Source organism: Telopea speciosissima, chromosome 9, assembly GCF_018873765.1.
Source record: "Telopea speciosissima isolate NSW1024214 ecotype Mountain lineage chromosome 9, Tspe_v1, whole genome shotgun sequence".
NCBI classification, from domain to species: Eukaryota; Viridiplantae; Streptophyta; class Magnoliopsida; order Proteales; family Proteaceae; genus Telopea; species Telopea speciosissima.
This window is the reverse complement of record NC_057924.1, coordinates 43,699,061-43,759,143: the sequence shown is the minus strand read 5'-3', so window position 1 is coordinate 43,759,143 and position 60,083 is coordinate 43,699,061. Positions and strand designations below refer to the sequence as shown.

The 60,083-nt window shown below is 41.8% G+C and overlaps 1 protein-coding gene across 1 annotated transcript; it reads right to left on the bottom strand.

Annotated features, from left to right (window-relative positions):
• Nucleotides 1–9,730: 9,730 nt before the first annotated feature.
• On the bottom strand, nucleotides 9,731–43,739 carry LOC122638939 (F-box protein At1g80960-like). The gene is made up of 3 exons (XM_043831790.1): nucleotides 42,840–43,739; nucleotides 21,855–21,995; nucleotides 9,731–9,826 (listed from the first exon to the last, which is right to left on the bottom strand). The coding sequence occupies exons 1-3, from the start codon at nucleotides 43,737–43,739 to the stop codon at nucleotides 9,731–9,733; spliced, it is 1,137 nt and encodes a 378-aa protein (XP_043687725.1).
• Between the last annotated feature and the right edge of the window lie 16,344 nt (nucleotides 43,740–60,083).

The window sequence follows — 60,083 nt, the reverse complement described above, 5'->3', positions numbered from 1 at the left end:
AAACTGAAAGCAAATTTCCAAATATCACTCTGTGTCATAATCATAAGATAGATTTTAATATTAGATATAATTTCAAAATTGAGAAATAATTTAATATTGAATTGTGGCTGGTTGTTAGCCTTTCTCAGAACTATTGGGGTTTTTTTAAGCTTATTTCCATTTTGAGTTGTGCAGCAATTCAAAAGTATCAATATGTCAAAACTTTAACAGTTTCCTCATAGTTCTCTAACTTATAACTTTAACAATTTCTATGTTGAGTTGTGTAGCAATTGGGGTATATCTCAGTTGAGGTTAGTGTAATTTAATTTTTTTTTAATATATTAGATTAAACTAACATGGTTTTAATTGATGTAGGTCAGTCTTTAGCTCAAAAAGGAAGAGCAATCAGTTTTTACCAGGAGATGATGGTTCAACTCCATCAACACTCTCAGTTGACTAACTAATTAATTTCTTAAGTACAAATAAATAGTGACTTTTTTTATGTTGCATCCTTAGATCCTTAACCCAAATATGAGCTAATGAAGCACCAAAGAAAGAGAGAGAGAGAGAGAGACAAGCTTCAAACGTGAAGAGAAAGGGTATTGAAGCTACCTATTAATTAAATGGAGTTTCAGAGAGAGTGACAAGCTTCAACAATGCGTGCGTAGCTTGGAAAATGTAGTCGATTTCCTTGCAATGGATTCAAGTTTCCGAGGATTTGGTTTGCAGAGGAGTGTAGATACCCCGGCCTCCGGATTTGGGGTCCATCCTACCTTACGGGTGGGGATCCATTGGTTTTCGTGGATCTTTTGACGATGAGGAATATTGGGAATTAATCCTATTTTGGCTCTGAGGACACTATTCAAGAGGGGTCTCCTCCCCAAAAGTTGCTTCTTTCAAATGAGGGAGGGGGATCCCTATTTATAGGGATCCCTGCCTCCACGGCGCTACCTAAGTGCATGGCACTAAGGCAGTGTTGTGGGCGTGCCGCCACCTAAGTGTATGGTACTAAGACAGCACGGCGATAGTGCCTTGACGGCGCCGCGATAGTGCCTTGCACTACTGCAGTGCCGCAGAGCTTCCTACGGTGCCGCGATGATGCCTTGCCTTAGGGCACCCTGACTGTGCGGGCCCGGCACATGTCATGTTTGTCTTTTCTTCTTTTTATTAGGGGTATTTTTGGTCTTGAAAATAGGAGAAATGTCTGTGAGGGACTTTGTCAGTCATCTGTGTCTGGCTATCGTCATTGCTGGGGGGTGGTGATAAAATTCAGCGTCTACAGTTTGCCCCTCTTTAGACGAGGTCTGTGCCAATAGCTGAAGGGCGGAGACAAAAGATTTTGATTTTGTCACCAGGAGCAAGTATTGCTATCACTTTGCCCATGGGTGACGGAGTTGAAATGATAAAATCGATCGGTAAATCTTCATGGGTTGAACGATAAAATCACTTGGTTGAGCATGAATCGAAGTCACTTTGCTCATGGATGATAGAATTAAACGATAAAACTACGTTCCGGTAAATCGTTCAGTAATTCTTCATGGGTTGAATGATAAAATCGCTCGATTGGGCATGAATCACCAACACTTTGTGCATGGGTGACGGAGTTGAACGATAAAACCGCGTTTCGGTAAACCGTTTGGTAAATTTTCATGGGTTGAACGATAAAATCACTCGGTTGAGTATGAATCACCGTCACTTTGCTCATGGATAATAGAGTTGAACGATAAAACCGCGTTCAGATAAACCGTTCGATAAATCTTCATGGGTTGAACGATAAATCGCTCAGTTGACCATGAATTGTCGTCACTTTGCTCATGGATGACGGAGTTGAACGATAAAACCATGTCCCGGTAAACCATTCGATAAATCTTCATGGGTTGAACGATAAAATCGCTCGATTGAGCATGAATCACCGTCACTTTGCTTATGGATGACGGATTTGAACGATAAAACCGCATTCCGGTAAACAATTAGGTAAATCTTCATGGGTTCGATTTTGAAAACATTTTTTTTTCTCTTTTTCATGATTCTTTGAAAACATTCTTGGATTCTAAAACATGGGTCTTCATTTATGATTGCAAATATTTTTCTTCATGATTATTTATGATGATTTTTTTTTGAAAACAGGATTCTTTTTAAGATTCTTTTTGAAACACTTTTTTTTTTTTTGAAAACATTTTATGATTCTTCATGGTTTAAAACATTTTGACTTGTTTTTTTAAACATGGTTCTTCATGATTATTTTTGAAAACATTTTATGATGGTTGGAAACATTTTTTTTCCTTTATATATGGTTTCTTCATGGTTTTTCTTTGGAAATGTTTTTAATTTTCTTTATGGTTCTTTTTGAGAATGGGTCCTTTTTTTGGATAAAAAATAAGGAGCAAAATATATATTTTTGGTTTTGAGATGCAAATGTAGAAAACAATATTATACAAGCATGAATTTATGAAAAATGAAGAGCAATCTTAAAAATCTTTTTTTTTTTTTTTTTGGTTCTGAGATGCAAAAATAGAGAACAATACTATGCAAATATGAACTTATGAAAAATGAAGAGTAATTTTTAAAATCCTTTTTTTTTTGTTTTTTTGTGATGCAAGAGTAGAAAACAATATCATACGAAAGACCATCTTATGCAAACATGAAGAGTAATTTTAAAATTTTCTTTTATGTAAATGTGTATAACCGTAGATAGATGATGATGCTTACCAATACTTCTCATTCTTTGTATTGCACAACTCCTGTTCTACACAAACGGTTAGTACACAATTACAGGTGATAAAAAAAAAAAAAAACTTTGGATTCTCTAATTTGTGGAGATGATTTGTGAGTCCTTTTAAGCATTTTATTTTGAAATCCATGGTTATTCATATTCTTACTCAGTAATGCACAATTCCACACAGGCATACTATTCACATCCTCGTTACACGTGTAGGCTCGACAAACATTGAGGGGCCAAGATCGAACGTGTTATACCTGCACCCAATAAACTACTAATATAATCTTATCTTATGCCATGTAGATGGAGCGAAAGTCTATGTCGGTGAGCTGTTCTCCTTAGTCATCAAGCCGACCCATAAGATCGTCGACCAGTTCACAGGGTTGACTGTCGAGGATAGATTTCTCAACCAAGAATGGGGAAAATTCATCGACGATTAGTTAATAGACTTTCCTCCTAGCACGAGTCCCAAGGGTGAGGAGTATCGGAAGGCGCACCTTGTATCGTGCCACCTCAACACTTCGTGCCCTAGTGAAGTCACTGTCGAAGCGATGAAACTCTTTAGGATCACGGAGGACACACCGTGATGAACTAGGGGTAAGTTACTGACCCTAGTTACCTTGTGTTCTCGCTCCCCTAGATAACCTATATGTGTGGGCCAAGGCCCCGTTACTTTCTTTTAATTTCTGCTTTCACAATAGGAACGGATCCTCAAATGGATCCACTTCAGGTGAATCCATTCATGAGTCCATCCGTTCTGTAAGGACTTTTTGTTGTGAACCTATAGGTGGGACCCACATGCCAGTGTTCCGGACACTGTTGCTATGTCCACGGACATGGTAGACCCCACCCCTACTTATCCCTTACCTTATTGGGCTATGAGAGTGGACCCATGACTCAAAACTTACCTTAAAATGTGTCTCATGTACTTAAGGACCTAAAACAAATAGGGTCTTAAGGCCACTTGCCTTAAATAAAACTCTTGGCTATTGCCATTGACCAAACCTACCCAACCGATTGGGCTTTGAAGAGAAGAGAAAGGAAGGTGGAGAAGAAGGGGAGGAACTTGAATGTTTTCTGTTTTGGAGGGGGTTATATCAACTCTCACATTGGTTTGAGGTAGGCACTCTTACTCTCTCCCTATCCTATTTTGGGTTTGGGGATTTCAATTTGGGATGGGTTTGGCCTAGGGTTCCACTTGGAACCTAAGGAATGGGATTGGTGGTGCTTTGGACTCAATCAATGAGACTTGTACACTAATTGCAAGCCTTAAGAAGCCCCATTTGCAACCTTGTTGCTAACCAAAGGCTCTACTTACCCTAAACCCTAGAAACCAACCAATGGGGGGATTAATCCCTTGTGAGCCCTTGAACCAATGAATGGTTGGAAGCATTGTGACCTTAGGAAGGTTTAGGACACCATCCCCTAGCCTTTGAGGCTATTGGACCTCAAGGAAAGAAACTGGGAGTTAAAGACCTACAAATTTTAGGTTTAACCTCGAACAGATCAACGGACGGACCCATTATCGTACCTCCATTCAAAGATCCGTTCCATGTATCCTTGGCTTTATACCCGAACGTATTCACGACTGGACTCACCATGCTGCCTCCGTTCGTGAATCCGTTCTATTCGGGATTTTCATGACTGAGACCGAATTCATGAACGGACCCAACAAACAGAATCCATTCGTAAATCCGTCCTTTGTATTTTGGGCCATTGGCCTGGTGGACCCAGGTACTGGTGCCTCCGTTCCTGAGTCCGTTCGTGCTCTGTTTTGTTATACTTAACAGTAACCTTTGAGGACCCTCTTGGGACCCCTCATGTACTCCCTAATACTTGTATCACATCAAATGGTAGCAAGCAAGACAAACGATAAGTTAATCATTGGTAAGTGGGTTTTGGGTGACTGTTTGGGTTTGATTATAACTAATGTTACACCCGTGTCCAAAAACCCGGGCTAATTTGAACTTTGGTTGTAAGCCCGAAACCCAAACCCTAACCCGAATCAGATTATAGATCCGGAACCCGAAGTCGTAGCGTCAAGTACGTTCTGGAATTTTGGTTGGGTATTCGAATGGGTAGATGATGAAGAAAGAACCTTTTTGGCAATGCGTCACATACTAGTAAAATGACGGATACCTCCCCTGTGTAGTTGCAAGACCCATCGACAGATGTACGGATCGTGGTAAATTCCACTAACTGACAAGCATAAGCCATGTTTGATATTTTAAACTTAAATATTTTTCGCACGAGAGTGTATTAGAGTAAGTGGGAAAGATCCCCAGAGAAAAGCTCTAGGATTTCATGAGCGAAAAGTAATAAATAAGGCATCGGAGGCAAGAAAGGATGCAAACAGAGTCTTGGGTCCAGCCTTGAGTCCGGTGTGAGCTGAACAACGGGGTACATTGGATTCACCCACGGATTTACATCCAGGCTTAGATCCGGCCTTGTATCCGATGCTGGTCGGATGCAAAATTTTAAGAATCTATGTAATACATTATTATATGCATTTAAATGGATTACATTATAATAATGTTACTCTATAAATTAAGGTGTAATATATTATTATTTTAATATAAATTATATATAATATAATATTATTTTAATATAAATTATATATAATATAATAATATGGTGTTTATGTTTATATCTATACATATGTGTATATGATTTACTTATTTATGTAGCACATGGGTTATATTGTAATACTTAAACAAATAGTGAAGTAGGAGGTAGCTAGGAAAGATGAGGTGGCTTGGTGTATAGTGAAGTAGGAGGTGGTTAAGGAAGCATGTGGTGGCTTGTTGGACAAATAGTGAAGTAGGAGGTGGCTAGAATGGAAGAAGTGGTTGGTGGACAAAGCCACCTAGCCCATGCAAGGGGAGGTGTCATTTAATGGGATTTAGCATTACTTTCCTAACTAATCTAGAGACTCAACGATTGAATCAGTTTTGCAAAATTGAAAAGAAAAAGAGAAGAAGAAGAAGAAGAAGAAGAAGAAGAAGGGGAGAAAGAACTTGAGATCCCATTTTTGGTTTGAAGGTAAAGACTCCACACTCTCTTCCATTTTTTTTTTATAAAGTCTATGGCTAATTTGTTTAACCTATTCTATTACCCAATATTAATTCTTGATAGGTCCTTTAGGAATCTATGGAAATTGAGCTAAATCACTCTATGGGGAGCTTGATGCTCACCTCTAAGACCACTCTTGACCTTCTATTTAATCCCTCACTTGAATCAAGGAATTTTAATGGCAAACCCTAGATTTGGGTCATTTTGGATGATTTGTTTATTAAATCCAATAAATCCCTTGATAAGAGTAGGGTATGTTATGATCCTAGACTTAGTGACCTTTTTCCCCAAGCCCTTATAGCTTAAAATCCAACTGAAATCAAGTTGGGAAGCTCAAACCTTAGAAATTTGGATTCAGCAGAGGTGGACTCAGAGGTGGACTCAGACCAGAATCCATAATAAGAGCCCACACCTATTCTGTTTTCAGGTGGACTTAAAGGTGGACTCAGACCAAAATCCATAATAAAAGCCCGCACTATTCTGTTTTCAGGTGGACTCAGATGTGGACTCAAACCAGAATCCACACCTATTCTGTTTTCAGATGGACCCAGAAGTGGACTCAGACCAGAATCCACAACCAGAGTCCACACCTATTCTGTTTTCAGGTGGACCCAAATCAGAATCCACCCAAGAGTCCGGTTCAGGTTTTTGGAGCATTTTACCCTGATTGGACCCAAGCACTGTGCTTCCACATAAATGGGCTGAAATTCCACCTAAATGTGATTCTAAACCTATTCCAACCTAACCCTAAGGCTACCCTAGGATCTCACCAACACTCAAGCATATCCTAATACTTGTGTATGACTTAATAATTATAGGAAATAATCATTTGGTCATCGAAACCTATCGGCAATAGTCTCAAGGATTATTTCAATCTCGCAAACGTAAGCATAAAAAGGTAAGTGGGGGTAGGCTTTGATTTCTTTTGGGAGTGTTTAATTCATTCTTAGTACTATTTGTTAATGAATCATATGCATATTTAAATTCTTGTTTTGCTTATGATACTTATTGATTTCATTATTTATGACTCATGGACGTGAACGATGCAATGTGGAATGGTTAGCAATATAAATTCTTGTGTTAGAATAGATGTTGTAGTCGGCTTGGAAACGAGTGGTATGGTGTGCCATAGAATGGGATGCGAGAGCACTATACACCTCGTACTATACCATTTAGACTGCATATGACTAGGAATATCATTCCTTGATGCTACAACCCTTACCAGCAGGGGTTCAGGTGTTGGGTGATCATAGCTCCCTGTCACTGAGGAGTGTGAAGTACGCCGGGATGGGGTCCTGGCTATGATTATCGGGGTCTACCTATGGAAAGGTATATAATACTAACGACCGATGTAGGCTCCATACAACAGTGGAGGTTACGTCTCGGGGAGGTTAAGAAGGAACCGAGAATGTTTCCCGAACTGTTGGTGTAGCACAAACCCGACTTAGGCATTTGTTTGTTAGGTGGAAATTAAGATTAAAATTGAACCCATGCATTTAGGATTCATGCTTGTGTGTGTGTGGTCTATCCTTTACTTGCTGGGCTAAGTGGAGCTCACCTCTGTGGAATATTTTCTTTTAGATTGTCTTGCAGATGAATGTGAAAGTAGTAGGAAGAATTACTTCGAGGCGGAGGCTGACGACCACTGTGAACGTGCTGGTGCAGACCTAGAGGGTTGTGACCCCAATCATGCAGACGATTAGGGTGTCCTTGGAGAACAAGGACTGATGATGTGGTGCTATCTTTATGTTCTATTTTGCTAAATACCATCCTTTTTTGTGGATGAGTTTCTACTGTTTATATTTTAGAATAAATGTCTGTTGGCTCGATGGTCGTGATCTTTGGAATATCGAGCTCTTGAAACTTTAATGTAAATAATATATATATATATATATATATATATAAGACTTGTAAATATTTACTTTCCCTGCACTCTGATCAATGTAACACTTGTTATCTCGATATTGTGTGGTGCTTGTGACGTGTATTTACTGCATCTGGATCCTGGAGGTATCTGAATACTTCGGGTATTCGGGTGAGCCATCGGAATCCTCCTAGGGGGTGGTTTCGGGGTGTGACAAAAGGTGGTATCAGAGCGAGATGCTCTATTTACACTCACAAGCGGGAAGTGAAAGTAATATGGTCTTGAGATAAAGAAAATTTTTGTTTTTTAACATAAATGTAAATGGGGGTAGAAGAACGCTATAGGAGACTAGCTTGGTTCAAAAGCCGATAATATGTAATAATCCAAGATCATAAACTTTTACATTTAGATTTTTTTTGCATACAATAAAAGAAAAAGAAAATACAATAAAAGGCTAAAGAGAATAAAACACAAACCTAAACTGAAAAATCCTAGAGATCCTATAGTCTAGGTCTACTCCTTTGACGGATCCTGAAAGGGTGAAGGGAGATGGGATTAACTTTGTAATGTTAATACTAACAATTAAAAAAAAATTGTGTGGACCCCATAAACTCAAAAAAATAATAATAATAATAATAATAATAATAATAATAATAATATATACATAAAATAAATAAATAAATAAAAGAAGTTATGTGATATTTTCTTAGGAATCTAGAACGACGACGTACCTCATCGGTGAAGTAACGCCACAAGGAGATTTGCAAATGAGTTACACCATAAGACAAATCGAAGAATACCGTTATGACAATAATAACATTCATAAGTTGAATAATAAACTCGAAAAGATAATCAACAAATTGTAGATATTTACAGACCTGGTTGTACCGTAATTGAACCCTGATAGCCAGGGACTTCGGCGTAATTAAAAGAGGAATAGAATACCTCCAGACTCAAACAACCCATATCGAAATCTTACTTCATCCACGGTTAGACCAAATGTAGTGTTTAAGTTAAGACACACGAGTACACATTTCTGCTTAATCCTGCCTCATCATCTTTCTATCTAAACGTTTCGACTGTAAATTCCACATCTTAAATCATCCTTTTATGAAACATATATCCTTGATTGATTCCATTTTAATATTTAGAGAGTACAAATGTTGTTCCAACATATGAGATATGTCGAATCTTCCTATTGCATCCAAGTAAATATATATATTCTCAAATTTTTTTTAAAAAAACAATCATGGTTTGAGCTCAATCCAACGAAAAAGTTTCTCGTGGAGCATGTCCTCTAATTATTTCTCCAAACCATCCTCTCAATGAACCCCTTGCTTAGAACAATGAAATTTCTGTTTCCTCTACAAATGTACCTGAGATTCCTCCTACACCAGTACCTGAGGTCCCTCTAATTGATGCACCTGCACCTCTCCCTGTTATGATCGCTAGTGAGGTAGCTGCCATCGTGGCCAATATGATGCAGTCCATGCAACAGGAACAATGGATCTTCATGCAAACTATGAGTGCCCAATTTCAAGAAGTAATGCGAGATAAGAAAATAATTGGGACACCTAATCCTACCAAGCTTACAACCCCCACAGCTCCACCAATGCGTACAGCTCAAGATGCTATTGCTATCATAGGAGATATAATGAAAGACTTCCTACAACAGCAGAGATTGTTCATGAGCAATACATTTGCTGCAATGCGACAATAACAGCAGCAGTTCATGATTTGCATGAATGCACAAATTCAAGCTGCGCAGCGGGCACAGGTCATACTAGGGAGTTCTCTTGTATATGACACACCACCTGTGCCCAACAAATTTGTGGAAGAAGGACAAGTAGTTGAGGGCACAACACGACAAGGGTATAAGAAGAGACCTATGACCTCACAAGTGTCTGGGACACCTAGTAAGGCTCCCAAAGGGCCCTATCTTGATTCTACTCCAGCATGCTCTGACGGAAAGGATGAAAATCGACTCAGTCAATCGGCAAGGTTCACAGCTACATCACGACCGTCTAGTGAGAACATTCATTATTTTAGCTGTAATCAATTGGGGCATATCTCCAGGGCTTGTCCGTATCGTAAAGCTAAGCACGTATCACAAGTATACGTTCCCCATCTCGAGCAACCACAACAGGACCGTAGGCTAGAAATGGATCAAACTTTTCGGCCCCCTCGACCAACTACAATTCAAGAATGTTCTCAGCCCATTAGGTTCACACCCAATCCACATCCCTATGGTCCAATCCGATGTTATGAATGCAATCAAACCGGACATGTATCCAGAAATTGCCCTCGCCGAAGAGTAGGTGCACCTTTACAGTTTCAACCTACCAACCGACCTTTTCGGCCCCAAAACAATAGAGTTCAAAAGCAAGAATGTGCCTTGATCGTAGAGGAAGTTGAGGCAAATCCAGCTGTGGTGACAGGTACTTTATCCATATCATCCTCACCTGATCGAGTATTAATTAAATTCTAGTACATCACACTTTTCGTTTCCACTGTTTTGCTATAAGATGAATGTGCCCTAGAAGAACTTAGAACATAAATTAGTCGTTAGCACTCCTGCTGAATATGCTGTGAATTTAAATGAAGTGTATAAACTTTATCCGTTGAGAAATATTAGATTCATATCTAGATTCTGGATGGTTGGTAAGAGACCAAGATGTGTAATTAAGTCTCGATAAGGATATACAATCTCGAACCAAATAAATAGAACATTTCAGGCTGAATTCAAGTAAGTTTAAAGTATACCAAGTAGTTGCTGGTAAATAACAAAATCTAGAAATTAAGTGATGGGTGTTAAGTATAGCCAAGAATAGTCGAGAATGGAAAGAAACCGAAACCGATGGATTTTTTACAAAACCTTGCTCAACAATAGGTATGAGTGGAGTAATGGGTCGTCAAATGTCCCCTCCGTCATTGGGAGTGAACAGTAATGATTCCATCAATACCCTATTCATTCTAAAGTTGAGTCGGGTATTGAAGAACCTGAAGTGAAAGTCTTCATAGGAGGAGTCATGTAACTAAGGTGATAAAAAAAAATTATGCCACACAAACCAAAACCATTAAAGTATAGATTATTTGGAGAAATACGCAGAGATAGTTTAATTTCTTGAAATATATGTTCGAGTTCATTTTCCTTTAAACCCTAGACATGTCAAATTTCGAGGATGAAATTTTTGTAAGGTGGGAGGTATGTTACACCTGTGCCTAAAAATCCGGGCTAATTTGAACTTTGGTTGTAAGCCCTAACTCCGAACCCTAACCCGAATCCGATTATAGATCCAGAACCCGAAGTCGTAGCGTCAAGTACGTTATGGAAATTTTGGTTGGGTGTTCGAATGGGTAGATGATGAAGAAAGAACCTTTTTGACAATGCGTCACATACCAGTAAAATGACGGATATCTCCCTTGTGTAGTTGCAAGACCCATGGACAGATGTACGGATCGTGGTAAATTCCACTAACTGACAAGCATAAGCCATGTTTGATATTTTAAACTTAAATATTTTTTGTGAGAGTGTATTAGAGTAAGTGGGAAATATCCCCATAAAAAGCCCTAGGATTTCATGAGCAAAAAGCCATAAATAAGGCATCGGAGGCAAGAAAGGATGCAAGCAGAGTCTTGGGTCCAGCCTTGAGTCCGGTGTGAGCTGAACAACAGGGTACATTGGGTTCACACACGGATTCACATCCAGGCTTAGATCCGGCCTTGTATCCGATGCGAAATTTCAAGAATTCTGTGTAATACATTATTATATGTATTTAAATGGATTACATTATAATAATGTTACTCCATAAATTAAGGTGTAATATAATATTATTTTAATATAAATTATATATAATATAATAATATGGTGTTTATGTTTATATCTATACATATGTGTATATGATTTACTTATTTATGTAGTAAATAAGTTATATTGTAATACTTAAACAAATAGTGAAGTAGGAGGTGGCTAGGGAAGAAGAGGTGGCTTGTTGGACAAATAGTGAAGTAGGAGGTGGCAAGGGAAGATGAGGTGGCTTGGTGTATAGTGAAGTAGGAGGTGGTTAAGGAAGCATGTGGTGGCTTGTTGGACAAATGGTGAAGTAGGAGGTGGCTAGAATGGAAGAACTGTTTGGTGGGCAAAGCCACCTGGCCCATGCAAGGTGGAGGTGTCATTTAATGGGATTTAGCATTACTTTCCTAACTAATCTAGTGACTCAACGATTGAATCAGTTTTGCAAAATTGAAAGGAAAAAGAGACGAAGAAAAAGAAGAAGAAAAAGAAGAAGAAGAAGAAGAAGAAGAAGAAGAACTTGAGATCCCATATTTTATTTGCAGGTAGGGACTCCACATTCTTCCATTTTTTTTTTATAAAGTCTATGGCTGATTTGTTTAACCTATTCTATTACCCAATATTAATTCTTGATGGTTCCTTTAGGAATCTATGGAAATTGAGCTAAATCACTCTATGGGGAGCTTGATGCTCACCTCTAAGACCATTCTTGACCTTCTATTTAATCCCTCACTTGAATCTAGGAATTTTAATGGCGAACCCTAGATTTGGGTCTTTTTGAATGATTTGTTCATTAAACCCAACAAATCCCTTGATAAGAGTAGGGTATGTTATGATCCTAGATTTAGTGACTTTTTTCCCCAAGCCCTTATGGCTTAAAACCCAACAGAAATCAAGTTGGAAAGCTCAAACCTTAGAAATTCGGATTCAACAGAGGTGGACTCAGAGGTGGACTCAGACCAGAATTGTAATGCCCCCAAACCGGCCTAGGGGTAAGGGGTCGTCACACAAATCCACAAGATCGAAATGGTTTTAGATAAATGAACCAAAATTGAATCATTAGTCATAATTTTCAAATAAACCTTCAATAATACCATTATATAACACAGCGGAAAACTTAAACAGTTAAATTCAACATTCGATTAATATGAATTTGAATATTTAAAACTAAGATGTTGGTGGCACCACAACTAAAAGTAAGAATAAATCCCTATTACATTCATCCATCCACATATTAAAATAAATCATATATTCAGGTCAAATCCAAATCCAAAATCATTACAACCGTTCCAAATAAAAGAAGGTAAATGATTTCATAAATTTTATAATCATCTCCAATCTGAGTACCATCTCCTCCAACAACTCCAGTGCACTCATCACATGAGCATGGCTCTTGACTCTCGTTCTCTGTGTGGTTAAATAAAGGGATAAGCTTGGGAAAAGCTTAATGAGTAAGGAGAAACAGAACATAAATATTCGTAAACAAATGCATATCCAAAAATGTAATAGAATTTCAAAACATATGTTATATAAATCAAAAAATATCACAAATTCCAGAAAAACATGCCATGAGTTCAAACGTTCATAAATCCAGTTCCAATTAATAGCCTCAGTAGGTTCATAAAATGGCACTGCTAAAAATCAACATATCACCAATATAATCAATAGGATGGAACTCAGGCTCTTAGCTCACAGAATCGGTAACGGGCTTCTATGGAGGGAAAATCAAGTTCTATAAACGTCACGCTCTTGCCTCACCCCCCGGTCCACATACCTAAACATAATGGAATTGTGAGCTTCGAGCTCTTGGCTCACAGAACCGGACAATTTCCTTAAACGTCATGCTCTTGCCTCACTCCTGTGCTCAACAATCCACCCCAACACATAATCCCCTGTTGGAAGGGTTGTAGTTCAACAATATTACATTCAAATCATATCTTATAAAATGGCAAGTCTCATCATGCTTTTAATAAAGTAAAAATCATGCATTCTTTCCATAAAAATCAAATTATATTTCAAAACATGTATAATACTTCAAAATAGACTTCAAGATAATTATGCACAAATAGTCATGTTGTTTCAAATCATGAAATTTCATAAAACGGCAAATCAAAGAAAAGAGATTTGTATATAAAAATAATACATAGGTTCTGCGGGGTCTCACTCATCTTTGAAAGTCTTAACTCAATTCTTACTGCACTTCAATTCACAAAAATAATGATCCAATATCCCCTACATAGAATATAAATAGCAAAATCAATAGGTTTATGTACCCTTACAAAACTGTACCTAACTTGTAAACACGGACAGCCTTCAAATTATACTATTTCCCCCACTTGTACATATCTAGAGACTCTCAAAATTTATAGGGGACCAATTTACCATAATACCAAGATCTCCACCAAAAATCATCTCCAAATTGTCATATTTTATATTTAAATCATTTGTTTCAATCTTAGTGCACAGATTTAGCCATAATCTACGCAACATATTTAAAATATACATAAATACCATATCCCAAATCTAATTTAATCCGAATTTTTTTTGTATTAAACTAGACTAAATAATAATGATTCACACCAAATTTCAAGTCTAAATACTAAGTATTAGTTGGGCTTTCATTATTCCCAAGTTCAGGCTCAAATTCTGCCAAAACAACAGACTAGTCCCAAGTTCTCATTCAGATGGGATACCAAAAAATATTGGATGGGCCTCAAATTTAAAAAAAATACTCTATATATATGTCATCCATAATCCCACCGAAATTGGGATTCAAAATCCTCATCGATTAAGAAATACAATTCTTTTTCTAACAGCGGGCAGAATCTGTCCAAAACAGTACTCTGTAACAATACAACCTTAAGACTCAATCTCTTATATTCAAATGACCATGATATAAAGTATGAAAATATGACAATATATACCTTCTGAAAAATGACAAGCCCAATGAAGCCTCTTCTCTCTTGCTCTTACGTGAAACTCTTTTCTCCCTGTCTCTTTTTTTTCCTCCTCCTTTGTTTTTTCTTTTTCTTTATTTCGTCATCTTTATTTCTTCTTCTTCAATCCTTCTTTATTTCTTTTTTACTTCTTTTTTATTTTTTGAAATAAGTTTCAACTCCCTTTTAATTAAATTTTAAATTTAATCTCTTAATTTATTTTACAGTTTATTAATTCATTAAACTTTAAGTTTCTTAATTCTCTCCCTTCCATTAATCTATCTCAACTTCTCCAGTACGCCTTGACAAAGATAATCTCTCTTTCTCTTTCAATATCGATTTATAGTCCCCAAGTCAAAAGTCAATATTGTGTCCACCAAGCGATTCAAAGCAAAACAAATAAAATTCCATTCAATTGCTTCCCTCAAGAATTGATCCTTAGACCTCTTTAAGTCCATATAGGGTCCTAACCACTTGGCCAACCTCTCTTAGATGCTAATAAACATATAAATGAATATATTTGGATACTAGCAACATACAGGTATGTATGCACCAAGAAGGAAAAATAAATAAATAAACAAGCATACCTTGCAGTAACACTAATAAAATACTAGCAAGGTTTTACCTCTAGTGTGTATGCTAACAACCAAAATTTCATCATTCATTGGTCCATTGGTACAGATTCTGCACATAAAGTGAAAAGTCCAAATTACCCTTGTATTTTGGTTAAGGGTATTACAAGAATCCATAATAAGTGCCTGCACCTATTTTGTTTCCAGGTAGACTCAAAGGTGGACTCAGATTAGAATCCATAAAAAGAGCCCACACCTATTCTATTTTCAGGTTGACTCAGAGGTGGACTCAGACCAGAATCCATAATAAGAGCCTGCACCTATTCTTTTTTTAGGTGGACTCATACCAGAATCCACAACAAGAATCCACACCTATTATGTTTTCAGATGGACCCAAAAGTGGACTCAGACCAAAATCCACAACAAGAGTCCACACCTAATCTGTTTTCAGGTGGACCCAGACCAGAATCCACCCAAGAGTCTGATTCAGGTTTTTGGGGCATTTTACCCCGATTGGACCCAAGCACTGTGCCTCCACATAAATGGGCTGAAATTCCACCTAAATGTGATTCTAAACCTATTCCAACCTAACCCTAAGGCTACCCTAGGATCTCACCAATACTCAAGCATATCCTAATACTTGTGTATGACTTAATAATTATAAGAAATAATCATTTGATCATCGAAACCTATCGGCAACCTTCTCAATGACTATTTCAATCTCGCAAACGCAAGCATAACAAGGTAAGTGGGGGTAGGCTTTGATTTCTTTTGGGAGTGTTGAATTCATTCTTAGTACTATTTGTTAATGAATCATATGCATAATTAAATTCCTGTTTTGCTTATGATACTTATTGATTTCATTATTTATGACTCATGGATGTGAATGATGTAATGTGGAATGGTTGGCAATATGAATTCTTATGTTAGAATAGATGCCGTAGTCGGCTTGAAAACAAGTAGTATGGTGTGCCGTAGTATGAGATGCGGGAGCACTGTATACCTCGTACTATGTCATTTAGGCTGCATATGGTTAGAAATATCATTCTTTGATGCTATAACCCTTACCAGCAGGGGTTCAGGTGTTGGGTGATCATAGCTCCCTGTCACTGAGGAATGTGAAGTACGCCGGGATGGGGTCCTGACTATGATTATCGGGGTCTAACCACAGGAAGGTATATAATACTAATGACCGATGTGGGCTCTATACAACAGTGGAGGTTACGTCTCCGGGAGGTTAAGAAGGAACCGAGAATGTTTCCCAAACTGTTGGTGTAGCACAGACCCGATTTAGGTATTTGCTTGTTAGGTGAAAATTAAGATTAAAATTGAACCCATGCATTTGGGATTCATGCTTGTGTGTATGTGGTCTATCCTTTACTTGCTGGGCTTAGTGGAGCTCACCCCTGTGGAATATTTTCTTTTAGATTGTCTTGCAGATGAATGTGAAAGTAGTAGGAAGAATTACTTCGAAGCGGAGGCTGACGACCATTGTGAACATGCTGGGGTAGACCCAGAGGGTTGTGACCCCAATCATGCAGACGATTAGGGTGTCCTTGGAGAACAAGGACTGTTGATGTGGTGCTATCTTTATGTTTTATTTTGCTAAATACCACCCTTTTTGGTGGATGAGTTTCCACTGTTTATATTTTAGAATAGTTGTCTGTTGACTCGATGGTCGTGATCTTAGGAATATCGAGCCGTTGAAACTTTAATGTAAATAATATATATATAGGACTTCTAAAAATTTACTTTTCCTGCACTCTGATCAATGTAACACTTATTATCTCGATATTGTGTGGTGCTTGTGATGTGTATTTACTGCATCTGGATCCTGGAGGTGTCTGAATACTTCGGATAATCGGGTCAGCCATCGGAATCCTCCCATGGGGTGGTTCTGGGGTGTGACAACTAAACATGTATCAATCATGTTAATTGCACTATTATCAAATATGTTGTTGGGTGACTATTTGGGTTTGATTATAACTAAACATATATCAATCATGTTAATTGCACTATTATCAAACAAGTTGCATAATTGCATATTATATCTTGATTGATGTGTTATGATGTGTATTGATGTGGACTATATTTAAATACTTGTATCGGGTTACTGTGCCTGGGAAGTACCGGCATTGGGACCTCAAAAAAATGTGAACTTCTATTGCATGCCATGATGATCTGTATGCGTCATGTTGTGCTGGTACTTGGGTGTTAGATGGAATGGGACGTTGATGCACCCGGAATACCTCTCGACACGATAGGGCTCATGTAGTATAACTATGGTTAGGTTTCGTTCCATATGTTACGACCCTTACCAACAAAGGTTTAGGTGTTGGGTGGTCAGTGCTCCTTGCTGCCTATGGAGTGTGAGAGAGGTTAGGTGGGATGTACATTGGTCATCGGAGTCTGCCTCTAAGTGGTCTGGAAATATGGCCGGTGCGGACCCCATGGTGGCAACTAAGGTTTCACTATGATGATAAGTTAAGTGATGCACAGTGTCTCCCAAGTTGTCATAGTAGCATATACTATTGACTTAGAACTGTGTGCTAGGTGGAAAAATGTTAATAATTGCATGCACCATGGACTATTTGTGTATTGTGTGTATGTGCATCCCCATCCCCTCACTAGCTTAGTGGAGCTAACCCCCTGTGTACACTCTTTTTAGATTATGATGCAGATGGTGGATATTTGGTGGGTCTCGAGGTCTAGTCCTCGGACTATTACTCCATTGGCACCAAGGATCCAAAGGCTGTGACAGAGGAGCATGACAATGGATGCCCTAGTGATAATTGTGCCTACGGGGCATACTGATGTTGGGATTTATCCCTTAATTCTTTTGGGGCCTTGTGCCCTTATATCGGGTTAACTGATATATATATAAGCAAGGTTAGTCTGTGCAATAATTCGCCTTTAACCTCTTTATTCCATCTTACTCAAGTAATCCATGGTGCAATTTCACCGAAACTCTGGATTAATCAGGGAAGGCCCTTATAACCTTAGAATTGATGTAATGATACCATAAATCCTTCGTTGTTCAATGGTTTTTTAAGGTTAAATTTGAATCGTCACACATCAACAGATAAAATGGCCTAATTGAGAATTTCTTGGTGGTTTATCCTTTGCTAATATAGAGTTATCTTTCATTGCATGATAATCAGAGCTCCATCATTGACGTACTATACTGGATAGTGTATCATTCTCAGAGGGAAAATCGATGCTACATTTTTTTGATACACTAACCCAAATAGTTATGTTGCTTTTGGCGAGGGACTATCGAGAGACCGATAAAACTCTTTTTCATGACAAGCATTCCACATTAGGAGGGGTATACCACTGAGAATCTTATAGCCTTAAATAGACTATGTTAGTTTGTGGCGTATTCTAATCGTATATGATCTAGTTTCCTACATGATGCATGCAATAGGGAGGCTGATAGGACAGAACAAGGTCACACTTGACAGAACTGATATACCTATCACTTTACACAAGTCGCGGGTACGTGGTTCTTTTAATATACCTGGGGAATAGGTCACGCAAACTCAGAATAATCAATCTAGTGCCCTTTTTGGGTATCGAAAGTACCCCACGACACACTAGTGAATAACCTCGTTGGTGATTTTAAACTCATAGAGTATATCAAGGGTTGTAGCTTCGCCGTGAATTACCCATGGCTACACATGGGGTCCAATGACTAACCACGGGGCTAAATGTGATCCCATGCCATGTGTGTGTGCATGATAGTGGTGTAGGAATCAACCATCATCCAATCTTAGCGTACTTAGTATGATGTGTCCCACCTCCTAGGGGGTAGAGGCACAACAGGGAGTTCCCTCATCGTTTGATTTCACTTCGAACATAATGCATGATGCAGTTAGTACAACAAAAGGGGTTAGCCAAACATGTTATCAATCAAACAATGCATAAAGGAGAAAATTCTTACGTTTAACAGTAGCATCTAGTATTGGAAGCTTGACCATCATATCCCTAGCGGAGGTGTGGTCTACAGATGGGGATTTATCTGTGCTCCTTGATGGAAAGTTGGGTCTTATGTCAATCATCAGGGGATGGAGGTCATATAATTATATGGAGTCACCACCTAGGATTGGGCGTAGGACCCTATTGATGTAGCCCTGTGAAGAGCTACATGATTCTGTTTGGTTAGGTCAGAGATTTGGGATAAGTGATTAGGTTACGAGAGTGGAAGCGGTTAGGCATCCACCTCGCCCCGAAAAACTGGTCTTTCTACTAAATGCTTGTTTTTGAATATTCTCCTTTTGTGAATGTCCTATACCAATATGCATGGCTAAATAATGATGCACAAACTGCTCAAATAAAACAAAACTATATTATACTAACTACTATGTACACTACATATGAATTCTTAAGAGTCTACATTACACTAAAATCAAAGGTTAACGATAGAAATGTATACCTTTTCGCTAAACCAATGTGATTATGATGATACATAAAATGTGTGTTAAACCAATGCGATTATGAAAAATGCAAGATGGAAAGCGTCCCCTGGCTCTGGTGGAGACAAATGACTGACTTATCCTCTATTAGAAAGAGTAATGACTTACAAGTATTGAGTCTTGGGATCTTTGACAGAATAACGGCTTATGTATATTTTGAGTCTTGGAACCTCGGGCAGAGTAGCAGCGTCATGAGGTTTTGGGAGCCAAATGCTCTATCCTCAGACGGAGAACTATGTCATAGAGAATTCTCAAGTCTTCAATGGGATAGGATAAAAATGGGTTGGAAAATTTGGGTTTGGATGATGTAGATCTTGGGTCCTGAAATGGGCAAAACAGGGCTTTGGGAGGCAACAAGGGCGAAAAACAGGCTCAGAGGATGCTCTTCCAGAGGGGTCTCCTCCCCAAAGGTTGTTGCGATGTCGCGGTGATGCCTTCCCTTAGGGCGTTGTGACTGTGCGGACCTAGCGCGTGTTAGGTTTGTCTTTTATTTTTCTTTTTGTTTTTAGGGGTATTTCTGGGCTTGAAAATAGGAGAAATGTCTGTGGGGGACGTCGTTAGTCATCTGTGTTCGGTTGTCGTCATTGCCGGGGGTGGTGACAAAATTCAGCGTCTACATGGGCCTATTTCCTCTTACTTCCATTTCTCTTTCATTTCTTCATCTCTTGTGTCTTTATTTCTTCTTTTCTCTTACTTTGATGTGCAAGGATCTATGTAGTTGACCCCATTTAGATAGGATAAGGCTTGTATATCCACCCTCGGTTCACCTAGTAATGACATCCAAGTTGATATACCTGAATAAAGCTCGTGTATACTAGCGTGACAGGTGGCTGGCCTCAATCATTTGGAACGACCTCACGCCCAAACCCGTCGGGCTATACCCGCATGGTATCCAACCAACTCAGATCAAGAAACCCACTCCCTTGGAGATACGATCACCCCAAAGATGGCGACAAACATATCCTAATCTGGATATACTACCCGCCAGTGAGCTAGTATAGTCCTACAAGGAAATAAGATCTTCCACCAATCAACAATATAGAAACTCCTATCATTGATGGACTCTCCAACTAACAATCTCCTAATGTGACTCTTACTATGACAAGTTCGATGTGGAGCGCAAGACTTACCATCTCCTAGTAGAATACGTCCTCAGCCTGATCTGGCCTATAAATAGGATGCTTTAGGGTCAGGTAGGGGGATCTATCAAAAAATCTTCTTGAATTATTTGTTGCTAAAGAGGCCTGACTTAGGCATCGGAGAGTCCCTTACCGGAAAAGACCAGCTCTCCCTTGTGCACCTGTTCCTCTTTGCAGGTTTCATCTTGGAGGATCCATCTGATGGTTTCTTGACGCAACACAGGTCACAGTCATCTCATCAAGATATTAACTGTGCATCATGAAATCCCTAAGAGATGATCATTGACTAATGGGTAAATTTTGAAAAATAATATGAAAGTGACATATCATATGTTAGTATTATCAAAAGGATTCGCAAATTTCAAGTATACATGTGAAATAGCAATATTTACCGTCATTGGAAAAACTTGTAGGTTATACTAAAAAGGTAAAAAAAGTAAGGTTACAAATTATTTGACACCTTTATGGTGTCAACAAAAAAATACCTTAATTAATTATTATATTCGTACTCAAATGAATGAAAATCAATATAGAAAATTTATCTACTCCATGTGACAACATGTTTCATTGACACTATTCAGTACAATTGAGAGGAGCATCAAGAGCTGCTGTGACAGATCAGGTCTTATTTGAGAGAACATGATAATTGTCCTTAAAACGATAAATAAACTTCTTGGGGTATAGATAATTCTGGTCTAATAAATAGTGCCACTAACCTCATGAGGACTATACCTTACTCCGAATCGTTGTCCCCGGCCTTCAATTTGCTGTCCCCTCCAATTCTTCCAATTCCTCACATGGGGGCTGGAATGACCACCCTATTGTGCCCGAAAACACTGCCCAAAGTGGGGTCCACTCCCCCCTATTAGAGGAATTGGAGGTGCCCGTGAAAGAGGTGATAATTATTCACCTTACTCCCCCAATTTATTTATGATTATAGAGACATCGAACGAAGCCCTTGGCAAAGATAATAAATGGCTTCTTGTTGAAAATTCATTATCTTGGCACTGAATTGTAATGCTTTTAAGCTTCGTAGCGTTGGTTATCAGAAAACTTGCAAACTTCGTTTCAAGCACATCCCCACTGAAGCCCCACAACTTCACTCTCCTCAAGTGATGCACAACACTTTCGAAAGGCTCACATTTATTCCAATACAAAGCTTTGTCATACAAAAGACAGTCTTGTGTTGACGTAGAAATCCATGCATCACCAATCCGTAGGAAAGAATCACACTTGATGAGGCCAGAAATATTTGGCTCAAAACCATAAACAGACTCTACAAGCAATGTTTTAGGGCATATATACCTCAATTATTAGTTCTTGTAGATACCGATTCCTTCTCAACATGGAGGCAAGCATAGGAGCCTGTCTTACATCTTTCAAATTCAAATTGAGGAATAGCCTCTGCAAATTCTCAAATGGTGACACTTCCTTGTAGGGATTAGCCTACAAAGAGAAAAGAATTAATTAAACAAAAGAGACTTACTTCTCTGTACCATTTGCATGGGAAGAAGTACGTAAATCGAAACCTGTAGGAGGTTTGATATTTGGAGGTTATGAAAAGATGAAGGTTCTCTTTAGGTTAAATCTATTGAAAGCAAAGTACTTTTCCAAATTGTCTTTCTTGTTATAATTTGGAAGGGTTAAATGAAAAATGATTTGAGGGTGGACCTTGGTGCAACGTAAGGTTGCTCCATTGTGACCTAGTGGTCACGAGTTCGAGTCTCTGAAAAACAGTCTCTCCGCAAAACGGGGGTAAGGCTGCGTACACTATGACCCTCCCCAGACCCTGCAGATACTGATTTGACCATGAGATCAGAGTCCCGTCAAATTATGGTCCAGGAAGGTGTTAGTAGGGATGCAACAAAGCTGAGTTGGGATGGGTTTTCGAAAACTCATGCCCAAGCCCAGCCCATGATCCCCAAGGCTCATCCCAAGCCTAACCCCACTTTAGATTGGGTAGAGATATTTTAGCCCAGGCCCAGCCCGAAGGCCCTATTTTATTATTAGACCGTTTGCTTAGTCCAATAATAAACCACTTTTTATGTTCCACGTTGAAAACTTCATAGAAGAGGAATAGAGAATGTGATGCCTATAAATAAAGCTTAAGATCCAAAGCAAATCCAAAGCTCTTCAACTATAAGGACATTTCAAGCTTTTACAGAATTTTTTAGAATTTCCTAGGATTTTTCTAAAATTTTCCAAGGTTTCTAAGGTTTTTCTTGACTTTTGAAATTTTTTATAACTTTCAATACGTAAATCAATTTTCATGAACCAAGCTTGTTCTTGATGAAATTTGGGCACTAATTTTAAAAAAAAAAAATAGTTTAAAATCATTCCAAATATAGCAGCGCCCACATGACCAAAAAACACATAAAGTAATGACCTATTCAAGCTATTTCAGTCCATCTTCAAATATATGATATTTTATGGTACAACAAACTCAAATTCTGAATTTCAGACAATTATAAACCTTAAATAGAATGGAGTCACAACACACACCACACGCACAGACCCGATGTGGGACTAAATCCACGCATTTTTTTTTATTTTATGAAAGTGTAATCATACAAACCACTTTTGGGGTTGTGTTTGTACCCAATTTCCACAAATTGGGATTCGGTTATATGTGCCATGGGGCCGTGCATTGCACGTTGCCATCAAGGAGTTACCATTTTAAATATGATTTAACAAAGTGGAAAAGTGAGACCCGCCATGACTATAGATGGTGGGAGGTTACAAACCCCACATGCCACATGGCACAGGAGGTTAGCACTTTGGAGTGAAAGTGGCCCCAATACAAGGAAGCAAGTGAAAGTGGTGGTTATGGGAGTTACTAAGTCTATCTTCTATAAAAGACAAAGTCAAGCAAGAAGCAAGAGAAGACTCAACGGATCAACACAACTCAATACCCACTTTATCTTTATTTTATCTTATCTTTTCCATTTTTCTTTCAGGATATAATCTTTCATCCCTTCTGTAATTTTTGTTGGAGTTAGGTTCCAGCCACCAATGCCTCATTGGCTTATGTTTCAAGGGGCATTCATGTAGGCCTTGCTTGGAGAGTAACTCCAGCAGCTATGTCTTCTGGCCCGTGTTTCAGAAGACAACCATCATTAGAATCAAGTTTGCAAGCTTCGACAAATCATCGCTAAGCAAGACGTGGGAACTTCAACAGATACGCTACTGGCAACAAGAGATTTGGTGTGGTTAGCGTAGTTTAACACCAAGTTGTACATGTTCAACAGTCCGTAGACGGCAAGTGTAAGTGTCTTCAATGGCTATGTAAGTGTCAAGCAACAATTTGATTTTCAATCTTCTTCTTTGCTTTGTCCATTGCGATTTGCTTTTACTCAAAAGATCTTAGAGCTACTCAGGCACGAAAGGATCCCCTTCTTGTCCTGGCTAGAAGTCAGAATAGGCCGTTTTCGCCAGTCAGGACAGACCATTTTGTTTCGGCCTGGCTGGAAGTTAGAACAGGCTGTTCCATCAATCAGAACAGGCCGTTTCGTCTCAGTCTGAAGTTAGAACGGATCGTTTCGTCCTGGTCGGAAGCTAAGACAGGCCGTTTTCAATTCCGTTTGGGCCTGCGTCAAAGGTCCTGCCATGCCCGTGCTCCTTCCACCACGTGCGTTGTGTCCCTGTGTGTGGGTGTTGGATTTTTCACCAACACATTTTGGCACGCCCGGTGGGACTCTAGAAAGCGAAATCGCAATGGTTCAAGGAAGAAGAAAGTATGCCGACAATGCAGATGCTCAACAAGGGGCAAGTTTTGCAAATCGTGCATCGCTAGTGCGAAACGAGGGGCAAATCCCCTTGTAAATAAGCATTAAGAAGCCGTAACCCATCGTCAAGGGGCACGGTTTGTGTACTGGCCTTGTTGCTGGTGTTGTGAATGGTTGTCAATCTATTTTCTGGCTAAAAACTATAGACGCCAAGCAAGGGGCAAAGGCGGCAGAAACCTACCGCATAACCACTTTCTTCTATAAGAGAGTGGGCTGTAAAAAAAGAAAAGAAAAAAGAGACCGATCATGGATTATTATTTCGATCATGACCGATCAAGATAACAATGAACCGAACCCTACCTTGGGTTAAGTCTTGTTTTGCTAGTTCAAACGCTTCCGATCGGTCAAGAGCAAAGGTAAATAGAGTCGGTTGAGGAGACTGTGTGTGACACATGTCGTATAATTGGATTTGTTTTTGATGATGGAACATGGATTCTTTGTGCCTGCGGTTATAACGGCACCGACCTCGGAGCCGTGCAAAAGCCATTTTCTCCATTTTTAGTACCGTAACACCAAATCAATATTCGATTTGCCATTGGTTGGGCATTTTAATTGGGAAAGTGGTTATTTCAGTATCCCATGCATGAAACGTGAGCCCACTCTCCTAAGTCCTACCCACTTACTCCTTAACCCCCACCATTATCTCCAACTTTTTTTCTTAAACCACTAACTTTCCTACGTTTCTCTCTCCCATCTCTCTTCCTAAATTATCTCCATCTAATTCTCTCCACATGCCATTCATGACTCCTCTCTCTCCTAAAACTCCCTCTTCCCTAAAATCTCTCTCAAATTTCCTACGTTTCTCTCTCCCATTTTTCTCCCTAAATTATCTCACTCTAATCCCCTCCACATGTCACCCACAACTTTCATAATACTCTGCTAGTTATTTGCTTCTCAACCGTTGCCATTCTTCTGCCACAAAAAAAAAAAAAAAAAGTTGCTGAATGAGTAGATTGCCTGTCGATGCCGATTGCCGCAAGATCGGCGAACTTCACGGCAATTTCAAATGCAGATGATTAATGGGTATAACTGAAATCTCCATGGTGGCAGCTTGAAAACGAAAGCGAAGGAAGATATCAAGAGAGTTCTTGAGGAAGCTAAAGGGAGTGCGAAGAAAATCTGGAAGTAGAAGTAGCAGCAGCAGCGGCGAAACTCGTGATCCTTTCACGTTTGTTACGAGCCGCAAACGGTCACCTTCGCTTATTGTCTTTGCCGTTGGAAAGGCTAGAGAGGCGTATGGACATCTGAGCAAACGAGAATCATGTCTCTTGGGGTTACCAGAGCGGTGGCCTTCTCCAATAGCCGCTTCTTGGTCGTTCCTGATGCGTATGCCAGGGAGCCACTTGATTTGGAGGGAGTCGTGGAAGTGAACCCCATAATTCAGAGAGAAATCAAGTGGTCTCATTTTAAGTGGAGCATTTGTTTATTAAATGGAGCATTAAAGAGGGTAGATTTGGTGGATTGCATTCATTGGTGCAACATAAATTGGAAACATGCACCACTCATGATGTTGTTCTCTGGGCTGAGTGTTTTTTCAAATTTAGAGTTACCCCTTCTGGATCGGCCTCATGGTGGTAGCAGTGGCGCACCCGAGTGGCTTAGTAGGGTCTTGATAGAGGAATTCTCTTGTGTAGTGCTGCTTGTTGCTCTTAGCTTGAGCGTCCCAGCAGATTCACCATTTTCTCAATTTGAAAGGCAGCCCCACACTACACTACTTTAATGGCTTCAGAAGTGAACCTGAGAACCCATTATGGGATAGCTATCAGACCGAACAATTTTAGGTCAACAAGATTGAGAACCCCATTGAGGTTAACTCCACCCCTCACATGGGCACGGCCCTGGCCTCCCTGGCCGAACATGGCCGGTTGAATGTGAAGCGTGTACAGGGTGGGATCAGTTTGTCAGTTTAAATCGGGATGATGGTGATAGTACGTGAGCGAAGGGCGATATCGTTTGAATCGGTTTTATCATAAAAAAGAGACCGAGTAAATAGGAACACATTTGTTTACACCCCATTTCGGTCAATAGGTCGATAAATCATGTCCACAATCCCATTCAAACTTGGGTGACCCCATTCAAACGGGATTGTGAAGGGCATTGTTGGTTCCCCATTTTTGGCTAAAGAGGGGCTAGGAGATGAAGCCACGTGTAGGAACATGATGAGATGAGACCGCACCAGGGTCAAGGACATGTGGCAGCATTGACCCAGAATCTCATGAGTGCAACGGTTCAAGGTTTTGGGTTCCTAGTTGTTAGCCAAGAGGTGGGCCAGGAAAGGTGGCCACGTGGAGAAAGGGAGGAACCTGGATAGAATATGAGCTTTCTAAAAGCACATAGTTAGGCTGGGACCCACCATGCTAAGGATTTGTGCAATTGAAGAAACGTGCATTGTGTTGAGATGCTCCACTAGGGGCCATGTAGGACACGTGGCGACAGGAGAATTGGATCAAGGATTGTGGGAAGAGATGACGGTTATGGAAACCACCTATAGGAGTTGTTGCGGGTGAAAACCTTCGATGCCCGGTTCACCCACGGATGAGCCTGCAAAAACCAAGCGATGAGCATAAGAGAGCCGGTGTGGCTCCGGCCTAGGACTCTCCGATGCTCAAGTCAGGTCTCCAATGCAACAGCGTAACGGCCTAGTAAAAGCCAGATGAGGAATGGTGCTCCATACCTGGGTATTTATAGAGTGAGGATGAGATGAGGCGGTTGGGAGAGTCTTAGTATGGTAGGAGTCCTTCTTTCGGAAGGTTCTCTTGCATAGAGCGGAGTGGAGAGCTATTTTCGGGGTCGGGCTCTTATTAAGGTAAGAGTCCATGTAGAGTGTGATTCCGTGTTGCGCTGGGATCGTGGCTCGATCCTTATCCCGTCATTCCCGGGATGCGCTGACGTGGCCCGGAGATCCCCGGTGGGGGGCTATGGCAGCTTCAGTGGAGGAGGGCTCGGCCTAGGAGGTCGGCTTAGGAGTGCGGCATGGTAGGTCGGCCTTGACCATCACCTCGGCCTGGGAGGTCGGCCCAAGAGGTTGGTCTCGGCCGTAAGCTTGGCCAAGAGTCTATGGCTGACCTGTATGAGCTCGGCCTCAGCCACCGGCTAGCTTGCGCGAGTCTGGCTCTGTCAGGTGACTTATCGGAGATGGGGTCGGCTCGGTTTCCTGCTCGGCCCAATTCGGTTCTCGAAGTGAGGTCAAGTCGGCCATGTGGCAGCCTCTGATAGGTGGGGTGTTTTATGCCTCATCACAGGCCCCCCCACTCATCAGGGGTCGACTCGGCACTGATGAGTGAAGTTTCCAGGTCTGCTTGTCTGGAAGATTTTTGCAGTCGAGCCGAGCTTATTTTTTGCCGTGGATTTGACGTTGCACGGTCTGACGGTTGGGTGTTAGTGCCACGTCAGCAAAGTCATTATGGCAGGCTCGGGAATTCAAAACATCCTTTGATTTGGGCCTTTGAATTATGCTGAGCTATGCTCAGCCGTTGGATCAGTACAACCCAAGAATTATAAATAGGTGACTCCTAACTATTCATTCTTCACTGCTCTAAGTTATTGACTTCTCGGCAAGCTCGGATTCTTCAGCTCTGTAGTGCTTGGTGTTTACTGGTTCGTGATCAGCTTCGCCTTTGCTTCGTTCGCGCTCAGCTCATCGTTAGCTCTTCTTCAACCAGTAAGTCTTCTCCGCCCAGTATGTCAGTTGGTAGTAGTCCTATGGGCGAGCTATTCACCGGGGTGGCAGAGGGCGCGAGTCCGAGCCGAGAGCTCCCCGCTCGTTCTCCCACCATAGACTTGTTGGGCTCGACCTCGGATGAGCCCGATGTAGTGGAGCTTCGTCAGGCCGAGGTGGCCGAGCCTCCGTTACTCCTGGAGTTTGACCACGCGGCCCAACCAATCGCCGCAGACCGAGCTGAGAACTCTGGGTCGTCCTCATCCGATGAGGGATCAAGTGAGGGAGATTCGTCCGAAGTGGGGGTTGGCTCGGTCAGCTTGTCCGCTGACGCCCCTGAGCCCGAGGAAGGGAGTGTCGGCACCGTTTCGAGCACAATCACGGAGGCCGACCTCGATTATCTGAGGATGACCTATGCCATCCCCGAGGACATTCAGCTCCGAGCTCCTAACCCCAGGGAGATGGCCTGCTTCATCAGGCCCGGCGAGGTGGCTTTGTATGAGATGCCTTTCAAGTACGCGTTCAGGCTCCCCGTCCTCGGCTTGGTGGACCAGATCTTGGACCACTTCCACCTGTCCCCTGGTCAGCTAGTGCCGAACTCTTGGCTAGCCGTGTATGGCTTCTACGCCCTATTTTACGAGATGGGCCGAGGTACAAGCGTGGCGCTCTTCTCTCGGCTCTTCTTCTTGAAGAAATCTCCCGAGAAGGGGTGGTACTATTTCTGCCGCCGATCTGGGAAGAGTGTGGCCCTGGGCAGCCACAAATTTCTGGTCGGCACGCCGACCTTCAGTAAGTATTGGAAGCCTCATTTTTTCTTTACTTCCATTCCAAACAGCCCTCTCTGAACCGAGTGGAAGGAGATGAACTTGAACTACGTCAATAGGGTACTGCCCCTAACCAAGAATGAGCTGACCTCTCTTGACTTAATCCCCCAGCGCCCGTCCTTTGACATCCTTCGGCTTTAGGACGAGGGGTTTCTTCAAAGGTGGCACATGACCCCTGGTAGGAGCCCGAGCCGAGCCCTTTTCTGTTCTCGAGCTGACCTCTTTATCTAGTCTTCATTTCTTTTTTAATTTGTTTTTGACGTTTGGTTTCTCATGCAGTGGTCGGCCATATCCCCCCTATGGATACAGCTCGGCTAAGGGCCAAGACCCTTGCGGACCGAAGAAAGAAAAATGTTGAGAAGAAGTCCCGGGGCGAGTCTTCCAAGGCCCCCAAGGGCAAGGCCATTTTTTCGAGCCCACTAGACGCTGTGGTTGGCCTTGAGGCCGAGAAGAGTACGGGCCCAGCGGGGTCTCCGAGGAAAGGGAAAGGCCAAAAAGGCGAGAGGAGCCTGCCGAAAGATACCAAGCGTCAGAAGGTCTCGGTCAATCTGACGAGTGGTGGCCTTCCGCTCGTGGCTTCACCCCCCAACATCTCCCGATATGTCTTGGGGAGGGCCTCGGCCAGCAATGTTCTTGTGAGGCTGACCTGGCGCCTCTTCCCCAGAGATTCGGCATTGACGTCAGTCGCACACGCCAAGGAATGGCTGGATGCAGGTCGGCTTTCGGCTGACAGGGAGAAGCTCGAGGCGCTGTCTGACCCTGAGCTCCTCTCCACCTTGTTTCAGGACTTCAACATGGTAAGTTTCCTGGTCGATACTTGTGATTAGGTCCGACCTGTGTAGTCGGCCCTGACTTTTGTTCTCATGCTTTTTTGCAGGGCTTCGCCAAGGCAGTGGAGACCATGCTTCGCTTTGAGCGGCTCTTGACCGAGAACCACTCCTTGGGCATCTAGTGCAAGAAGGCCTACCAAGATGCCCAGGATGCCGTTTAGAGGCATCGGGAGACCCAAGAGAAGCTTACTGCCGTCGAGGTCGAAGTGGAGAGCTCTCAGGCCGAGGTGATCAGGCAGAAAGAGAAGGTTCGGGTTCTACAGGCTCAGCTTGCCGAGGTGAGGGAGAAGGCCAAGGAGGACCTGGCCACGGCTCAGGACGAGTCGATCAGCGACTATCTCCAATCGAAGGAGTACGCTGATGTGTGCCATGAGATTAGGAAGCCTCCCTTCGCCGAAGGCTTTGAGGCAGGCCGGGCTGATCTCTTGGCCGAGATCAAGGCGGTTTATCCCGAGCTCAATCTCTCACGTTTTGATGATGATGCGACTACCTTTGTCAGGGAGTTGGGAGATGAGGAGGGAGCCGAGGTCACCCAGGCTCTACCCCTCGAGGAACCTAGGACGATGTCTTCCCTCTTGACGCTGAACCCCAGGACCCACTTGCCGAGCCTACCGCCATGGATACTGCCGAGGTCGCCTCCAAGTCCAACGCCGAGGAGATTGAGATGTAAATTTTTGTTGTTTTTTGGGGGGGCCGAACTGCCCATCTTGTAACCATGCCTAGCAGTCGGCTTATAATGAATGAAAAAATCTATTTTTGTCAGAATTTGTCCAAGTGTTTTAGCTCAGCACTCTTAACCTTCTCTTCCTTGTGTACGTTGTTCTATTTGAGGTTGTGGCCGAACTGCCGAGTCGTTCCGCTAGCCGAGCTTAGGAACTTGTCTCTTTTTTACCCATGCTTCACCAGGAAGGCGGCTCGGCCATGCCATGCCCGAGGTTAATGTGATCCTCGCTTTGGTTGGTTAATTCGCCATTCCCATCGGTCCGATTGGACAGGCTATCATATAAGCGGACGCGTGGCCGAGCAGCCTTCCTGGCCGAGCGTAATGCCTTAACTTAGTTTCAAACTTTGTTAGGCTTGGCCAAAGGGGGAGTTTGCTCTTGAGAGGTCGGCCAGATCTATGAGGATCGGTCTTACGACCTTACTGTCGACCTATGAGGGTCGGCCTTCGAGGTCGGCCAGGTCTATGAGGACCGGTCTGACGACTTGGTTGCCGACCTATGAGGGTCGGTCTTCGAGGTCGATCAGGTCTATGAGGACCGGTCTTACGACTTGGTTGCCAACATATGAGGGTCGGTCTTCGAGGTCGGCCAGGTCTATGAGGACCGGTCTTACGACTTGGTTACCGACCTATGAGGGTCGGTCTTCGAGGTCGGCCAGGTCTATGAGGACCGGTCTTACGACTTTGATTTAGGAGCTTGCAAATATGTTAAGTGGTGGAGAAAGACTTTATTTAATTGAATCAAACGTCGGGGCTGAAGCTGAATACAAGCATGCTCAGTTATTGAAAAAACTTCTTCAAATTTTCCGAGTTCCAAGGTCTCGGTACCTTCTTGTCCCCCGGAGTCTGCAAGCGATACGTGCCAGGGCGAATTTGCTTGGAGACTATGTACGGGCCTTCCCAATTTGGTGCTAACTTTCCTTGCTGCCTTGGCTGGGATGCGCTGAGTTTTATGAGGACAAGGTCCCCTTAACGGAAGTGCCGCTCTTTGACTCTTTAGTCATAGTACTTTGCCGTCCTCTGTTGGTATGCCATGTTCCAGAGTAGGGCATTTTCTCAAACTTCATCAAGGAAGTCCAGGTTGGCTCTCAGTCCATCTTCACAGGTCTTCTCATCGAAGTTGAGCACTTGGTACGACGATACCATAATTTTGACCGGGGCGAGGGCTTCGGTCCCATAAGCGAGGCGAAAAGAACTCTCCCCGGTTGGTGTTCTTACTGTCGTCCTATATGCCCATAGGACACTTGGGAGCTCTTCCACCCATCTCCCTTTGGCCTCGTCTAATCTTCTCTTAATGCCGGCGAGTAATGTTTGGTTGGACACTTCTACTTGTCCATTTGCTTGCGGATGAGCTACTGAGACGGGTCGAAAGTCAAAGTAGAAGTGTTCGTAGAATTCTCGGAAGGCCGGGTTATTGAATTACGTGCCATTATCTGTGATGAGCACTTTCAATAGCCTGAATCGGTAGATGACCTTATCTTGAAAGAATTTCTCCATGTTCTTCTCGGTGATGGTTGCAAGGGGCTTGGCCTTGACCCACTTGGTGAAGTAATTGATCGCCACTACCACGTACTTCCTGTTTCTCGATGCCGGGGTGAAATCTCCGAGAATATCCATTCCCCACATAGCGAAAGGGATTGGGCTCAGCATTGAGGTCAGCTTTGTTGCTGGTCGGCTTGGGATTGGTGCAAACAGTTGACACTTCTCGTACGTCTTCACATACCTCATGGCCTCTTCTTGCATTCTTGGCCAATAGAATCCTTGTCGAAGTATCTTGTATGCAAGAGCTCGGCCACCCATGTGACTCCCGCATATTCCCTCATGCACCTCGGCCAAGGCATACTTGGCTCCCTTCGGTTCAAGGCATCGGAGAAGAGGGGCCGAGATTGCTCTTTTGTAGAGCACTCCGTCGATCATGGTGTAGTTGGCAGCTCGGATCTTGATCTTTCTTGCTTCGTCTCGGTTCTCCGGGAGCAGGTCATTCTCCAAGTAGTTGACAATGGGGTCCAACCAGGTCAGCCCGTCCTCTTCAATGTGCTTTACGCTTTCTTCTTGTAAGGAGGGCTTCTCCAAGATTTCTATGTATACTGATCGGCTCAGATATTGGAGGTCGGCCTCGGCCAACCTGGACAAGTGGTCAGCCGCAACATTCTCTTTTCTTGATATTCGAGTCATCTCAAAGTGCTCAAGTTCAGAAATTAGATCTCTTGCTCGGCTCAGGTAAGCTATCATCCTTTCATCTTTCGCCTCATAGTCTCCATTGACCTGGGTGACCATGAGTTGGGAGTCTCCTCGCACCTTCAACGGCTTTACGCCCATTGCTTTGCTGACTCAAAGTCCAGCTAGGAGGGCTTCATACTCGGCCTCGTTGTTCTAGGTGGGAAACTTGAACCTCAGGGCATATTGGATCAGAAACCCTTCGGGGCTTACCAGTATCAGGCCAGCCCCGCTTCCTTCAGAGTTGCTTGAGCCGTCGACATTCATGGTCCAAGTCGGGTCGGCCATAGCCCCGACCTCTTCTACTGTCTTTTCTTCCCCGACTTCAAGGTCGGGCCCTGTGCATTCGGCGATGAAGTCGGCAAGGGCTTATCCTTTTATCACCATTCTCAGATGATAGCTTATATCGTATTCACTCAGCTCAACCGCCCAGGTGATCAGCCATCCCAAAACATCGGGTTTGTGCAATATCTTCTTGAGTGGCTGGTCGGTCAGTACCGCGATCGGATGAGCTTGAAAGTATGGCCTTAGTTTCCTTGCGGCCGTAACAAGAGCGAATGCTACTTTCTCGAACCCGGAGTATCTTGTCTCGGCATCGACAAGAACGTGGCTGATGTAGTATATGGGTCTTTGAGTTCAACTTTCTTCCCTAATCAACACCGCGCTGACCGCTACAGGGGTAGCGGCTTAGTAAACTTGAAGCTCCTCTTTTGGTTCGGGTCGGCTGAGAAGAGGCGGGTTCTCCAAATATTTCTTCAGCTCTTTGAAAGTTTCCTGGCATTCGTCCGACCAGATAAAGTCCTTTGGGTTTCGGATATTCTTGAGGGCCTTAAAGAACGGTAGGCACTTGTCGCCCGATCTCGATATGAATCGTGCCAACGCCGCCACTCGTCCGTTTAGCCTCTGTACTTCTCGGATCGTCCTTGGAGGGCTCATCTCTTGGATGGCCCTGATTTTTGCCGGATTGGCTTCGATGCCTCTGACAGAGACCATGAAGCCGAGGAACTTTCCCGAGGTCACACCGAATGCACACTTGGCGGGGTTCAGCTTCATTTGGTTCTTCCTCAATACGCCAAAGGCTTCTTCCAGGTCGGCCAAGTGGTGTTCGGCCTTCAAACTTTTCACCAACATGTCATCCACGTAGACTTCCATGTTTCTTCCGATCTGCCCACGGAATATATAGTTCACGAGGCGCTGGTATGTCGCTCCGGTGTTTTTCAATCCGAACGGCATGACCTTGTAGCAAAAATTTTCTTGGTCAGTTTGGAATGCCGTGTATGACTCGTCCTCCTCATGCATCATGATTTGGTTGTAGCCGGAATACGTGTCCATGAAACTCAGCATCTCGTGACCTACCGTGGCGTCGATCAAGAGGTCAATTCGAGGTAGCGGGTACTCATCTTTTGGACAAGCCTTGTTAAGATCGGTGTAGTCGACACACATTCTCCACTTCCCATTCGATTTAGGGACCATGACGACGTTAGCCAACCAGGTCGAGAATTTTTCTTCTCGAATGAACCCTGATCGGCGAAGTTTCTCCACCTCTTCTTTGATCGCGGTTTGTCGATCAAGTGCGTAGTTCCTTCTCTTCTGCCGAATTGGTTTTTGACCTGGATCTACGTGGAGCGGGTGTTCAGCTATATGCCTGGGTATGCCCGTCATGTCGGCAGTCGACCAGGCAAAGACATCGGTGTTGGCCCTTAAGAAAGCTCCGAGCTGATTCCTTTGATCTTCATTCAGTAATGATCTAAGCTGGACCATCTTCGCTGGGTCATCCTCGCTGAGATGAAATGGGGTCAGGTCTTCCACGGGCCGTCCTCTCCTTTCGATAAGCTCATCCCGCTGATCCTCGGGGACGTGTTCGACGCACATTGCCATTCCTCGGACATTACCTTTATTTTGCTTGACAAAAGTAACGTAGCACTCCCGCACCTTCTTCTGGTCGCCTCGGACCTCGTCGACACCGTTCTCGGTGGGGAACTTCATCTTCAAGTGTGTCAGGGAGATGATGGCTTGGAGAGCGGTAAATGAAGGACGATCGAGTATGGCATTGAAAGCCACTACCGACCGTACTACCATGAATTTGACTTGGATCGTCGCCTGGCATGGAGCTTGCCCAATCATGACCAGCAGGTTGATTGAGCCCTTGATGGTCGCGGCAGCTCCCGAGAACCCGTGAAGTGAGGTGCCTTCCGGCTTGAGCGCTTCGTTGCCAAAGCCAAATTATCGGTACGCTTCTAGTGACATAAGGTCCACGGAAGGTTCTCTCGCATAGAGCGGAGTGGAGAGCTATTTTTGGGGTCGGGCTCTTATTAAGGTAAGAGTCCATGTAGAGTGTGATTCCGTGTTGCGCTGGGATCATGGCTCGATCCTTATCCCGTGATTCCTGGGATGCGCTGACGTGGCCCGGAGGTCCCCGGTGGGGCGCTATGGCAGCTTCAGTGGAGGAGGGCTCGGCCTCGAAGGTCGGCTTAGGAGGGTGGCATGGTAGGTTGGCCTTGACCGTCACCTCGGCCTGGGAGGTCGGCCCGAGAGGTTGGTCTCGGCCGTAAGCTCAGCCAGGAGTCTATGGCTAACCTGTATGAGCTCGGCCTCAGCCATCGGCTAGCTTGCGCGAGTCTGCCTCTGTCAGGTGACTTATCGGAGATGGGGTCGGCCCGGTTTCCTGCTCGGCCCAATTCGGTTCTCGGACTGAGGTCAAGTCAGCCATGTGGCAGCCTCTGATAGGTGGGGTGTTTTATCCCTCATCAGGAGTCCTTCGTGGGCTCCATCTATTAAAGAGAATGAGCTTTCACAGCAAAGAGACCACAATCAACAACACAACACTCTATTATCTTTATTCCTTTTTTTTTATCTTTCAAGATGTAGTCTTTCATCTTTCCCTGTAATTTTTGTTGGAGTTGGCTTCCAGCCACCAATGCCTCATTGGCTTGTGTTTCAAGGGGCATCATGTAGGTCTTGCTTGAAGAAAACTCCAGCAACCATGTCTTTTAGCCCATGTTTCAGAAGGCAACCATCATCATCAAGTTGCAAACTTCATCAGTCCGTGGCTGGCAGAATTGTGGAAGCTTCATCAGATCCATTTTTGGGAGATGCTTGGAGAACAACTCCAGCAATCTTGTCTTTTGGCCCGTGTTTCAGAAGACGACCATTAACATCAAGTTGCAAGCTCCATCAATCCATGGCTGACAGAGTTGTGGAAGCTTCATCGAGTCTGTTTTTGGGAGATTATGCAATTTGGTCGTAGAATAGTTGTAGTGTAAATACCAAGTTGTAAACCTCATCAATGTCGGATTTCACAAGCTGTACCGACTCCAATCGGACACAGACTGCAAGTAAGCTACTTTGATTTTCAATCTTCTTCCTTTGCTTCGTCCATTGCAATTTTCTTTCTCCTAAAAGACCTTAGAGCTACTCAAGCACGGAAAGATCCCCTTTTCGTCCTGGTTAGAAGTTAGAACAGGCCGTTTCACAAATTAGAATAGGCCATTTCGGCTTGGTTGGAAGTTAGAACAGGTTGTTTCGTCTTGGCTGAGCAGGTCGTTTCATCTTAGAACACGCCGTTTAGTCATTTAGAACAGGCCGTTTTGTCCTGGTCAAAAGTTGAAACAGGCCTTTTCTAGTTCCATTTGGGCCTGCATCAAAGGCTCTGGCATGCCCGCGCTACCTCCAGCACGTGCGTTGTGCCCCTATGTGTAGGTGTTGGATTTTTCACCAACACATTTTGGCATGCCCGGTGGGACACCAGAAAGCAAAATCGTGATGGTTCAAGGAAGAAGAAGTGCCGATGAAGGAACCCATTCCTGAATCAGGCAAATCGGGGCAGCAATATCCATTCCTGATAGTCCCCCTGTATTTCGGTCAAGAGGCCAAACTGGAGACCAATAAAAATTTATTCACAATCCCATTCGAACTCGTGTGGCCTCGTTCAAACGGGATTGTGAGGGGCATTGTTTGTACCCAATTTTCACAAATTGGGATTCGGTTATATGTGCCATAGGGCCGTGCATTGCACGCTGGCATCAAGGAGTTACCATTTTAAATATGATTCAACAAAGTGGAAAAGTGGGACCCGCCATGACTATAGATGGTGGGAGGTTACAAACCCCACATGGCCACATGGCACAGGAGGTTAGCACTTTGGAGTGAAAGTGGCCCCAATACAAGGAAGCAAGTGGAAGTGGTGGTTATGGGAGTTACCAAGTCTATCTTCTATAAAAGACAAAGCCAAGCAAGAAGCAAGAGAAGACTCAACGGATCAACACAACTCAATACCCACTTTATCTTTATTTTATCTTATCTTTTTCTTTTTTCTTTCAGGATGTAATCTTTCATCCCTTTTGTAATTTTTGCTGGAGTTGGGTTCCAGCCACCAATGCTTCATTGGCTTGTATTTCAAGGGGCATTCATATAGGCCTTTCTTGGAGAGTAACTCCAGCAACCATGTCTTCTGGCCCGTGTTTCAGAAGACAACCATCATCAGAATCAAGTTTGCAAGCTTTGACAGATCATCGCTAAGCAAGACTTGGGAACTTCAACGGATACGCTACTGGCAACAAGAGATTTGGTGTGGTTAGCGTAGTTTAACACCAAGTTGTACATGTTCAACAGTCCGTAGATGGCAAGTGTAAGTGTCTTCAATGGCTATGTAATTGTCAAGCAACAATTTGATTTTCAATCTTCTTCTTTGCTTTGTCCATCGCGATTTGCTTTTACTCAAAAGACCTTAGAGCTACTCAGGCACGGAAAGATTCCCTTCTCGTCCTGGTTAGAAGTCAGAACATGCCATTTCTGACCTCTTAGAACAGGCCATTTTTGCCAGTCAGGACAGGCTGTTTTGTTTCGGCCTGGCTGGAAGTTAGAACAGGCCGTTCCGTCAATCAGAACAGGCCGTTTGGTCTCAGTCTGAAGTTAGAACGGACCGTTTCGTCCTGGTCGGAAGCTAAGACAGGCCATTTTTAGTTCCGTTTGGGCTTGCGTCAAAGGTTCTGGCACGCCCGCGCTCTTTCCACCACGTGCGCTGTGCCCCTGTGTGTGGGTGTTGGATTTTTCACCAACACAGTTTGGCATGCCCGGTGGGACACCAGAAAGCAAAATCATGATGGTTCAAGGAAGAAGAAGTGTCGATGAAGGAACCATTCCTGAATCAGGCAAACCAGGGGCAGCAATACCCATTCCTGATAGTGCCCCTGTATTTCGGTCAAGAGGCCAAACTGGAGACCGATAAAAATTTATCCACAATCCCATTCGAACTCGTGTGGCCTCGTTCAAACGGGATTGTGAGGGGCATTGTTTGTACCCAATTTCCAAAAATTGGGATTCGATTATATGTGCCATAAGGCCGTGCATTGCACGCTACCATCAAGGAGTTACCATTTTAAATATGATTTAACAAAGTGGAAAAGTGGGACCCGCCATGACTATAGATGGTGGGAGGTTACAAACCCCACATGGCCACATGGCACATGAGGTTAGCACTTTGGAGTGAAAGTGGCCCCAACACAAGGAAGCAAGTGGAAGTGGTGGTTATGGGAGTTACCAAGTCTATCTTCTATAAAAGACAAAGCCAAGCAAGAAGCCAGAGAAGACTCAACAGATCAACACAGCTCAATACCCACTTTATCTTGATTTTATCTTATCTTTTCCTTTTTTCTTTCAGGATGGAATCTATCATCCCTTCTGTAATTTTTGCTGGAGTTGGGTTTCAGCCACCAATGCCTCATTGGCTTGTGTTTCAAGGGGAATTCATGTAGGCCTTGCTTGGAGAGTAACTCCAGCAACCATGTCTTCTGGCCTGTGTTTCAGAAGACAACCATCATCAGAATCAAGTTTGCAAGCTTTGACAGATCATCGCTAAGCAAGATGTGAAAACTTCAACGGATACGCTACTGGCAACAAGAGATTTGGTGTGGTTAGCATAGTTTAACACCAAGTTGTACATGTTCAACAGTCCGTAGACGGCAAGTGTAAGTGTCTTCAATGGCTATGTAATTGTCAAGCAACAATTTGATTTTCAATCTTCTTCTTTGCTTTGTCCATCGCGATTTGTTTTTACTCAAAAGACCTTAGAGTTACTTAGGCACGGAAGGATCCCCTTCTCGTCCTGGTTAGAAGTCAGATCAGGCCATTTCCGATCTCTTAGAACAGGCCATTTTTGCCAGTCAGGACAGGCCGTTTTGTTTCGGCCTGGCTGGAAGTTAGAACAGGCTGTTCCGTCAATCAGAATTGGCCGTTTCGTCTGAATCTGAAGTTAGAACGGACCGTTTTGTCCTGTTTGGAAACTAAGACAAGTCGTTTTCAGTTCCGTTTGAGCCTGCATCAAAGGTCCTGGCACGCCCACGCTCCTTCCACCACGTGTGCTGTGCCCCTATATATGGGTGTTGGATTTTTCAACAGACTGGTGTGTGATTTGTGTGATTACACTTTCATAAAAATAAAATAAAATAAAATAAGATAAAAAAAAAATAGAATAGAGTCAACATGCAATAATGATCAGCCGAAATCCAATGGTGGCCCATCGACGTCAACTGATGGCTGGATCGATGATGGGCATCGATTAAAACTTATTTAGTGTCAGCTTGAGCTCATTGGATGTCGACTCATTGGTTTCATACTACGAGTAGGATTGCTAGATGTGGACTCTCCGAGTCCTAACCTCATTCTAATTGTTTCCAAGATGTCATGAGTGTAATACCCCATCACAAGAAAAGTATATAATATTGGATTTTATTGTTATAAGGTGTAAGCGGTTTCGTTTTGACGTAATCCGTTGCAAATTAGCTTAACGGAGGAATTTTGAACAACAAAGGTAAATGTGACTATTTTCACTATTTACAAGTATTTAATAAAGTTAGAATGACCTTCTTCCATGGAGAGTATAGCAAAGATCAGAGAAGAACGCGTATTGTTTTAGGTGAATTGTTGACTTCACGTGATTTTTGGGGACGTTCGAGTCGGTGTTTGGGGATCCCAATACATTAAAAATGCTGTCGTGCCTAGCTTTTATAGCATTTATTGCGTCAGCGGTGGGAGATGAGATGAGAGAGAGATTAGGGAGGAAGAGAGAAATTATAGGAATAGGGGTTTGGCTTTACAAACAAAATTGGACATCTGGCTTGGGTGTGGAATCCTATGTTGTCTCACAAAAGATAATTTAATATAATAATCAGATAGGTAATCTATTAGCCAAAATAAAAGGTTGGTAGCCTTCTCATTTACAATATAGTCATTAAATAGGTTTGCACATGTAACTCACACCGTGATAGTTATAACACCACTACAAATAACTACTCCACATCATCTCCACTCTACAGAACTACTAATAACGGATCCACACCATCCCATCTGACATAACCCACCTATAGTCGATAATAATAACCCACTCACGTAATAATAATACTCAAGGGTCCTGTTCACATATGGTAGCCCTAACTTCAAGCCAATCGAATTTGTGTTGAATGAGTTTCAACGAATTTTTTATTGATTGTTAATGGCCAAAACAGAGAATTTTTATCGTATATGCGGTTCTCTTATTGGTGCGGTTTTCTAGTGCCTCTCACAAGAAGAGGGTAGACCCCATCCAGGCAGAATGTTCGGTCAAGTGCCCTGGGTAGATCTCACCCCCATCTTGTGAGAGGCACTAGAGAACCGCATCGGTCAGGGAACCGTAGACGATAACGATTCTAAAACAGAAATTGGGAAGCATATGATATACAAGGAGATGTAAAGAAGAAGGAGGAGAAAAGAAGAATTAACAAGAGTGAAGAGGAAGAGCAGGAACAGTACATGTGAGACGAGGTAGAGAAAATCAAGGAAGAGAGACTTACATGCACACAACTTACTTGTGGGATACTTACCCTTTTTAAAATAAGAGTCCTAATCCTACCTTAAAAATAAAATAATAACTTGACCTAACTCTATCTAATCTGATATGTTGTCTCGAATTCTTGTACCTGTTTCGAAGATTGACCAGCTCTTTTCTGACATTTTTGGAGTGTGGGGTCGGTACGGTATGACCCGACCCAATGGATTGACCCGCTTGGAGGAGTTTTTAAATGTTTTACCCGCCTTGTGTAAACATGTGAAACAAGTGAGATTTGGGGATTTTTAAGCTAGGGTTTCTAGGTGAGAGTTTTTGTTTCCATTCTGGTGTTATTGGGATGTTTCCACTGTAAACTTCTTCCAATTTACATAGTGAATCATCTTCAGCTTCACCCGTGGATGTAGCACATCACACACACACACACACATATATATATGTATATATATATATATATATATATATATATATATATATATATATATTGTTTGATAGGTCATTTAAATTTATTGAGAAAAGAAAAGAGAACTATATAGAAAAGTAGGGCCTAACCTGAGGAAGGAAAGGAACCTACAAACAGGGCCCTAAGAGAAAGGCATACAACTAAAGATATAGAAGGGAATATCACAAAATACAAGCAAAAGGTAATTCAATGTGTTACATGTATCATAGAAACACCCCATTGATCTATAAGTCTGCTATTGCGGGGAGATGGTTTCTCTTTGAAGGTGATTGAACGACACTTGTCCAAAATGTCAGATTTGATGTCTCGAACAATGGCTGGCCTCGGTCTTGTCGTATTACGAATCAGTCTACCATTTCGCTTCCTCCAAATGTGATACACAGAAGCGTAAAATGCAAACTTACCAATGCCACCAATATTACCACACTCTCCATAGGTTTTGGCTACCCAAGGACCAACCAATATAATGTTATTACCTGGGGGTTGAGAGGATGAACACCCTAAGCACGTCCTCCCAATCTGGGCTATAAAGGGGTACTCAAAGAACAAATGATTCTGGCTCTTAAGTCCAGCCCAACAGAAGCAACAATAAGACCTTACGTAGCACATCATATTGGTGTGTAAACCACATTAAACCTCAATGTAATCTTTATTTGCTCTATTTTGTTTGTTCATGGTGTTTGTTTTAACATAAACGTTCACAAATAAACCTAGTTCTATTAACATGAATAAAATAAATAAAAAGATACATTTCAAAGAATACCTCTTCTCACTTCTTAACATAGTTGGAAAACCAGGTTTTGACTCGGCCAAGTCACCCAAGTCGAGTCAAAAAATCATAAAACCTGGTCAAGAGTCACGAAGACTCTCTAGGCTTAAAAATGACCAGACTCGGCCCTGGTCAGTCAGATTTTTCTTTGACTCGGTATTTTTAACCGAGTCATGCATTAACCACCGAGTTAGGTCATTTATAATTTACCCTTTTCTACATAGTTAGTCAGTCCACAGGTTCAAATTCCTTTGTGGCAACTCATCAAACACTTTCCTTACAGAGAAAGAGAGAGACTCTGAGAAAGAAAGATGCTATATTCAAGGTAATCGTCGGAGATGGGAAAACAAACAGTACACTATGATTTCATGAAACTTGTCGGATCTATGAATTAGGGACACAAAGGAAAAGCATAGACGAAGATTGAGAAGAAAAATAGAATGACTAGGGTACCAAAAAATCTGATTGTAATCGCTTATATTCAGGAGGCCAACATGCACAGCTCGATGAAGACCTGTTGTTGGGGGAGATGGATCACTTTGAGTTACTGCCTTACCAAGCTTTCATAACAAAGTCTTCATTGATAGATTTAGGTAAGATTTGAGTTACCAGTCTGTAAGAGAGAAGAAGAAGAAGAAGTAGTAGTCACGAAATAGGAACTGAATGATCAATGGAGGGCCTTGGTGGGAAATTGGAGCCTAGCAAGTTAAGTCTTTAAGAAGTAAATCAAGGAATAATGAGACCTGGGCCATCATTGCAATCTGCTCCCATATTGAAATTTGAAACACTACGCACGATTTTCTAAAATCTGAAGAAGTTTTTGTTTTTAATGAAAAAAAGAAGTAGAATACATAACATCACGTATTTACCCTCTCAGTTCTAATGTTTAGCAAAACTTAATAGTAGGTGCAATAATGGTAATTCACCTAAATAAATCCCCCCTCCCAAAAAAAAAAAAAAAAGTGACTCGCCTTGACTAGGTTTGACCAGGCCGAGTCATCAGGTTTTCTAAAAGGCGAGTCGAGTCACGAAACCTAGTTTTCCAACTATACTTCTTAGAGGTTTTTCTTTTGTATTTTGTTGATGTGAATTTCACCTAATTAATGAATCCATGTTTCCAAAGTACAAAAAAAAAAAAAATAAATAAAATAAAATACATAAATAACAAACATCAATGTTACTAGAAAGAATTAGAAAAACTTACACGGAAATTGCTGCTGACTTCAATAATCTCAATTCCAGTCCAGTTAATATCAATCAAGGCAGAAGCATGATGACGATGAGTAATGCAAAGCTGCTGGAGATTTGGAGTAGTGATTTTATAGCCATTACCAGATGATAAAGTATCAATAACTAATGTTCTTAAACTCATATCATGAATTTCTATGCCCTTTACTTGTAAATTCTCAATCTTCAAAACCCTAAGATTCCGGTCAAGAATTTTGAGTGTCTGTAGACCTTCACATCGAATTAGACTCAAATTCTCTAACAACCCACAATTGAAGATTATACCTTGGAGGATTACATCAGATTTTAGAAGAATTGAAACAAGCTTTAATGTAGTTAGATTCATGCAACCTTCGAAAGGTGAAGAATCCCATAAGTTGTAGTTATTCAGTTCTAATTCATGAAGAGAACTAAAACTGAATATCCGAGAAGGTAACTGGTACCGCTCTTTGTTTTGTATGTGATACCATTTCCATGCAAAAATGCTCATGCATTGAAGAGAAAGCTTGTTGATGCTCCTTCTATTGGACTTTAGTTGTTCTATCCATCTCTGCACCTCATGGTGTTTGATGTTTTTCCTGCAATGCTTTATCCAACAACTTTCTATTTTTCCATGATGAGATGTGAAGATATGATCGATTACTTCACGTACCTCTTTGTTCAGATTTTTGTTCAAAGGATTTGGTTTCTGTAAATCAAAGTTGATAGACGGAATTGACATCCATAGCTTCTTCCATCTTTTACATAGGATGCTTGTTCTTACTACTTGTTTAATGGGTAGGTAACAGATGATCAAACAGAGAATGGAGTCAGGGAGATTGTTGATAAGATCAGTCTCTTCTTCTTCTTCATGGGCGTTCTTCTTCGTTTTCTCCATCTCTATCGATTGATCGATCTGTATTTAAGAAAAACTCTTTAAAGTCTTTAAAGAAACAAAGAAGTGGAAACCTATTAGGGCTCTCTTATATGATAGAAATAGAGAAGTTATTAAAGAAGTGTAAATCGTTGGATTGTTTTTATAGAAAGAATCTTAAAATATTGAATGATGCCACAAGGCAGATTTGCTGTTGCCCATAGCATGTTTCTTCCTTGGAGATAAAGATTTGTTCCTATAGAGGATTTAGGAACATATTTAGCTAAACCGAGATGGCACTAAACGGGCCAGAATATGAACGTACATTTTGAGAATAGAATTCGACAATATAATAATAGATCTTTACTTGGTCGCACGGTCTCTACACAAACGTCTGAGCCAATTGGTGAGCGCACTTGGATATCTACCCAAGGGGCAGAGGCGTCATCTCATGGTGCCCTGTGAGAGGGCATAGGAAACACCACTAAGTAGAGATCTTTTTCTCATAATAATATTGGACCGAATTTTCCTTCATCCACATTCACCGTGGGACGGAAGTGGGCTGGAAAGGATATCCGGAGGGTATTTTGGAACATACAAAAACCCTAGGAGGGGTTTGTGAACCCTAGGATGGTGGGTGAACTGTCCTCTATGGGTGAAGGAAAACAAAGTCCAATAATATTTATAAATAAATTGAAGTATTATTACCTAAATACATGCATCTAAAGTTAAAAAAAAGTAACTTTGCAATAAATTAATTAAAGATATTAAATATTTTTCCTTAAATTATTAACAAGTGTCTTTTTGCTATTAGTGCAAGTTTGGCTCTGATGGCCCGACCCGCCCTAAGCCAGAACCGGGCCTGGGTTGAGATACCTTGGCCCTGAGGGCGGGTCAGGGTCGGTAATTTTTGGTCTTGAGTCAGGACCGGGCCGGGCCAAGTTTTAGGCCTCGGGCTGAGCCCGACCCGACCCTATCTTCTTTTTTCTTTTTTTTTTTTCCTTTTTCTTTCTTCTTTCTCTTCTTTCTTTTCTTCCCAGCCTCACCTGCCCATGTATCTCCTTTTCCCAGCTTGGCCAGCCCTTGCATCTTCCTTCTCAACCCCCATGATTAGGGCCAATCAGGGTTAGCCGGCCCAACCTTGACGGCAAATCAGGGTTGGAATTTTTTGGCCCTGCGTTAGGGCCAAGTCGAGCTTGGTCCAGCTTAGGGGCTCAAGGTTGGGCTGGGGTTTTTAAAGGCCCAATCCAACCCAATCCTGTTGCAGCCCTACTTTTTGCATACTTGAATTGTGTTTTAGGTACATAGAAACTAGGCATTAAAAAGTCAATCAACACTTAAATAGTCAATTGTCTTCACTTTTTCAATAAATAATTAAGGACAAAGTTTTTCTCCTTTGCCTGGTTAACGTTCAGCCACCATCCTAAGGTTCAGAAACCCTATAATGTTCCCTAAAATACCCTCCCAATTCCTCATGCACATTTGAAACTGTGTCAGTGAATGGACTCCCATTTACCGTGGTTGAAGAGAAACTTGGTCCAATTTAATAGACATTAATAATCCACCCAAAAATAGTGGACATTAAAAAACCCAACATCGAATAAAATTGAAAGTGCTGCATTCTTCTTGAAGCATCCTTGGTTTTCTCTCTTCCTATTCTCAAGGTTTGAGCACTGAGCACAAACACTTCACCCTCCAAGCGGACCGGACCTCCACCACCTCCATCGCTGCATCCATGATCAAAGACATCTTCTCGAGATGGAATCTGCTCTATTGCTTTCTGTTTGCCATCTTCTTTCTGTTGCTTCTTTTTTGGGTTTAGGGTTGTTGTGTTTGGAAACCTCCGGTCGAGTCCTTCTAGGATGAACTTGCTAAAACAGAATGAGCACTGGAGAGCCGGTGTGCCTCCAGTCTAGGACTCTCCTATGCCTAAGTTAGGTCTCCATTTTAGTAGCAGATCAATATCACAATAAGTCAGATGACATTTGAGCCTTATACCTGGGTATATATAGTGTGGCCTTGGGCGGTTACGAGGAGAGTCCTTGTAAGGAAGGAGTCTGATTTAGGTAGGAGATCTTGTGTCGGAGTTATATTTGGAAGTGGACTCTTTATATGGTAAAAGTCCTTAGTCGAGTGGGATACGATTCTGCCAATAGGTAACGGCTGATCTCAGCTGACTCAGCATATCTCTTGATCTTTGGGATGTGGTGCCGTGGCCCTATGACTTGCTTGGGCCATGGTTGTTGTGTTTGACATAAGGTTTTGTAAGGAGATCCAATCCTTCATACTAGGCTGACCCAAAGCTAGACCGACCGTGATCTGAGGCTGACCCTGCGCAAGGACAGGGTGTGAAGTCTTGGTTTGAGTATCAAGCACTCGGTTCTTCCATCGGCAATTACCTTGTCTCCTGAGTATGGACCGCTCGAGTCTTTCTGGTTCTTCAATTTTGAACCTAAATCCGAGAGAGTGCATTTGGTCTCACCCAATCATGATCTGAGTGGGAGCACTCGGTCTTGACACATTATGATTAGAGTGGGAGCGCTCGATCTTGACACATTATGATCCGAGTGGGAGCGCTAGGGTCTTCTCTTCTTCCCCTGATGCGGGCTGCTGGTTGAGTGTGTCAAACGCTGACTAAGAGTACTCGGCCACATCCGTGGGTGCACCACTCGGACCTTGAAGGTTTATCTCTAATCGCCCTTGGGTTACAGCTTGGTTCGACTGGTTACCCTTGTTCTGTCTCTGGGTTGCCACGTGTTGTTCCCTTATTGGTCTATTATTTCTGGACTCATCATTTGCCCGCACTCATCAAGGTTCGGCTGACCTTGATGAGTAGATCTTCAATGTTGCTGACTGTGTTTGACTCTGCTGAGGTTGACTGGTGATGGCTCGGATGAGCCGAGGGGTACAGATGTTTGATCATTCATTTTAGGCTATCAGTGCCACGTCAGGTGTCTTTTCATCTTTGGATCGACACGTCTTCCAGGGTCATCATTAAACTAGGGTAACCCAATCATCTCACAATCTGGGCCGTTGGATCACTCTGGATTTCCCTGGCCGCTGGATCCCTGTTGATTTGGTTGCCCCCAACTCCTATAAATAGGGTGAAGTCACCTTTCATTTTCACTTTTTCTTGACTTCGAAGCACTCAGACTTCCAGAGCACTCGGATTTCTTGGAGCATTTGGACGTTTCAAAGCACTCGGATTTCTCGGCTACCTAAGTTCTACTCAGCCTCCGCCTTCAACATCTGTTGGGTGCTTTGACATTGCCGCTCAGCTCTTGTAATCGGCTCTTCCTTCGTCTTTGGCATCCAGTAAGTCCTCAACTCTTCTTTATGTTAGTTGATAAAGAGTTAGAGGGGTTGTTCAGCGAGATGCAAGAACACGCACACTAGAGTCAGGATTTTAGGGTTCTGTCCCCCTCAGTGGATATTTTGGATTCGGGCTTGATAGAACCCGCTTTGGTGGAACCCCGACCGTCTGGTGGTACCGAGGCACCTTTGCCCTTCGAGTTTGACCACCTGACCCAGCCTTCTTCGGAAGAGCGTGAAGGAGATCTAGGTTCATCTTCGGGAGATGATGAATCTTCAGGGTCATCCTCGAATGACAAAGCGACTGAGTTGGATGCCTCCTCCTAGTCTCCTAAGATCAAGGTCAATAGTGTGGGGACTGTGGAGAGCACCATGATCGAGTCAGACTTGGTAGAACTTCGGCAGCAGTATGGGATCCCTCCTAAGGTGGGCCTTAGAGGCCCCAAGGCTAGGGAGATGGCGTGCTATAGCAGACCCAATGAGGTGGCTCTCTACAAAATGGACTTCTTGAATGGCTTCTGCCTCCCAGTCCTCTACCTTATTGACGAGATACTAGACCATTTCCAGCTATACCCGGGTTAACTAACCCCCAACGGCTGGCTTCTCACCTATAGCTTTCACATCTTCTTCAATAGACTAGGTCGGATTCTGACTGTGCCCCTCTTCTCCAAATTGCACTATATGAAGCAGTTTAAGGTGTGTGGGTGGTATTACTTTACCCGTTGACGCTTTCAGAACCAGGCTTTAGACTTGGTCAAGTTTTTGGACAATTAATCGAGCTACAATAAGTACTGAAAACCTCAGTTCTTTTTTGCTTCCATCCCTGACTATCCATTCCAGGCCGAGTGGATGGATATTATTTTAAAAAATGTCAACAAGGCGCCAACCCTTAACGAGATTGATCAGGCCTCATTTGATAGGATACTTAAGGGTTGGCCGTTTAATGTTTTGGAGCTTCGTAAGGAGAGTTTTCTTCAGTTGTGGTGGCTGACCCCTGGTGAGTGGTCGTCTCACCGACCTTGCATACTTAGAGAGAATATTTGTTTGTGTGGTTGATTGACCCAGTCTTCCTCCCTTCTTGCAGTGTCTAGAATCACTCTACTCGACCTCACTCGGCTAAGGGTTGAGCTCCTGGAAACGAAGAAGAAGACCATAACCGAGAAGTCCCAGGCCAAGGTGGCAGGTGACCACAAAAAAAAGAGCACTGTGGTTAGCCTATGTAGACCCTAATAAGACTGGTGCCTCCAGTCAGAAGAATAGAGGGTTGGAGCAGTCGAGCCCTTCCTCGGGAAAGCGAAAGAAGAACTTCCCCCTCTTCGTTAACCTTACGAGGTCAACTCCTCCTAGAGTCCCATTGACAATCACTCACAAACCCAAGGAGGTGATCTAGGTGGCCGAGGGGAATCTTTTGATCCTCCACTCGGTAGGGCGATGCCAACCAACCTCCCCATTCGTCTGATTTGGCACTTGTTCCCAGGGGACTCAGTCTTAGAGTCGAATAACCAGGCGAGGGAATGGTTCGATGCCAGTCGACTGCTAGCGGACCGAGACCTCCTGGAAGACATGAGCGACACCAACCGGGCTGCCACAATCTTCAAGGACATTGCAGTGGTAAGTTCTCTCTCCGAGTGTCACTTTATATCCCCGATCCGATGCTGCACAACTGATCTCTTTTTTAATTTTTACAGGGTTTCTCTAAGGCTGCAAAGTCAGCCCTCCATCTTTGTTGAAGCCTCAGAGGTTGGTTCTCTTGAGGAGCTGATGAAGAAGGCTGGTAAGGAGGTGAAAGAAGCCATTCACCAGCATCGGGAGGAGGAACAAAAGAGCAGAAGGCCGAGGTCGAACTGGCGGCCCTGAAGAAGGAGTTTGCATCCTTGAAGGAGGGGTCTGCCAAAAAGGTGAAGATGCTGGAGTCGAATCTTTCCTGCTTGTTGGAGAAGGCCGAGTTTAGCATTCAAGCAGCTAGGAAGAGTGCCGTGGAGGAGTATTTGAAGTTAGAAGACTTCAGAAACTTACTCTATGAGCTAAATGGGCCAACCTATGCCTCAGTCACACAGCGATTATGGACATCCTCCGCGAGTCCTACCTCGAGTTGGACTTCACTCTGCTAGAGGAGGATGCCATTACTTAGGCTGGGGGTGGCGTAATGGAGGATGGTCTGGAGGTTGAGTAGCTCCTGGCGCTGACTGGAGAGGCCTTGGCCGAGCAGACTTTGGGGCCAACTGAAGAGATTCTGGCCTAGTAGACTATGCTGATTGAGCTTGCGGCTGCCGCTGCTTCCAAGGACCTGCCCATTACTTGAAGTTCTTTTTTACTTTTCTTTTTTGAATGTACGAATGTGCTACTCCCTGAGTTCGGGGTTCTTTCTTGTATTTTGGCCGACTAGTCACTCTTATCATTGAAATCTTGCTTCTTTTTTTTTTTTTTTGTAAGTGTTTTGCCTCATAATTTTTGCCTTTTTTTAGTTATAGTGTGGCCGAATGGCCGAGTACAAGGGGACCCAATCCTATGAGCCTGACCCTGATGGGTCGAATCCTATGCCTTGAAACATTTTTCCTTGGCCATTTGTACTAATGAGCCAAGTGTTGCCCACTCATAAAGGTTGGATCTGAGGCCGACCCCTTGGGCCAACCCTGATGCCCTAGGTGTTTTTTGCGCTTATCCTTTGAGGAAAACTATGGTTTGTCAAATTGAGGCTGACCATCTAGAGTTAGCTTAGTGACTATGACGACGCTGATTCACTGGGGTTAGTCATTGTAGACTCAGATCCGCTGACCTATGAGGGTCGGTCTTACGACTCCGGGATCACCAACCCATGAGGGTTGGTCTTAGTGGTTCGAGCCTGCCGATCTATGAGGATCGGTCCTATGACTTTGATGTCGACCTATGAGGGTTGGTCTTGGTAGTTTGAGTCTACCGATCTATGAGGATCGGTCCTATGACTTTTGGGTTTGTCGACCTATGAGAGTTGGTCTTGGTTGTTAGAGCCTGCCGATCTATGAGGATCGGTCTTATACCTTTGAGTTATTTGTTCGCTCGCTTTGTATGGAATTTGGGATGAGCTAAGAGATTGAAAGAAAATTCTTCTTTATTGATGTCGAAAAAGTCCAACAACTTAAAAAAAATTCAAATAATATTGCAAATAGAATAGAATTTGCCTACTGCCAAGGCTTACAATATCTATTGGTAAAACTTCTTCAAATTCTCGGAATTCCAAGGTTGGGGTATCTTGTTGCCCCCGGAGTCTTCAAGCGATACAACCCTGGTCAGATCTGATTGGAGACTATATAGGGTCCTTCCCAATTTGGTGAGAGCTTTCCTTGATTTTTGGGTTGGGACGCACTGGCCTTCCTTTGGACGAGGTCTCCTTGTCTGAATACTCATTCCTTAACTTGGGAGTCGTAGTCTTGTGCCATTCGTTGTTGGTATGCCATGTTTCTAAGTAGTGCATTCTCCCTCACCTCATCTAGAAAGTCTGTTAGGGAAGTACACATGGCCCTATACTCTCCAAATATACAAGCATGTTTTGATGATAACAAATAAGACCATCCTTGGACTAATGCTTGTGTTCTAAGTGTTTTAGAGTAAAAGCATAACACCAAGTGAGGGGGAGCGTATACAAATACAAGAGCATACACAAGAAGAGACATTTCAAGACTTGGAAGATAACCCTTGGCAGATTGAAGACTATATGCAAGCTTTGAAAATCTTTGAAGAATTTGTATTAAATACTTTTGTATTTTTTCCTTTTAAGTCAGATTTGATGTAATGCACACACGCACGCATGCATCTATGTAGAATGTCCCTAGGAGGTAATTAGACCCCTAAGACATATGCCCATTTGGGTTTGGAAACCCCAAACCTAAGCCTTAATGGAATTGGATCTATTTCCAATGAATTTGCCCAATCCGGCATACCGGTTCCTGATCCGGCATACTGGATTAATGGGAAATCTCAGGAAAAAGGAAACAGTAGCTTGGTTAAGCAAGTTGGATCAGGATCCAACATATCGGATCCTGAGAACCTGCAAAGTGCCCTAATCCAGCATACCTGATCATTATTGGTCCTTTATGATTTGACCGTTACTCCTGTGTTTTAAATGGAAGTTAGGTGATTCGGCATACCATATTCTCATCCAGCATACCGGATTATTTATAGACTGTGGAATCCGATCCTTAATTGGATTCCTAATCTATTCTAAGCTTTGGGCCTATAAATATCCTCTTGATTAATGCTCTAAACATTATAATTGATCATAATTAAGAGCTCTCAAGATTCAATTACTCCCAAGTGAGATTACATACTCAAGTTCAAGTAAGTTCAATCTCACCTTAATCCCTTCATTCATATTTGCATTCAAGCTTCATTGTTTGAAAGGTAGCATTCGTTTTTCACTAAGGTCTGAGGTAATACTAAAACCCTTAATGTTTATTTTCAACTTTACATTAGTTGGTTGAGTCTTCTTGCTTGAAATCAAGAGAAGGAGTCCTCTTGCTCATTATTTCAAGAGTAGTTCTTTGAGTCCTCTTGCTCGTTTCTCAAGAGTAGTTGTGCGAGTCCTCTTGCTCTTACTCAAGATTCTAATAGTGAAATTCTCTCTAAGTTTAGAGGAGTAGACGTAGGCACGTGTTGGCCGAACCACTATAAATCTTTGTGTCTTTCTTCTTACTCCAATTATTGTCTAATTATTGCTTGTCTCTATATTTTGTGTTAATTTTCGCATTTATTTTTGAATCTTCAAACCCTCACCGATTCACCCCCTCTAGGTGAATTCACATTTGGAATTAGAACGGGAGCTCAAGACCATGATTTTTATAATCCAATTAAGAGTTTAAGACCATGGAAACCTCTGCTAATCGTAAGTTTGAAGGTTACAACATTACCGGACCTCCCTTCTTTGAAGGAGAAGGATTCTCCTATTAGAAGAATCGCTTCAAGAACTTCGTGTATGCCAATAACATTGATGTATGGGAAGTTATTGAAAATGGATCAAATATCATAGACAAGCCCAAAGAAGAATGGACCCCAACTAAAAAAGCTAAGATGCAACTTAATTATATAGCTATAAGTTATATTCAGTGTGCTCTAGGAGAAAAGGAGTACAATAGAACTTGCATGTGTGACTCCGCTAAGGAGATGTTTGAAAAGCTTGTAGTGACCTATGAAGGTACCTCTGAAGTTAAGCAATCTAAAATTGATATGTTGGTAAATGAGTACGAGCTTTTTAAAATAAAAAATGATGAAGATATATATGCTATGTTTACTCGGTTTACTAACATTGTAAACAAGTTGAAAGATTTAGGAAAAGTTTACTCCAATGGTGAGAATGTTCAAAAGATTCTAAGATCCCTCTCTAAAGAATGGAGACCCAAGACTACAGCCATAAAGGAATCAAAATACATTGATAAGCTGAGCCTAGATGAGCTATTGGGATTACTCCAAACTCATGAGATGGAGCTAAAGCAAGACACTAAGGAGGATGAGCCTAAAGAACCAAAGAAGAAGGTTGTTGCATTCAAAACTTATGATATCAGCGACGATGATGAACTTTTGGATGATGAAATTGCTTACTTGTCTAAGAAATTTTCAAGATTTTTGAAGAACAAGGGCAAAACATCAATCAACAGAAGAAGATTTTCCAAAGATAAAAAAGGTAAGAATGTCTCTAAGGATAACACTGACTCTTCTTCAAAAGATATTGTGTGTTATAAATATAGGAAACCTGGACATTTTAGAGGAGACTGTCCTAAAATGAAAAAATATAAGAAGACCTACAAAGCTGAACACACCTTCGACTCAAGCGATGAAGAAGAAGATAATGAAGAATCACAGGAAGAAGATGAACAAACAAACCTTGATTTAATGGCTACTGAAGACGAAGAAACACAAAATGAGGTAATTCCTACTTCCCCTTCTAAAGATAAAGACTATTTAGAATTAGAAGAGGCTTTTGAAGATTTATATCAAAGTAGTATAGAATTGGCTACTACTAAGAAAAATCTCCTAAAGGAGATAAACACCCTCAAAGACCAAAACACATCTCTAACTTCTCAAGTACATATCTTGGAAGAAGAAAAAGAGAAACTGTGTTAAGCCTTAGAGTCCTTCACAAATGACAAAAAGACCCTTGATATTTTACTTGGAAATGCCTCCAAAGCATAATTTAACAAGGAAGGAGTAGGTTATGATATAAACAAAAAGGCAAGTTCAAGTAAAGTAACACGTAAGAAAGTGAAGAAGAAGTTCTGCAATTATTGTAAAAAGAAAGGACATTCAATTGAGAAATGTTATGCTAGAAAGAAAACTCCTCAATTTAGTAAACCAAATCCCAAAGGAAAGACCCCATACTACTCCCAAATTATTATATGCGATAATTGCAACAAGAAGGGACATACTATTTGGGAATATCATCGTATGAATCAACCCTTCCACCATCCTAGAAGACCTTATAATGGTCAAAATAGGAGGAGTCATCCAAATGGATCAAAATCAAGTAGAACTTCGACCAAGGTGCAAAGACCACCCAATAACCAAGACACATATAGAATGTCTCAAAACCAAAGACCTTGGAACCCTCAACCATACACAAGTTGGTATGAGAACCAAAAGGCAAATGGTCACCAAATAGTGTGGAGACTAAGAGGAATGTATAATACTAATAATGATGGACCTAACACCCAATGGGGACCAAAATTTTATTAAACATTCTTGTCTTGTAGGTGCATTTAAGCAATAAGGAATTGTACATTGATAACGGTTGCTCGAAGCCTATGACATCCAACCCAAAACTATTTTCGGAACTAAAAAGACAAAAATGAGGATGGGTGTCCTTTGGAGACAACAGCAAAGGAAGAATCATTGGAAATGGATCAATAAAATTTGGAGGTACAGTAATCTCTAACATTAGCCTAGTTAAGAATTTGAAGTATAACTTGCTTAGTGTAAGTCAACTTTGTAATAATGGCTATTCTGTTACATTTAATACCTCCAAGTGTGAGATTAAAGATTCAAATGATAACTTGATTCTTGAGGGTTCTAGGAAGAATAATATTTATATTTGTACATTTGATGTGAACTCTCATGATGCTTGTCTCATATCTAAATTTGATGATGCAATCTTGTGGCATAGAAAGTTGGGACATATTAATCCTAAGATTATTAAATCCCTCTCTTCTAAGAACCTTGTGAGAAACTTACCTAAGTTGAATTTTGATAAGCATCACACTTGTGGAGCTTGTCAAAGCAGTAAACTTACCAAAGCTTCTCATAAGGCGATTAATTCTATTGCCACTTCTAGACCACTACAATTACTTCACTTAGACTTATTTGTACCTCTACAAACCACTAGCTTAAGAGGAAAGAAATATACTTTCGTTATTGTAGATGACTACTTCCGATTCACTTGGACTCTTTTCCTTAAGCACAAGAATGATGCATATGAGGAGTTTGTAGCTCTTTGCAAGAGATTACAAAATCAAAAGGGTTATATGATCACTTTCATAAAAAGTGACCATGGTGGTGAATTTGATAATATAGAAGAATTTGATGAGTTTTGTCAAAAATAGGGTATAACACATAATTTCTCAACCCCTAGAACACCATAATCAAATGGTGTAGTTGAAAGAAAGAATAGAACTATTCAAGAAACGGCTAGGACAATGCTTAATGAGTATTCCTTGCCTAAGTACTTTTGGACTGAAGCTGTTCACACAGCTTGCTATGTGTTAAATCGGGTTTTGGTAAGACCCATCCTATTAAAAAATCCCTATGAATTGTTTCATAACAAACTACCTAAAGTTAATTATTTCAAAGTTTTTGGTTGTGCCTGTTTCATTCTTAATACTAAGGATAACTTAGGAAAGTTTGAAGAAAAGGCAGATAATGGTATATTCCTAGGCTACTCCACAAATAGTAGAGCATATAGACTGTTTAATAAAAGAACACTAGTTGTGGAAGAGTCTATGAATGTTAGATTTGATGAATCTATGACAAAAGACAAGTATAAAGACATTGAAGAAGATGATGAAGGTGAAGTACTTGAAATTAGGAAAAGAATTGAAAAAATCACTCTAGATGAACCTAATGATCAAGTATATCAACTTCCTAAAGAGATTAGAACTGTCGAAGACCATCCCCTTGACCTTGTCATTGGAAACCTAGATAAAGGTATACAAACTAGGAGTAAAATCCAAAATGTTTGCTCGAATGTGACTTTCATATCTACCATTGAACCCAAGAACATTAAAGAAGCTCTTTTGGATAGTGATTGGATAATCGCTATGCAAGAAGAACTTAACCAATTTGAAAGAAATCAAGTTTGGGACTTAGTACCAAAGCCCTCTAACTCCAAGATTGTTGGAACTAGATGGGTGAATAGGAATAAACTTGATGAAAATGGTAACATCACTAGAAACAAAGCTAGGCTAGTTGCTCAAGGATATAACCAACAGGAAGGTATTGACTTTGATGAATCATATGTACCTATAGCTAGACTTAAGTCAATCAGAATGTTGCTTACCTTTGCCTGTCATAAGAATTTCAGGTTGCACCAAATGGATGTCAAAAGCGCATTCTTGAATGGTTACATCAATGAAGAAGTCTATGTCATTCAACCGCCTGGTTTTGAAAACTCAAAATTCCCTAACCATGTATTCAAACTGAAGAAGACCCTGTATGGTTTAAAACAGGCCCCAAGAGCATGGTATGACAGATTAAGTAAGTTTCTAGTTGATACTGGCTTTTCAATGGGTAAGATAGATACCACTTTATTTGTTAAGCATGATAAGAATGATGTGATCATAGTTCAAATTTATGTTGATGATATTATCTTTAGATCTACAAATGAATCCTTTTGTCATGATTTTAGTAAATGCATGAGTAACGAATTTGAGATGAGTCTTATGGGTGAACTAAATTTCTTTTTAGGTCTACAAATTAAACAAACCCCTAATGGGATTTTCATTAGTCAAACTAAATATCTTAAAGAATTATTAAAGAAGTTTGACATCAATGGACAGAAGTCATCTAGCACTCCAATGAGTACATCTGTAACTCTGTCCAAGAATGAAGATGGAATCCCAATTGACCTGACCAAATATAGAGGTATGATAGGTAGTTTACTCTATTTAACGGCTACTAGATCGGACATAATGTTCAGTGTCTGTGCTTGTGCTAGGTTCCAAGCCAAACCTATGCAATCCCATTTGAGTATCGTGAAGAGAATCTTTAAGTACTTGAAAGGAACTCCAAGCATTGGCCTATGGTACCCCTTGGATAATGACTTTGACCTTATTAGCTTCTCTGACGCCGATTTTGTCGGTTGTCATGTTGATCGGAAAAGTACAAGTGGAACTTATCATTTTCTTAGATCATGTTTGGTTTCATGGTTTAGTAAGAAGCAAAATTCAGTTGCTCTATCTACTACCGAAGCTGAATACATCGCTGTAGGATGATGTTGTGCACAAGTACTATGGATGAGGCAAACTCTCCAAGATTATAGAGTTAAGTTTGACACTTCCTCAATCCAATGTGATAACACAAGTGCAATTAATCTTAGTAAGAATCCGATTTTACACTCTCGAGCTAAGCATATTGACATTTGTCATCACTTTCTATGTGATACAGCTCAAAGAGGTGAAATCCGACTCGACTATATTGAGACTGAGAAGCAACTTGCAGACATCTTCACAAAACCCCTGAGTGAAGAAAGATTCTACTCTCTTAGAAGAGATCTTGGCTTATGTGACCCTTTTGAATAAACTGGAAAATGTTTTTCAAAAATTACTTTGATTTAAAATTGCTATTTTTTCACTGTTTTGCTTGAAATGGTATACCGGTTGTTGAAATGGCATACCGGATCAGCATTTCTGGCAGTTTTTAGCCGTTATTGCTTGAAACGGTATACCGGATGCTCAAATGGTATACCGGATCATTTGAATTTCTGCCCATTTTTTAGTTGTTGCAGTACTTTTCAAAGTCTATTTAAAGCCCTCTTTTTGTCTCTTTCTGATTCATTGTTCACCTCATCTCTCCCCTATCCCATTTCATCTAAAACCTCTAAAACTCTATTTCTCTCTCCTCCTCTCTCTCTTACTCTAATGAGTAGAAGAGGCAAGGATGTTATGCCCGAAGGGCAACAACCATCCAAAAGGAGTAGAACCGACAGTTCCTCGAGACAACCTTATGCTTCTGGAGAAGATCGTCTCTTTCGCTCTTCCAAATGCCGTCCAAATTGGCCTCTTTATCTTGCTCGGAAAATTGAAGAAGGCCGTGAAGTCAACATTTTTCTCTTTCAATAGCATTCAGCTTGAGAGCATGTTCAAGGATATCGGTTGGGACCCTCTTCTCAACATGAATGACCTCTGCTACCCTCAACTAGTCAAGTATTTCTACACAAATCTTTATTTTAGCGGGGCGGATGAAACCTTGAAGCTTCACTCTTATGTGAAGAGTACTCACATAGAGCTCTCCATTGCCACTTTTGCTAGTTATCTTGGTCTTTCTTGTGTTGGCCCCTGCATTTTTTGGACTCCTAAAAGCACCATCTTCAAGGACATCATCGACCATGAAGAAGGCTACTCTTCCATCTTGAAGGTTTATGATCCATAGGCAGCAACAGTGGTAATTGGAAAACTTTGCCTCATTCCCCATGTTATTTCATATATTATTCAGCATAATTTTATTCCTCAGGGAGGCGATCGAAACAAATGTCTCACTCCTCAAGCCTATCTCACTTACTGTGTTTACACCTCTACACCTCTTTGTCTTCCTTATTTCATCATGAGGTAGATGGAATCTTGTGCTCACCCCTAAAAGCACACTAATCTACCCTATGGGAGACTTCTCACTCGTCTCTTTAAAGCTTTTGATATTGATCTCTCTCGAGCAGAAGAATCCTCTGTGACTTTTCAACCCATTACCCGTAATAGCTTTCATACTATTGCTATTCCCTCTCCTTCTGAGGTGTTTGTTGAAGAAGAAGAAGAATTGGATGAGAATATAACTCCACCTCGTCAAGCTCAAGAAGGAATTCCAGCTTCCTTACAAGAATGGGTGTCAAGCATTGATGACTACATGGATGAAGCAAATACACGCATAATGGAACTTGAATTTGGACAACAACGAATTCAAGATGAAGTAGCTTCTCTCCGAAATGATGTGCGGACCGGATTTGACTCACTCACTGTGCACCAAGATAAAATTCTTAATGCTGTTCAAACTCTTGCTTTAAATCTTGGTCACCTCTCTCTTGACACACTGGGTGCCACTCCTCAAGGAGTTCGTCCACCTTTCCTCGGTGCAACCAGTTCTATTCCTCCTCTTCCTCCTTTTGATCCTACCTCTTAAGTTATGTTGCCCCTCTTTTTGATAATGTCAAAGGGGGAGAAGTATTGGATTTGGATTAGTTATAATGGAATGTCTACATGTTTTTTTTATGCTTATTGTCTTATTGTAATAAACATGTTTTGATCATTGATTAATTAATGAATTGTTCTATTGTCTTGTTCTATTATTGTCTCTTATTGTCTCTTATGCATTATTATCTTTTATGGCTTATTTGTCATCATCAAAAAGGGGGAGATTGTTAGGGAAGTACACATGGCCCTATACTCTCCAAATATACAAAGATGTTTTGATGATAACAAATAACAACATCCTTGGACTAATGCTTGTGTTCTAAGTGTTTTAGAGTCAAAGCATAGCACCAAGTGAGGGGGAGCGTATACAAATACAAGAGCATACACAAGAAGAGACATTTCAAGACTTGGAAGATAATCCTTAGAAGATTGAAGACTATGTGCAAGCTTTGAAAAGCTTTGAGGAATTTGTATTAAATACTTTTGTATTTTTTCCTTTTGAGTCACATTTGATATAATGCACACACGCATGCATGCATCTATGTAGGATGTCCCTAGGAGGTAATTAGACCCCTAAGACATATGCCCATTTGGGTTTGGAAACCCCAAACCTAAGCCTTAATGGAATTGGACCTATTTACAATGAATTTGCCCAATCCGACATACCGGTTCCTGATCCGGCATACTGGATTAATGGGAAATCTCAGGAAAAAGGAAACAGTAGCTTAGTTAAGCAAGCTGGATCAGGATCTGGCATACCAGATCTTGAGAACCTGCAAAGTACCCTGATCCGGCATACCGGATTCTCATTCGGCATACTGGATCATTATTGGTCCTTTATGATTTGACCGTTACTCCTGTGTTTTAAATGGAAGTTAGGTGATCCGGCATACCGGATTCCCATCCAGCATACCGGATTATTTATAGAGTGTGGAATCCGATCCTTAATTGGATTCCTAATCTATTATAGGCTCTTGGCCTATAAATATCCTCTTGATTAATGCTCTAAACACTACAATTGATCATAATTAAGAGCTCTCAAGATTCAATTACTCCCCAGTGAGATTACATACTTAGGTTCAAGGAAGTTCAATCTCACCTTGGTCCATTCATTCGCATTTGCATTCAAGCTTTATTGTTTTAAAGGTAGCATTCATTTTTCACTAAGGTCTGAGGGAATACTAAAACCCTTAGTGTTTATTTTCAACTTTACATTAGTTGGTTGAGTCTTCTTGCTCGAAATTAAGAGAAAGAGTCCTTATGCTCATTATTTCAAGAGTAGTTCTTTGAGTCCTCTTGCTCGTTTCTCAAGAGTAGTTGTGCGAGTCCTCTTGCTCTTACTCAAGATTCTAAGAGTGAAATTCTCTCTAAGTTGAGAGGAGTGGACGTAGGCATGTGTTGGCCAAACCACTATAAATCTTTGTGTCTTTCTTCTTACTCTAATTATTGTTTAATTATTGCTTGTCTTTATATTTTGTGTTAATTTCCACGTTTATTTTTAATCTTCAAACCCTCACCTATTCACCCTCCCTCTAGGTGAATTCACAAAGTCTAGGTTTTCTCTTAGTTTGTCTTCATATGTTCGCTCATTGAAGCTTAATGCTTGTTGGGATGAGGCTTTAACTTCCATCGGGGCGAGTGCTTTGATGCCGTATGCCAATCTAAATGGGCTTTCTCTAGTTGGCGTTCTCACAATTGT

What these genes read in the sequence shown, in the direction of transcription:
- LOC122638939 (XM_043831790.1), bottom strand. Translation starts at nt 43,739, where the DNA reads ATGGAGAAAACGAAGAAGAACGCCCATGAAGAAGAAGAAGAGACTGAT. An exon ending in AAGTCAGCAGCAATTTCCGT is followed by an intron (nt 21,996 to 42,839) that starts GTAAGTTTTTCT and finishes TTCTCTTTGTAG; the next exon opens with GCTAATCCCTACAAGGAAGT. An exon ending in TACAAGAACTAATAATTGAG is followed by an intron (nt 9,827 to 21,854) that starts GTATATATGCCC and finishes CTTGAATTGTAG; the next exon opens with TTGGTCGAGGGGGCCGAAAA.